General features: G+C 36.8%; 5 protein-coding genes and 2 long non-coding RNA genes across 16 annotated transcripts in view; 3 read left to right on the top strand and 4 right to left on the bottom strand.

Moving 5' to 3' along the window:
• LOC131948915 (uncharacterized) overlaps positions 1-7,423 on the top strand; it is a 7,440-nt gene extending 17 nt beyond the window's left edge. The window contains exons 1-6 of one of the 2 annotated variants that reach the window (XM_059310642.1): positions 1-247; positions 2,605-2,736; positions 3,338-3,652; positions 4,444-4,584; positions 5,469-5,627; positions 6,588-7,423. The exon at positions 1-247 is cut by the window's left edge and continues 17 nt beyond it. In XM_059310642.1, the coding sequence (XP_059166625.1) occupies positions 2,679-2,736; positions 3,338-3,652; positions 4,444-4,584; positions 5,469-5,627; positions 6,588-6,676 (762 nt within the window). In that variant the 5' untranslated portion in view covers positions 1-247; positions 2,605-2,678 and the 3' untranslated portion in view covers positions 6,677-7,423. Of the gene's footprint in view, positions 248-339; positions 371-2,604; positions 2,737-3,337; positions 3,653-4,443; positions 4,585-5,468; positions 5,628-6,587 lie in introns of those variants that run through there. The other variant, XM_059310643.1, reaches the window with a different exon arrangement.
• Positions 7,424-11,420: 3,997 nt separating this feature from the next.
• LOC131948913 (uncharacterized) lies at positions 11,421-14,705 on the bottom strand. Its single transcript, XR_009388089.1, has 3 exons — positions 14,405-14,705; positions 13,672-13,971; positions 11,421-12,049 (listed from the first exon to the last, which is right to left on the bottom strand). It is a non-coding gene; the product is annotated as an uncharacterized LOC131948913 (long non-coding RNA).
• A 614-nt stretch (positions 14,706-15,319) lies between these two features.
• Positions 15,320-27,571, bottom strand: LOC131948910 (uncharacterized). The gene is made up of 10 exons (XM_059310631.1): positions 27,465-27,571; positions 25,877-25,992; positions 25,576-25,602; positions 24,350-24,670; positions 22,080-22,394; positions 17,916-18,053; positions 17,214-17,378; positions 16,441-16,572; positions 15,771-15,935; positions 15,320-15,478 (listed from the first exon to the last, which is right to left on the bottom strand). Exons 2-10 carry the CDS (start codon positions 25,920-25,922, stop codon positions 15,468-15,470), a joined length of 1,320 nt encoding a protein of 439 aa, XP_059166614.1. The 5' UTR covers positions 25,923-25,992; positions 27,465-27,571; the 3' UTR covers positions 15,320-15,467.
• On the top strand, positions 25,313-41,060 carry LOC131948912 (uncharacterized). 9 transcript variants are annotated; one of them, XM_059310635.1, is made up of 9 exons: positions 25,313-25,458; positions 27,021-27,086; positions 29,230-29,259; positions 29,410-29,544; positions 30,215-30,367; positions 36,593-36,913; positions 38,046-38,186; positions 39,103-39,261; positions 40,204-41,060. In XM_059310635.1, exons 2-9 carry the CDS (start codon positions 27,041-27,043, stop codon positions 40,287-40,289), a joined length of 1,071 nt encoding a protein of 356 aa, XP_059166618.1. In that variant the 5' UTR covers positions 25,313-25,458; positions 27,021-27,040; the 3' UTR covers positions 40,290-41,060. The 9 variants fall into 9 exon arrangements, with proteins under 9 accessions (XP_059166618.1, XP_059166615.1, XP_059166622.1 ...); XM_059310632.1 differs by lacking the exon at positions 25,313-25,458 and adding an exon at positions 26,172-26,208; XM_059310639.1 differs by lacking the exon at positions 25,313-25,458 and adding an exon at positions 26,243-26,415 and having other exon boundaries at positions 27,024-27,086.
• A 4,002-nt stretch (positions 41,061-45,062) lies between these two features.
• Positions 45,063-47,434, bottom strand: LOC131948914 (uncharacterized). Its single transcript, XR_009388090.1, has 3 exons — positions 47,291-47,434; positions 46,536-46,835; positions 45,063-45,647 (listed from the first exon to the last, which is right to left on the bottom strand). It is a non-coding gene; the product is annotated as an uncharacterized LOC131948914 (long non-coding RNA).
• Positions 47,435-50,365: 2,931 nt separating this feature from the next.
• LOC131948905 (uncharacterized) lies at positions 50,366-61,286 on the bottom strand. Its single transcript, XM_059310624.1, has 7 exons — positions 61,121-61,286; positions 60,821-60,847; positions 59,674-59,964; positions 52,663-52,977; positions 51,711-51,848; positions 51,092-51,256; positions 50,366-50,502 (listed from the first exon to the last, which is right to left on the bottom strand). Exons 1-7 carry the CDS (start codon positions 61,164-61,166, stop codon positions 50,366-50,368), a joined length of 1,119 nt encoding a protein of 372 aa, XP_059166607.1. The 5' UTR covers positions 61,167-61,286.
• Positions 61,287-61,388: 102 nt separating this feature from the next.
• Positions 61,389-68,125, top strand: LOC131948904 (uncharacterized). The gene is made up of 5 exons (XM_059310623.1): positions 61,389-61,409; positions 63,186-63,251; positions 66,928-66,957; positions 67,108-67,242; positions 67,938-68,125. The coding sequence occupies exons 2-5, from the start codon at positions 63,206-63,208 to the stop codon at positions 68,123-68,125; spliced, it is 399 nt and encodes a 132-aa protein (XP_059166606.1). The 5' UTR covers positions 61,389-61,409; positions 63,186-63,205.
• The last annotated feature ends 3,715 nt before the right edge of the window (positions 68,126-71,840 follow it).

Here is a 71,840-nt window from a genome sequence, read left to right as displayed (position 1 = left end):
ATCGGATGATTGTGTAAGGCAAAATAGCTTTAATGTGCATCAATGTTATTCCATATTTTAATCATATGACTTTTATTCGTATGGCTGTAATATAAGACCCACAGGGATCTATGTATAGTAAAATCACGTGGATAAATCTATTAAAAAAAAACGGGTTGGTGTGAGTAGTGATAATGTGTGATTGAAGGGCTACACACGTCACTAAAGAAGAGCGAGGATTTAATTGATCAGTCAGATAAGTATAGATGTAAGTGTATCCATTACTATTTTTTTCACATGTAACATTTGTGATTACTTACATGTAACAATTGTGATTATTTACATGCAACTTCTGTGATTATTTACGTGTAACATCGGTTAACATTTAAGAGTAATATTTGTTATTACTTACATTAAGCATTTGTTATTATTTACATTTAAGATGTATTACTACTTACATATAGCATTTGCTATGCTTTAAATGTCTCATTTTATTTCCGTTTCATTTTTACTTTTTCGTATATACGAAGTATAGAGAAAGTCTTGTAATCGTGCAAAAAAAAAAAATCGAGATTTTTACAAATCTCGACGTTTCACACCTCACTGATACGGAAAAACATAATTTTGCAATCTTGTCCGTATGTCTGTGTGTCTGTCTGTGTGTCTGTCTGTCTGTCCGTGTGTAAACACGATAACTTGAGTACCGTTACAGCTAGGTTGATGAAATTTCATATATAAGTATTTAATCAAAATCGTAGATCCGTATCAACTTTTGAGCGATTTCCGAAAACCGGAAGTGGTACTTTTCCTACTTTGAATTTTTCAAAAGCCTATAACTTGGGTACTATTTCAGATAGATAAATGAAATTTCATATGTAAGTAAAAGATCTAATTCTGTACCTTCTATTAAGTTTTGAGTCATTTCCGTTGACTGGAAGTAGTACTTTACGCTAGTTCCGATTTCTCAAAAAACCGGGAGTGATCTCCCCTAAACTTTCTCGAATATTCTTATATAAAACAACAGGGGATGAGAATTCGGGCTATAGACATGATTTTTAATCCATTTTAAATACTTAAAGTTTAATAAACCGGGAGTGATCTCCCCTAAACTTTCTCGAATATTCTTATATAAAATAACAGGGGATGGGAACTCGGGCTATAGACATGATTTTTAATCCATTTTAAATACTTTAAGTTTTAAAAATAGAATAAAATCTCGTAGACAAATTAATTGCACACCAAGTGAACGTGAAATAAAAAAGCGCATAATAGTGCGCAATATTATTATTACTTTTAAAATTTACATTAGTTTTTTGAGAAATCGGAAGTAGCGTAAAGTACTACTTCCAGTCAACGGAAATGACTCAAAATTTAATAGAAGGTAGAGAATTAGAGAAATACTTATATATGAAATTTCATCAACCTAGCTGTAACGGTACTCAAGTTATCGTGTTTACACACGGACACACACACACACAGACACACACACACACAGACACACAGACATACGGACAAGATTGCAAAATTATGTTTTTCCGTATCAGTGAGATGCAAAACGTCGAGATTTGCAAAAATCTCGATTTTTTTTTTTTTTGCACGATTACAAGACTTTCTCTATACTTCGTATATACGAGAAAGTAAAAAACTAATGTAAATTTTAAAAGTAATAATAATATTGCGCACTATTATGCGCTTTTTTATTTGGCGTTCACTTGGTGTGCAATTAATTTGTCTACGAGATTTTATTCTATTTTTAAAACTTTAAGTATTTAAAATGGATTAAAAATCATGTCTATAGCCCGAGTTCCCATCCCCTGTTATTTTATATAAGAATATTCGAGAAAGTTTAGGGGAGATCACTCCCGGTTTATTTCCCCTTAGTATAAGGAAACATATTTTTGTAATGGTTACAGTAATAAGTAACGATGGAGGATTTTTCAGACTGGATATTACAAATATATTAGTTATGTTTTTGTTAGTACAGAGATCAATATAACCGTAAAGGTTAAAAATTATTGAATCTCATCTTTTCCCGTTCGTGCCCAAGACAAATCTGTTTTAATAACACCCGAAAAAAATGGGTATAATGTGGTCAGCACTATGCCAGGCAGCCTTCATTTCCATAACGTGAATTAAGTACCCATCAGGTGCATTTCTGTCAGGTATTTTTACCAGATTTTCTTTCTATCGGATATTTTTTTTTATATTTTTGCTCCTTCATTAAATATTAAAATATATAGGTAAAATGGCGACAGGCGTTGTGAGAGGTTTTGTCTAAGAAATTTTGTTTGGATATTTCTCTCTGAGAAATTTTGTTTGGATATTTCTCTCTGATATATTTTGTTTGGGATATTCCTCTCTGGGTTATATTGTTTGGGATATTTCTCTCTGAAATATTTTGTTTGGGATATTTTCTATGAGATGTTTTGTCCGTGAGATGTTTTTTTCTGGGACATTGTGTCTGATATCATTTGTCCTGGGATCACTTGTCCGTGAAATATTTTATTTAGGATATTTTATCTGAGGTTATTTGTCCTGAGATCGTTTTTTCTTAAAACTAAGTAAAACATCAGATTTTTTCAGTTTAAAATTTTTTAATGTTCTAATATGCAGTTTTTATCACAGAATATCAACACTAGTCAAGGTGTCTCAGGACAGCTGTACAGTTTCTACCGCTATAGCTTTATAGCGACGAAAATATGGCGGCTTTTGGACTTATTGAAGCCACTTCGATTACCGTTGTCTTGGTGGTGTTATGTAAGCATACATATATTTGATTTTTTTTAAAAAGAACATCTCTTTAGGAGTAAAATAAAGCAAATCTAGGTAAACAATACCCGGATATTGATTGTTTAAAACAGAATCCTCTCATGTTACATCATTGAGTTTTGGCACTGTGTGTCACTTAACTGTTTTGTCTTTTAGAATCATAGCAAGCCCGTAGTAGAGTCTACCTTGGTCATCCACCTCCATGTCCACCCCACACTGGGGTCATACACCCCCATGACCACCTCAAACAGTGGACATCGACCCCAATGACCACCCCACACTGTTGTCATCCACCAAGTCTTCAATATCCAAACCACTTTCCCCCAGACCCAAGAGATTCCAAAACTATGTGACGCAAACAGTTTTTTTTTTCAGATGGAGTTCAACCCCCCCCCCTCCCCCCGTGAAAGCTCTCATCATCCACTGCAATCCTTAGAAACTTTAAAAAATTTACTCAATATAATCCATAAATACCAAAATTGACTAAACACAATCTGATTAATTCGTCACAAATCAGAACTTCCCCTCTATAGATACGTTATGTAGTTTACAATGTATTGTTTTCTTGTTCACAAAAAAATGTTTTTAGGCTCGGCTGAAACACCAGAGCAGGCTCCAACCGTGTATGTCTACAACATCCCTGTGCATCAAGGACAAACTGTGCGGCTGAAGGCGTATCACTCCATGGTGGATATCACGTGGGAGGTGGAGGGGGGAGAGGTCAGCGTGACAAACGTCACGTTAGAGTGTGGCAGTTTGGGCCAGACAACCAACGGATCACGTGGGACGTACAGAGCGTCATACACGTCATTCACGTCATCCCTAAGCAGACGTCGGTGTGTGTGTACAGCCAATCACGTGACTGGTGTATCCAAGGCCACGACGTTTTACCTCAAGCCAGACCGTAGGAAGGATTTCTCTTCTATTTATAATTCATCTCCTGCTTTAGGATTGTTCCCCCCGTTGTATGATGTTATGTGTTACATGGTGATGAGATACGCGATTCAGATTTCCAGAAAGTGAACAGAAAAACTGGCTAAGAATTTGCACCCCCCCCCCCCCCTCAAACTTTCGATTTGCACCCCCCCCCCCCTCCTCAAACTGCAAAAATACACCTAAAATGACATTTTAATTTGTTTTTACAACCCATTTTGGCGCCCCCTAAGGTCGGCGCCCGGAGACATATGTCCCCCCTGCCCCCCCCCCCCTTCCCATCGCTAAACCTCTGCCAAGAGGTTCTATGATGTCTACTCTAACGAAAAATGTTCCCTACCACTCCCTCCCTCCTGCTCTCTCTCTCTCCTAGCTCTCTCTATCTCTCTCTCTCTCTACCTCCCATTATCTCTTTCACGCATACACACCTACAAAGTAATATTACTAAGAACATATCCCACACCAGACCCCTCTTGTCCCATAAAGCACTAAAGCACTACTCGGCTTAAAATATCGCACTAAAATTGTATAGGTAATTAATTACCAAACAGCAGTCTTAAATTGTGCAGATTGTCTGTTTGAGAAAATACCTCCAGGTACCATTGGTAACTTCTATTGGTAACTTCTATTGCTAACTTTTATTGGTAACTTATATTGGTAACTTCTATTGGTAACTTCTATTGGTAGCTTATATTGGTAACTTTTATTGGTAACCTCTATTGGTAACTTATATTGGTAACTTCTATTCACTTTAAATTCTAGCTACACCAGAAATTGTGAAGTTCACAGCCAATGGCGAGGGTTCTTTACTAAAGGTCAGCATAAACCAACCAATCAAGTTTGTCTGTAGTGCTGTAGATGACCTCTACGACGCAGACTGTACGTTGAAAGCAGTAACCTCAGGTACCAACAGATCTACACCTCTGTTTTAACTTTGTATAGGTGGCTTTGTTCACGAATTATAGGATACCATCTATTTTGCTGTGTATTGTACTAGACTGTATAATAGCTATTTACATATATTGTACCAACCGTATGATAACTATCGTTCATGTATCGTGCAAACCTGTATGATAACTATTTTTGTATATTGTCATCATCATCATCATTCTCCCTTTTCGTTCCTTGGGAGAACATATGGACTCTGTCAAAGATCTCCTCTCTCCGCGGTCTGACTGCTGCCACTAGATTCAGCAGTCCCCAATTCCGTCCTATCCTTTCGGTCTTTTTCCTGCACGTTGCCATGTCTTCCTGTGACGACCCCTTCGTCGCTTGCCTTGGGGGTCGTCCATAAATGACGTCACACTCGTAGGGGGTACATAATTTTGTGACGGTGTGTGATGAAGGGGAGGGGGGGTTCAGATGGCGGGACGTCACTTTTTTTGCATATAAAAAAACAATGTTAGAAAACGAGTTTGAGCCGTTATTTCGCGTTTTAGAAAACTGTTTTAATAAATTGTAATAGGAATTGATCAAAATGTTGACAGAGTTCTGACAAGATTTTGGAAAAATATTGATGTTTTAAGAAAAATTCAATAGAAATTTTGAGGGGGTTGTCGGCTGAGGTGTAACGTCGTTTTAAGTGGGGCGGGGGTCTGGCTTTTTGTGACGACGTGTGACGGAGGGGAGGGGGAAGGTAAAAATCGTCGAAAAAAGCGTGACGTCATATATGGATGACCCTTTGGGGATTCCACTGTTGTCAGAATCCTTTGCATCGTCATATTTTATCCGTGTTTGCCTTTCTTTAATTTCTTGTCCATACGTCTCCCATTTGTATATTATACCAGGCACAATACTGAACAGCGGATCCTGTTCTCGAACATTCGAAGGATTCGTCACAGATATACCAGCAGTGGGAGGGTGTGGGGTGAGCGAGAAATACGAGTGTAAAGCGACACGGCGCGGCCTGTTGAGTGACAGCAAGACACTACAGGTGGATACAGTGTGTAAGTGGCTTTACAGGTTTACAGGTGGTTATAGTGTGAAAGTTACTTTACGACTCTAAAGGTGGTTATAGTGTGAACGTTACTTTACGACTCTATAGGTGGTTATAGTGTGAAAGTTACTTAACAACTTTACAGGTTGTTATAGTGTGAAAGTTACTTTACGACTCTATAGGTGGTTATGGTGTGAAAGTTACTTTACGACTCTATAGGTGGTTATACTGTGTTACGTTGTTTTAAAATGTCACAAAAATTAAATTACTATGTTTTTACATATGCCACATATTTTGACTGTTATGTATCCGTCTGTTTCAATAGGGCTGGTAAGTAGGTCACCAACCAGTTCTACGGCTCAATAAAACCTGCATGACCCATAGAACTGATTGTTCACCTACTTACCAGCCCTATAGCAATGCTATATATTACATATATTTATAACATTTGTGATTATGGATTTTCACATACGTCGATAGCAGTTTAACATCAGGTAGGGAAAGGGTGGTCACAACAGGTTGCTTAACTTACGCTTACACTGCCAAAGTAATTTTAAACATAACAATTTTAAGCTTATGTTAGAATTTCTTTGACAGTAGAAGAGTTTAAGATCCTGCACGATTCATACAAATCAAGTAAACTGTATACGCTTAGGTGGAGATTGATATCCGCAGTCATTTCTTCTTAGTCAGAATGTGTTTTACTTTTAATAACCAAATATAAAAAGCTTTATAATAATAACCATTTGAATGCGCTGATAACTTTAATAATATAGTTTTTTAAACTTGCTTTTTTTAATAAACATAAGTCGCAAAAAGTGTAAGCCATTTTATGAGCGACCGGTGTATTGTTAGTAGAGTTCAGACAGCCATAAATACAATCTTTTTAGAAACTTTATAGAAGTAACATAAGACATGTCGCATCGCACTATTCTCTGTTTTTATTTTGGTTATTTTTAACTTTCTACAGGTAATACAGGTAATACAGGTGTACTTTCTGTGGCCTGGAATGTCCTGTTGTTGACATTTCTGGTCCTGTGTAGGGTAGTCATGGTCTAGTCTTAAGCCAGAGTCCGCCATCTTGTAGCGTTATCCGTATGTTGGATAAAGAATGTTTTAGGAATTAATGTAACACATGTGCTACTAAAAATAATCCAAGGAAAATATATAGTACATCTATTATTGTAATACGATGCTGCAGATTTTTTAAAAATATAAATGTTCTATTATTTAATACATTTCTATTTTGACACACAACTCTGTTAAAATTACATAAAAAATGTATTAGTCATTTCTATTTCAAAGCTATTACGCTAAAATAGCTTAAAATGGTTTATCTAATGGCTGTGTACATTATATAACTGAGTATGTGTTTGTGGATAAATGTACTAGTACCGGAAGAAATTAATGTACATTATTTAGCACTTTACACATTACTAAATTATTTTTTTAATTTGTAATGTAAATCATAAACCTGTTGATTTATCTGTACGAGATTATTAAAAAATCGAACAAAAATTAACAGGTTATTTTTCAAGTTTTTAACCATTTTTTTTCAGGTAATAATTAATTTAATTCACCGTAATAAATTAACAAAGAGCAAGTTATCCTAAAGTATATGTCAATAAAAAATATTTCCTCTGACAAACATAACTAGAAAACTGCTAGACTGCACTTTATGGGACTAGTTCTCTTGCATTCCCTGAAGCGAAAAAAAAACTTATGTTTTCCTACATATCGAAACTTTTAATTGAATGTGATATGCTAATCATCATAGGCAAAATATATTATAAACTAATGGTTTGATTGGTGGAGAATTGACGCGGGGGGGGGGGGGGGTGTCGCGTGCTAGAACTAGCAGTTGCAAGAATTGGCACGGATAAGAATTAGCTGTCGCGAGATTCAGCAGCTACGTGAATTGATACGGGTCATGAAGGAAATTCAAGGAACAGGGAAAGGAATCGATGGGTACCAGATTTACCAATATTAAACAGTTACTCCCCCTACCCAACAAACTGGTTAATAAAAGATTCAAAAAAAAATAAATGACGTCACACTCGTAGGGGGGAGAGGATCCGTAATTTTGTGACGGTGTGTGATGAGGGGGAGGGGGGTTTATAAAAAAGCAATGTTAGAAAACGAGTTTTAGCCGTTATTTCGCGTTTTGGAAAACGGTTTTAATAATTGTAATATGAATTGATCGTAATACTTCAAGAAGAAAAAAAAGCGTGACGTCATTTATGGATGACCCAGAGGCGTAGCGACCCTTCCCGGCTCCCGGTGACAAACTTTCAATTTGGCGCCCCCTCGGAAGCAAATACCATCCCCTCAAACTTTCGATTTGCACCCCCCCCCCCCTCAATCTTTCGATTTGCATCCCCCCCCCCCCTCAAACTATTTATAATGCAAAAATGCAGCTAAAATGACATTTCAATTTGTTTTTACAACCCATTTTGGCGCCCTCTAAGGTCGGCGCCCGGGGACAAATGTACCCCCCTGCCCCCCTCCCATCGCTACGCCTCTGGGATGATCTCTTACACTTCCTTCCTTCCTTATACGGAAACCGGCTCAGAAGGTTCACTTCCATTAGCCAGGCAGCAGAGTTTCTTCCAGGCATCTCTTCGGGGGGGCAAAGCCCCCCCGAAAATTTTTTACCGCCCCCCCCCCCCCCCCCCCCCCGAACGAAATGAAATTTATATAATTTATATAGAAAATATATACTTTTAACAGTGTCCGCCCCCCCCCCCCCGAAGAAAGTTTACCGCCCCCCCCGAAAATTTCAAGTGCCCCCCCCCCCCGGAGAAAAAAGTCTGGAAGAAACACTGCCAGGCAGGCCTCAGTGTGGCAAACCCCGAGAGAGTTTCCCACACATCGGGCTTTTCTTCCCCACCCACCAGACGCGGGACGTCGTCCTACCGCCTGGTACGCAGCTTGATCGTGGGGGGCATTCCGCCAGATCAAAACCCTCTAGCTGCTGTTATCTCCCACTGGCCATTCCGCACCCACTAGGGGGGACATGAGTTTGGTCGGACCAGTGGCATTATTCCGAAGCCCCGTTAAGGCCGCCGCTTAAAGTCAAAAGAAAGATCAGGCGGCGGACTCTTTTGGTTCCCGGCAGTCTTGCACCTCTCCTCCCCCACGCTATTATGTGGGGGGACTTGGGAGTCCGACGTACCAGGCTCTTCGGAAGTGCCGAACGCATACAGCAGTTCTACTCGGCCAGATCAAAAGCCTCTAGCTGCTGTTGGCTACCACTAGCCATTCCGCACCCACTATGGGGGGTCATGAGTTTGGTCCGACTAGTGGCACTCTTCTGAAGCCACGTGAAGGCCGCAGCTTAAAGTCAAGATATCTGGTTAGGGTCGAGAGCAAACCCTTCTTGGTTCCCGGCAGTCTTGCACCTCTCCTCCCCCACGCTATTTATAGCAAGCAACGAAGATTCGCCCGTCTAGTGCGGACAAATCTCCTGGCTCGCTATCATGTAGAGGACTTGGGAGTCCGAGGTACCAGGCTAGTTATTTTGTTGTTTTTTTAACAATGTTTTTTTGTTGTATGCTTAGATCATCCACATCCTTTTTCTAAAATGTCAAGTTTTTATTGAAATTTGTATTAAATTAAAAGGAATTGTCCACAAATTTGTCTTCGTTTGGAGCTCTTTGCTTGTGTAGGCCTACATTGTAATTTATTTTGTGTAGTAGTAGTAAAGCGTCATTTAAGTTCATTAAACGTGTGTGCCATCATCTTTTCCCTTTTGTGCCCAAGACACACGTGGCCGCCACAGAAAGCTCCCTCCATTTTGTCGGTGTACGTCAATGTTCCTGGCAGTCCCCCATAACAGTCCTGTCTCTGCCAGCTGCTTCCACGCCGTGCTCACTTGCGTGTGAAGTATGTTTAACACTCACAGTTCCCCATCAGGAACACAGGTGATGACGTTCAGTCATGTGTCATGTGATCACCTTGGTGCGCAACCGAACTCTAAAGCTTGAACTAGAAATTATTTCAGACAACTTTTTCGTTTTTTCAGAAAAATTGAAAAATGTGCAGATTTCCGGAAATTTTCAGAGCTGTTTAAAGCAAAACAAAATGCATAAAAACGTTTTAATAACAAGCTTGTATGTAATAATGATAAAATAATACTATTTAAATAACAATAAAGAAAACTAATTTCAGAACATTTTAGTTAATTTTTTTTTAAATTAGTCATACAATTAAGTTAAATTTTATGTCAGATTGCGTTGTCATCGGGTTTTGACCTACATGCCAACTTTGAAACGAATCGGCCAGTTAGATTAGAAGAGTTCAAAATTTTGCTCGTCAGTTTCGATTTATGACAATAGACAAAAGCAAGAAAGCCAGAGGAAGTAAGTTAAATAAAAGCTTTTAAAAAGTTAAAGAATTAATATTAACATCCTGAACCCACTTATCGCGATCATTATGGCAGTTAACATTTAAACTGACAACAATAACTATATATATTTATACAACTTACGAGAGCCCTCTATGGTCTGCAGCAGTGGTTCTTAACCTGGGTTCGATCGAACCCCAAGGTTGGGTGAGTTAGTCTCAGGGGTTTGTAGAAGGTCAAAACACGCCCGACTCAATTGATCTAAGATCAGATTTTGTCAGTGAGGACGATTAAAGTATTAACAAGAGTTCAGTGAATGCGCATGTAGTGGGGGTTGATTCATGCAAACAGGTTAAGAACCACTGTTTTACAGTGGGTGGTTTAGATTGTATCAGTGTCTGTTGTTACACCCTTAACTACCAGCTTTAATGGTGCGGGTGGGGGGATGTCCTAGATCTAGATCTATCCAGCAGTATGTGTCCTGGTTCCGCCCCATTTTACGACCTGGGACAGTCACAACAAGTGGGAAGCAGACGATAAAGTTCCCAGGATTGGCAATGTAAACACACAAACAACGGTAAAAACCTGGTTACTTCCGTCTAAGTCGAAAGTTTCAATCCACTTCATCAGAGACAGATTTACAACCGCCGCACCTCAAGGGCTTTTCTATGAATTTTTATTTCTCCACTTCAAAACTGGGTTGTGTATTTAATACTTTACCCCCTCTTATCTACTTTGTCTATAGAGTTGATTTTTTTTCTGCCACTACATTAATAAAGCGCTGAGAATGAGGATTGGTTTTTTGTGTTAATAAGCAGAAACATTGTCTTATATAATGCAAATCCGTGTATTCACCTTTCAAGACAGTTTATAACCCTGTTATACTTTCCTTGTTTAGCTCAACTATGGTACAACTACACCAAGCTGGCTTTACTTATTTAGCTATAATGCTACTGGTATTGAAAATACAACAAACATTTACAAAGTCTTTAAATTAATAAGCTTTTAAATGCCCTGAAAGAAAACAAACTTTCTTTCTTTAGTAAAAGCATTGGTCCCTAAGATTTCATGGGTGACAGATTATGCCTTTAATTAAAGTAATTAAAATAATTTTCTTTAGTGTTTACGCGAAGGAAAATTTAGCCATGAGTGAAATAAGAAGTGGTCCCAGAGTGCAGATGAAGTAGAGCTGACATTTCCTGACCTCAGGCTCAAGTCTAGACTAGGATCCGAACACGAGACGTCTAGATCTCTACCACTCGGACACACCAAAACTAGGCAGTCTTTAAATATATCATGTAGATAGACTTGATAAGTTTATTTTAGAAGATCATGTTTTCTAGTTGTTGTTTTTGTCTTTTTTTTTTAACAAAACGCCTGTTATCGAATAGAAAACAGTCTATCTACACATAAAAAACACAAATACCATTACCAAGTAAAATGATATCAAGATGTTAATAATTTTATTTTAAATGGTCAATTACTTTATTATTGTTTATATAAATTATGAAAAACTCTAACGGACATACAGTAACATGAAAACGTGAACATATTCAATATAAATCATACATGTAACATTATACTAAACATTATCCCATTCAAAAAGTTTTAGTTACAAAATAAAATTATGTTAATTTAGTATGAAAAACACAAAATAGTAGATAAATGGAAATACAAAACTATAAAATGTGTGAATGTGGCTTATGTACAAAAGTGATAGTTCACATTATTTTATTTACTAAAACAACTGTTCTGTTTAATCTAACGGTAAGAACTACAAGTTAAGCTTAACATAACAATAAGATATTTAAAAACATTAATACTTTACTGTTAATCTTTGCCGAAACATTATTTTCATTTTTTTAAAGTGCTATTCATTTTATTAACTTTTAACCAGAAAAAAAGGCAGGGAAATCGGTATACAGCCATCTTTCTTTCTTCTACTTTCTGTGATAAGAATCTGACAACCTCCACGCACCGTCGCACTAGAGTGACTCAGGTTGTAGATCAGACCAGGACTGTCCTACCCAGGACCAGAAGTGTCACCAACAGGACATTCCAAATCAATGCGCTGTGACTTGCACTACCTGTTGTTTTTTTTTAAAGTGAGAGAGAAAATATTTGGAGATATGCAAGTTGAGGTTGTGAACGTCGGCTTTTTTAGTAAGCACGACAAGTTTATTTTAAACAACGTTTGTTTTACTCACGTAGTGCGGATGGCTGGGGGTCATTACATTACACCCCCAACCACACCCAATCTTACATTTACCTTGCTAGATTCTGAGTGAGGTGTTGAATATAGTCGTCGTTTGGTTTTGATTCGGTTTTGTTTCCTTGTGTGTTTACAAAAGGGACAGTTTACAAAAGGGACATGCACCTTCAGTCGTGTCTTCAGTAAATTTGTGGCCATAGCTTCTACGTGATAATTGCAGAAAATGTATTTTTATTTTCTATTTTAATGGTTTTCTTTTATTTTTTTTCTTGTTATTAGTATACTTTAATCTTGGATTTTCATAACCAAAGTAAATGAGGTGCACCTGTCAGATATAAATCATTACAACAAGAACTTACCATTAACCAAAGTAAATGATGTGCTACTGTCAGATATAAAATATTACAACAAGAACTTACCATTAACCAAAGTAAATGATGTGCTACTGCCAGATATAAAATATTACAACAAGAACTCACCATTAACCAAAGTAAATGATGTGCTACTGCCAGATATAAAATATTACAACAAGAACTTACCATTAACCAAAGTAAATGATGTGCTACTGTCAGATATAAAATATTTCAACAAGAACTTACCATTAACCAAAGTAAATGAAGTGCTACTACCAGATATAAAATATTACAACAAGAACTTACCATTAACCAAAGTAAATGATGTGCTACTGTCAGATATAAAATATTACAACCAGAACTTACCATTAACCAAAGTAAATGATGTGCTACTGTCAGATAAAAATATTACAACTAGAACTTACCATTAACCAAAGTAAATGAAGTGCTACTGTCAGATATAAAATATTACAACAAGAACTTACCATTAACCAAAGTAAATGAAGTGCTACTACCAGATATAAAATATTACAACTAGAACTTACCATTAACCAAAGTAAATGAAGTGCTACTGTCAGATATAAAATATTACAACTAGAACTTACCATTAACCAAAGTAAATGATGTGCTACTGTCAGATATAAAATATTACAACAAGAACTTACCATTAACCAAAGTAAATGAAGTGCTACTGTCAGATATAAAATATTACAACAAGAACTCACCATTAACCAAAGTAAATGAAGTGCTCTTGTCAGATATAAAATATTACAACAAGAACTTACCATTAACCAAAGTAAATGAAGTGCTATTGTCAGATATAAAATATTACAACAAGAACTCACCATTAACCAAAGTAAATGAAGTGCTACTGTCAGATATAAAATATTACAACTAGAACTTACCATTAACCAAAGTAAATGAAGTGCTACTGTCAGATATAAAATATTACAACAAGAACTCACCATTAACCAAAGTAAATGAAGTGCTACTGTCAGATATAAAATATTACAACAAGAACTCACCATTAACCAAAGTAATGAAGTGCTCTTGTCAGATATAAAATATTGCAACAAGAACTCACCATTAACCAAAGTAAATGAAGTGCTACTGTCAGATATAAAATATTACAACAAGAACTTACCATTAACCAAAGTAAATGAAGTGCTCTCGTCGAAGAAACCAGCGTCCCTTGCAGTACAAACGCACACCACACTCCTCAAGTATTTCGTATAAGAGAAGGTAAACAATGCACTGTAGTCATATACGGTTCTGGTCACGGAGTCGCATCTCAATGTTAGGCTTCTCACCGTAGCTTCACCTGTACATTCGATCTCAACTTCCGTGGTGGATGGGGATAGCCGTACCGTCTGTCCGTTCGCAACAGTTTGGTTGTATATAACAACTACGGGAGGACTCGCTGCTTCTGAGAGTTTCACACAGCCTGAAAATAAAGTACCTGACATTACCTGTTTATCTTTATAACAGATTTTAAGGAGATAATTAAATGTTAATATACAAACTAAACTAAGTACTCGGGTAAGATCTTTTTCCAACTGTTACACGTTCGATTGAGCAACTGCATACTATCTCTGACCAAAGCCTAACCCAAACCTTTAATGTGCACGACACACGTGACTGGTCATCTAGTTTTTAACAAGCCGGGCTGTTCAATTGGTACTTACTCATAGTTCTGCTTGATCTCCACATTTTCTAGTTTCTGTCTAAGTTTGCATCATTATACTAACTGACAATCAATGTTTTAAACTTCTATTACCAAAATAAACATAAATATTTAACCCACACACAATAAGATATATTAGACTGTATTATTAAACGAATTCTCTTTATTCACAAATAATATTTTCAATACTTACAAAATATTGTGAAAAACACGGCAAAGAGGTTCGAATTAAAACAAACAATTGCCATTTTCATTCAACTGGTGTAAGCTATTCTTCTGTCCACGGAAAGTTGAAAAAATGTGATCTGTTCTAAAAGAAATGTAAAGTATATATAGACTTAAACGGTTGGTTACCCAAATATTATGACGGTTGCCGTTGATTAAAATTTGCATTTTATTTAACGATAAATATATTTGCAATCTTTTTATGGGGTGTAATGAAACGTCTTAAGTTTCAGATCAAGTAGACGGCATAAAAGCCGATTCCAGAAACCCGAGTAGATTTTTTTTTGGTCTACATCCGTAATCCGTACCGTGAAAGACAGGTCGCCGCCTGTTGTATTAGGTATGAGATTATGTTGTGCTATTAAACAATGCCATAGTGTCAGGCCGGATATGAGGGTGTGACGTTTTGTAGACGCCGGAAGAGTAGGCTCTCAAACACTGCTTTATTTTACAAATGGCACACATAGCCCACAGTCATGTAATAATAAGATTCACTTGTCCATTGTGTTTGAGATTTGTGGGCTAAGGCTCGGATACCAAAGAGGATATTAATTTATCTAATGAATACCAGGAAAGTTTAAGTAATATGTGAATCGAAAAATGTATCATTATTAATTGCAAGAAGTGGTTTTGGTTTCAGAAACTGATGGCACCGACATCGTTGAAATAATGTAATCACTCCAATGTCCACATTTGATACGTCTTATTTATTATTCGATTTTTTGCTTTCAGTTTCCAATCAAATTGAAATTTTCCAAGCTGGTTAAGAAGAATATACTATAGATAGGAAATAATTGACTTTTATTTGATTTTTAAATGTATTTCTAAAAAAGCAGTGGATAGTGAGCATAAAAAAATGAATAAAGTCCACAAACAATGTCAATACAACTAAAACTAGATCTGAAAGGATTTATTTTCCATGCAGGCTAAATATAGCGTGTGCTTCAACACAATCTGTCTTGGTATCTTTAATTACGATGTTGATTAGTATCTTTCAATATGTTGTCTATGCATGTCTTTGATTAGGATGATCATTTTGGACCTGTAAGAAACATAATAATGTATGTGTTTTAGGCCATTATATTGTACACAAACAAACAAACTATTAGCTTTAATACTTGTATATGTTCTTCATGAACTGAACACATAAAAGGCTAGTTATCCGCCATTGTTTAAATCAAAAGTATTACACAAGTATTTAATAATAATCTATTTGGCTGACGGCAAAATATAAATTAAGGAATGAAGGGAAGCTCCACGTTTGAATATAATAATACATTGCGCCTTTGTAATATATGCAAATGGACATGCGCAGTACCAGGTGACCCACTTACAGTTTTTGACGATGACCTCCACTGTCCTAGAGTCCGTCCTGGAACTGGAGCTGCTGGTGTAGGCGGCGTGGCACTCGAACGTTCCACGGTTGACGTCACATGACGCAGTTAGATCAGACACGTGAAGGCTGCGTGTCTTGGTCAGGCTGTTACGTAATGTGGTGTCTAGTGGGTAGATGGACAATAGGTGGATAATAGGTGGATGAACGGTGGATATATAGGTGGATAATAGTTGATGAAAGGTGGATATATAGGTGGATAATAGTGGATGAAAGGTGGATATATAGGTGGATAATAGTGGATGAAAGGTGGATAATAGGTTGATAATAGTGGATGAAAGGTGGATAATAGTGGATGAAAGGTGGATAATAGGTAAATGACATTAGGAAAATACTTTAAAAAATAGATGAGCAATAGATCGAAAGTAGATGTATAGCACATTGACAACATAATGTAGGTAATAAATCGACAATGCGCTCGTAGAAGATGTACAAAGAAGAGATAGACAGTATATAGGCTACATATCGACATTTAATAAAGTTATGTTAATGTTGAATCCTATTGTAATGGGTTTTTCAGTTTAATTAATTTTCTCTCTAAGCATACAACTAGTCTGCCTAATTTTACTTTTACACTTGTTATTTGTTAAAATCGTTACGTCAGAACTAACCGGAAGTGACGCTCTTGATGGTCCATTGCACCAAATACCCAGCGGTTTCACACCGGAAGTCAAGTCTAGCACCAGCCTCAACTTCAACCTTCGTCTCGCCGTTGACGGTAAATCTCGCGATGAGGGAAGGAGCTGTGAAAAAAAGAAATCTACCTACACACCTCTGTGAGAGCTTTTTAAGGATATTTTTCTTGTTGTTCTTTTCTAATCACTTAGTTTGCGTGAACTTTTTTGTAAAGAAAAGTATGTTTTTACCAGCGACGAAAGCTAGTTTTCATTCATTTTACTGTTTCCTACAATCAGAGGCGTAGCGAGGGGGGGGGGAGCGGGGGGTGCGGACCGCACCGGGTGATACCATTTAGGGGGGTAACACCAAGGCAAAAAATAGTAAACATATATAGAGAAAACTGTGAGAGGGGTGCAAATCGAAAGTTGTTCGAGGGACGAGGGGGGAGGGGGGGGGGTGCAAATCGAAAATTGAAAGTTTGTCCCCGGGAAGAGTCGCTACGGCTCTGGGGGGGGTGACACCATTAAGTGCCACAACGGGTGACACCCGACCTCGCTACGCCACTGCCTACAATTATTATATACAGGGACAATGTCACAATGTAATCATAGATAAGTTGTAGTTTTTTGCCCATAAATGAAAATGTCGATAAATAAATAGGGAAAAAAATAATTTCTAACCAAAAACTTTTCCTTGACACGAGTCAAATTATCTTCCTGTATTGATTTTGTTTACAAACTACATCTTTTGTTTAACTTGAACTCACCTTGCTTTCCTACAGATACTTGGACTAACCGATCGGATACGACATTTCCGTTCAAGCTATTTTTAGCAGTGCAGACATATACGTCATCGAGTGACGTTGTGGCATTGAATGACCGAGACAGCGTGTTGGATTGGGTGTTGGTTGGTTTACCAAATGCAGCCGTTCCTGTGAGGAATTAACAGTTTCTGATTTTTAAATCATTCATTAGTTGCAAACAACGAAGTATTTTAATATATATATATATATATACATATATATATATATATATATATATATATATATATATATATATATATATATATATATATATATATATATATATATATGCCCTCTTAATTAATAACTAGGAGTTCAGAATATAGTTATAGAATACAGCATACTGGATGTGGAATTTAATTTTTGTTTCATAAAAGAGGGTGGTAATGCGAAAGGAATTTATTGATGTTTTATAGTAAATTTATACCTCGATTAAAACACCAAACACAGGTAAATGTAACACTATTGCATCTATGAAGTTCATTTTCGGTTCGTATTTCACATTAAACTGAACCTAATAAATAATAGGCTACATAAAACAAAAGCTGACTTTAGTTGTCGAGTAAAATAAAACACATCTGACATTTGTGAATTTGCTGACATTAAGTCACACGTGTCATTAGTGTTCTGATTAATTAATTAGTGTTCTAATTAATGAAATCACACCTGTCTTAAGGCCTCGCAGGGTGAGCTCTGGAACAGGATTGCCGTCTGCTTGACACTCGATGACGACAGGTGTGTCTGGTCTCACCTTGAGGACACCTGTCTTGTTGTTGGCTGTCAGGTGTCTGACTCGAGCTGGGTCTAGAGAACATGGGTCAGTCAACGTGGGTCGGGCAACATGGGTCAATTAACGTGGGTCGGGCAACATGGGTCAATTAACGTGGGTCTAGACAACATGGGTCAATTAACGTGGGTCTAGACAACATGGGTCAATTAACGTGGGTCTAGACAACATGGGTCATTTAACTTGGGTCTAGAGTACATGGGTCAATTAACACATGGGTCTAGAGAACATGGGTCAATTAACGTGGGTCAGACAACATGGGTCAATTAACGTGGGTCAAACAACATGGGTCAATTAACGTGGGTCTAGACAACATGGGTCAATTAACGTGGGTCTAGACAACATGGGTCAATTAACATGGGTCTAGACAACATGGGTCATTTAACTTGGGTCTAGAGAACATGGGTCAATTAACACATGGGTCTAGAGAACATGGGTCAATTAACGTGGGTCAGACAACATGGGTCAATTAACGTGGGTCAAACAACATGGGTCAATTAACGTGGGTCTAGACAACATGGGTCACTCAACGTGGGTCTAAACAACTTGGGTCAAGTAACGTGGGACTACACAACATGGGTCAATTAACGTGGGTCAGACAACTTGGGTCAAATAACGTGGCTCTAGAGAACATGGGTCAATTAACGTGGGTCTAGACAACATGGGTCAATTAACTTGGGTCGGGACAACATGGGTCAATTAACGTGGGTCTACACAACATGGGTCAATTAACATGGGTCTAGACAACATGGGTAAATTGATGTGGGCATGTACAACATGGGTCATTTAACGTGGGTGAAGACAACATGTGTCAATTAACGTGGGTCGGGACAACATGGGCCCATTAAAGTGGGTCTAGACAACATGGGTCAATTAACGTGGGTCTATACAACATGGGTCAAATAACGTGGGTCTAGAGAACATGGGTCAATTAACGTGGGTCTAGAGAACATGGGTCAATTAACGTGGGTCTAGAGAACATGGTCAAATAACGTGGGTCTAGAGAACATGGGTCAATTAACGTGGGTCTAGAGAACATGGGTCAATTAACGTGGGTCTAGAGAACATGGGTCAATTAACGTGGGTCTAGAGAACATGGGTCAATTAACGTGGGTCTAGAGAACATGGTTCAATTAACGTGGGTCGGGACAACATGGGCCCATTAAAGTGGGTCTAGACAACATGGGTCAATTAACGTGGGTCTAGACAACATGGGTCAATTAACATGGGTCTAGACAACATAGGTCAATTAACATGGGTCTAGAGAACATGGGTCAATTAACATGGGTCTAGACAACATGGGTCAATTAACATGGGTCTAGACAACATGGGTCATTTAACTTGGGTCTAGAGAACATGGGTCAATTAACACATGGGTCTAGAGAACATGGGTCAATTAACGTGGGTCAGACAACATGGGTCAATTAACGTGGGTCAAACAACATGGGTCAATTAACGTGGGTCTAGACAACATGGGTCATTCAACGTGGGTCTAAACAACATGGGTCAAGTAACGTGGGTCTACACAACATGGGTCAATTAACGTGGGTCAGACAACTTGGGTCAAATAACGTGGGTCTAGAGAACATGGGTCAATTAACGTGGGTCTAGACAACATGGGTCAATTAACTTGGGTCGGGACAACATGGGTCAATTAACGTGGGTCTACACAACATGGGTCAATTAACATGGGTCTAGACAACATGGGTAAATTGATGTGGGCATGTACAACATGGGTCATTTAACGTGGGTCAAGACAACATGTGTCAATTAACGTGGGTCGGGACAACATGGGCCCATTAAAGTGGGTCTAGAGAACATGGGTCAATTAACGTGGGTCTAGAGAACATGGGTCAATTAACGTGGGTCTAGAGAACATGGGTCAATTAACGTGGGTCTAGAGAACATGGGTCAATTAACGTGGGTCTAGAGAACATGGGTCAAATAACGTGTGTCTAGAGAACATGGGTCAATTAACGTGGGTCTAGAGAACATGGGTCAATTAACGTGGGTCTAGAGAACATGGTTCAATTAACGTGGGTCGGGACAACATGGGCCCATTAAAGTGGGTCTAGACAACATGGGTCAATTAACGTGGGTCTATACAATATGGGTCAAATAACGTGGGTCTAGAGAACATGGGTCAATTAACGTGGGTCTAGACAACATGGGTCAATTAACGTGGGTCTAGACAACATGGGTCAATTAACGTGGGTCTAGAGAACATGGGTCAATTAACATGGGTCTAGACAACATGGGTCAATTAACATGGGTCTAGACAACATGGGTCATTTAACTTGGGTCTAGAGAACATGGGTCAATTAACACATGGGTCTAGAGAACATGGGTCATTTAACTTGGGTCTAGAGAACATGTGTCAATTAACACATGGGTCTAGAGAACATGGGTCAATTAACGTGGGTCAGACAACATGGGTCAATTAACGTGGGTCAAACAACATGGGCCAATTAACGTGGGTCTAGACAACATGGGTCACTCAACGTGGGTCTAAACAACATGGGTCAAGTAACGTGGGTCTACACAACATGGGTCAATTAACGTAGGTCAGACAACTTGGGTCAAATAACGTGGGTCTAGAGAACATGGGTCAATTAACGTGGGTCTAGACAACATGGGTCAATTAACTTGGGTCGGGACAACATGGGTCAATTAACGTGGGTCTACACAACATGGGTCAATTAACATGGGTCTAGACAACATGGGTAAATTGATGTGGGCATGTACAACATGGGTCATTTAACGTGGGTGAAGACAACATGTGTCAATTAACGTGGGTCGGGACAACATGGGCCCATTAAAGTGGGTCTAGACAACATGGGTCAATTAACGTGGGTCTATACAACATGGGTCAAATAACGTGGGTCTAGAGAACATGGGTCAATTAACGTGGGTCTAGAGAACATGGGTCAATTAACGTGGGTCTAGAGAACATGGGTCAATTAACGTGGGTTTAGAGAACATGGGTCAAATAACGTGGGTCTAGAGAACATGGGTCAATTAACGTGGGTCTAGAGAACATGGGTCAATTAACGTGGGTCTAGAGAACATGGTTCAATTAACGTGGGTCGGGACAACATGGGCCCATTAAAGTGGGTCTAGACAACATGGGTCAATTAACGTGGGTCTATACAATATGGGTCAAATAACGTAGGTCTAGAGAACATGGGTCAATTAACGTGGGTCTAGAGAACATGGGTCAATTAACTTGGGTCTAGACAACATGGGTCAATTAACGTGGATCTAGACAACATGGGTCAAATAACGTGGGTCTAGACAACATGGGTCAAATAACGTGGGTCTAGACAACGTGGGTCTAGACAACATGGGTCAATTAGTTTGGGTCTACACAATATGGGTCAATGAACGTGGGTCTAGACAACATAAGTCAATTAGTGTGGGTCTAGAGAACATGGGTCAATGAACGTGGGTCGGGACAACATGAGCTTATCAATATGGGTCTAAACAACACATGGGTCAATTAACGTGGGTCTAGACAAAATGGGTTTTGTCAACATGGGTTTTGTCAACATGGGTCTATACAACATAGGATCCTATTTCCGTGTGTCTAGACAACATGGGTCAATCAACGTGGGTCTAGACAACTTAGGTCATTTAACGTGGGTTTAAGCAAGACATGGGTTATTCAACGCGGGCCAAGACAACATGGGTTAATAAACCGACAGGTTGAAAGAATGCTATGACTGCTAGTATCGTTAATTTAAGAACCACTAGACCTAATCCAGTCTATGATCTAGTCATAATGTATGTCTGATTTTAGCTCTGACACTACTAGAAAAATCTAATCGATTTGCATTTTTTTTCACACCGATGATTTACACATACTTTTTTGGAGTTCAGTAGAGACTTTTAATTTGTTCATTTTTATTTATGTATACATAAAATTAGTTAAATCACGATATACAAAAAAAATGTCTTTTATTACTTGTTGTTAATAAAAACATAAAAATTATCCTTATTTCCTGGTGTGAGTGTGTATAAGTGTAAGAAAACAACAAACCTACATTGTATGTCAAACGTAAACCTGGCCGTCTTGTTGTACCGTCCAGTCACGTGATCCGCCGAGCACACACACATCTGGCCGTCCATCTGTTTGGTGTACGTGATGGTGAAGGTCACCACGGGCTTGGGGACCCCCACGGTTTTGTTCCCACACTTGAGGGTGGTCTGGTGGACCCGGGGGTACCCGCCGGACACCCCGCACCTGACGGAGACCTTAGTGGCGGTCGAGTTGAGAACCACCGTTAAAGTCGACCCGTCGGGCAAGGTGCTGTTGTTGACCTCGAGAAATGGTGATGTTGTCGGTGCATAAGGAAGGGCTGAGGACGAAAATTCTTAGATTAAATTTGTATTTGTTAATTTCGAGCTTATTTAAAAAAAAAAAAAGAGATTACACAGTAAATATAAACAGCAAGGTCGTAAGCATTTCAGAATTCTGGTTCATAACTAGTCGACACGTAAAACGTAATGGACCCAACCAAGAATAGCCTCGACGTTATTCGAGATGCCCATTAAATAGTTTTTAAAAATCATGCACGGTGTAATTAAAATTAATAGGGTTAAAAAATCCTGACTGTTTGGTTTTGTTTTTTTTTTGGACTTTAAAGACGCGTTTGACGTTTTAGTATTTTCGGTTAATGAACACAATTTAAAAAAAAAAGGCAAAAGCAATTTGGTTTTCACGTGGTAATGTCGACATAAACGAAGACATCCTGCTATTTGATAGGTTAGCATAAATTTTATCATACATAATGTAAACAATAATGGCAGAACTAGGTCATATTGTTTAATTTAGCATAATTTTATTCAAAAACGTTATCAGCAAAGTTTTGTAAACATATGACTATGATATATGGGACTGTCGGAAAATCGATCATGGAGTTCCTGTACAGCCGATCAATGTTTGTCTTACGAAAATTAAACATAAATTTATAGCTTAGGCTTGATGAAAATAAATAGAAATGTAGCCTCAAACTCAAAAATATTAGTTTCAAGTTCTCTGGATTTGCAACTTTTATAATATTGATTCTAAAAAAAATAATTCTGGATTAATTTTAGGCAAACGTTTTTTTTTAACTATTTTTTTACGGCTGCTATCAAGTCAAAATTTAAAAAGAAAAAAAACGAATCCTATCCATTTTAACAATATGATGGAAAGATTCTCGTCAACTCGCTGGTGTCCATTGTGCTGTGAGAAATTTCATACAATATTATACGACTACGAACGAAGAAGAAAGAAGTAACATAAAACGCATTCAGCCTTTCTCGTTTGTTTTTTAAATAACGATCTCTTTGATAATATATTCGATTAGTCTTTTGGTCAAACTGTAACAACTATTAATGGTGATATATATATATATATATATATATATATATATATATATATATATATATATATATATATATATATATATATATATATATATATATATATATATATTGTTTTTTGTTTTTCTAGTAACAGTACTATGAGATCTTTGTACCATATTTTTACAGAATGTGGCTTTTGTTCATAAGTCAAGATCTCATAAAGATTGTCAATTTTAAGTTGTCCGGATCTTTAACACACACACACACACACACACACCCTGAACATGGCACCCATGAATATCCTATATCTTCCCCCCTCCCCCCCCCCCCCAACCTTCCCCAAGACTTAGCCCCAAAACGTTATTTTGGTTTAATTAATGCTTTTAAGAAAATTAATAAAACAGATTATTATTTAATAACTTGAATTTGTTTAGTCAAAGCCCGTTCTTTCTTCTTTTATGTATCAATTGTTTTTACAAGCAAGTATTTTGACCTATAGTTGCTGTAGTTGTTAAAAAGAAAATACTTCTGTTTTTGACGTATAGTTACTGTAGTTGTTAGAAAGAAAATACTTTGTGTTTTTGATGCATAGTTACAGTAGTTGTTATAAAGAAAATGCTTTGTTTTTTTGACGTATAGTTACTGTTGTTGTTAGAATGAAAATACTTTGTGTTTTTGATGCATAGTTACAGTAGTTGTTATAAAGAAAATGCTTTGTGTTTTTGACGTATAGATACTGTTGTTGTTAGAATGAAAATACTTTGTGTTTTTACGTATAGTTACTGTAGTTGTTAGAAAGAAAATACTTTGTGTTTTTGACGTATAGTTACTGTAGTTGTTCAAATGAAAATTCTTTGTGTTTTTGACGTATAGTTACTGTAGTTGTTAGATAGAAAATACGTTGTCTTTATCTGTATGCCTTATAGTTATTGTAGATGGTAGAATAAAAATACATTGTCTTTACCTGTATGCCGTATAGTTACTGTACTTGTCTTCCTGTAAGAGCCGCCGGCATGGGATGCCGCACACGTACACACGGCAGTTCCGGTGCCGTACAGCTTGACCGGAAATAGGGCCGAACGTCCGGAAACAGATTTCGCTCTCGGACCTTTCCCGAAATCGCAGGACAAAGAGACGCCATTGACAGACAGCTGGTTGCTCTGTGCCCTGCATCTGATGTTCACGGAAGTGACGTCACTTCCGGCTGGTAGTTTGAGTGAGAAGTTTCCGCCATTTTGAACAGGGGTGTTTTCTACGTTGAGATTTACCGTTAGCGACGACTCGTCTGTAGACGTTCAGTAAAAGTTAGAACTTTTTTTCTAAGAGCGTAATGTCAGAGCTTAATTATATAGATTAATGATAGAGCTTAATTTTATAGATTAATGATAGAGCTTAATTTTATAGATTAATGATAGAGCTTAATTTTATAGACTAATGATAGAGCTTAATTTTATAGACTAATGATAGAGCTTAATTTTATAGACTAATGATAGAACTTAAGTTTATAGATTAATGATAGAGCTTAATTATATAGATTAATGATAGAGCTTAATTATATAGATTAATGATAGAGCGTATTTTTATAAATTAATGATAGAGCTGTATGAGATAATTCACGGTTATGGCGTAATAAAAGAGTATAGTTCTACAGCTTAATTAAAGTTTATCAGAAACGCGAGTTAATTTTTTTAAGAAGAGTACAGTAAAAAAATGTCACAATGTATTTTAACTTTACAAAGGTGTGTTAACCGTCAATTACAGGTGCAGGAGGTGTCGACCAGAGACACGAGTTTAAATAACGCTGAGGGTGCGGCGTTAAAACACTGGGTCTGGTGTTGCTCTGTGACGTCATCAATCAACCTGAGCGCGGCTAACCCAGCGTGTTTACCACAACACTTCAATACCGGGCAGGTTTCTGTCTCATATCTGGGTCACCGTAACCCGGACGTCGACAGCACATCACGTGACAGCGACGGTGACGGATTACCTGGGGTTTTTCGCTCTTATTTTAAAATCCGGTTTTACGTCTACAGCCAAGTCTCACTGAGACAAGTACTAAAAATAACCTAAAAGGTTAGTAGCAATGCGAAATAATACTTAAGAAAGCGTGTTAAAATAAAGGAGATTACCTTACACGTTGTAAATAGGAAAACGTAAAATAAAATACCAATAAATAAATCTTGTACTTACCAAAGTTGGTTGAAGAGTATGTTGTGCCTATTGAATATAAAGTTTATATTATTATGTAGATAATTACGTCTTTCTTTATGTGTATAATTATGTATACATGTGTGCATGTGTGTAAACAGTATGCATGTGTAGTTATTCATAGCAAGTTTTATTATATAAGTATTTTACAATAATCCACTTAATTTGAAATTATTGACGGCAAATGAAATAATTGTAATATTACCTGCGGCAAGCAGTAGCTTGAATTGATAGTTACTTTAATTAGCAGATTATGATACAATAATCCATTAATAATACTTACTTAGTGCAAATAACAGGCCGAGAAATGTAAAATAACGGGTCTCCATAGCACACGTAAAGCAAAACCTGGTATTCTCTGGACTATACCTGGCTACAAGAGGCTTTAACTTACAGCACCTGGAGTTTTTAAATTTATAACTTAATGTGTGTGACGTCATCTAATTTATGTCAGGTGTGAAAATTAGCAGCGTTGTTGAGAGAGAAAAACTGAATTTTAAATAAGAAAAACGGTTAAAGTAATGTGGCCTAACAACAAAGATATAAAACATCTTTGTGCGTTTGGAGGACAATGTAGGGTGTTTTTACTTGTTTATGCAATCTTTATTTGTATGGGTAATGTAAAAAAGTAAAGTATCCTCTTTAGACCTAGCGATCCATTGGGCAGATGAAGCAGAGTTCATGTTTCTTGTCCTCGTCATATGAAGGGAATGTGTGGTCAGCATTTTTAAACGGAAAAACATCTCAAATGAAAATACATTGTTTTCTAGGATGTCGCTTCAGTGTAAATATTTTCTCTGACAGGAGTGTTTGCTGAAGCATGTAAGGCTATATAAACCTTTCGAATTAATGTAAAAAGTATAACTTTCAAGTAAATCCTGGTGATACGTTGTTAGTCTTGATTTTATAAACGCTTTATATTTAGTTGTTTGATTAGTCCGTTTGTTGATGAACAAGTAGGTATTTGTTCAAATCTTTGAACATATTTTTATCCCATTTCTAAAGTCTGCAGATTAGGGCGTCTGCTATAAATGGATTTCTACATTTTATTCTAATTAAATATTAAAGTAGACGACATTGTGATCTTCATAACTGAATATTAGAATCATGAGTTGTTTGAGTATAAAGCAAACTTTTAAAACTTGCGGACTATCAGCTTCGAAAAAAATAAGTTTAGAAAACTAGCAAAGGTTGATTTTTTTTCCATTGAGTGTCTAATTTCTATTATATCTTACAAAAATATTATTAATAATAATAAAAAAATATTTGTTTTTAGTTTTAAAGTCTAAAGTTTTTACTTTTACTAATAAAGCTAAAAGTTTTTAATTTTGTGGCTTTTTATTATAACGACTACATTAATTTGTTTATGATAGTTTTATAAAATCTTAAAATACAATTTACATTCTTAGTTTTTTTCGTTTCATTAGCAGAAATATTTCTTTTCAAAATGTTATCTACGAAAAAGTGCACATGTTTTACAGTGTTGTTATTGGGTAAGTACAAAGCCTGTGCGTTACTATTTTTATTTGATTTCGGATGTTGTTGAAGAAAAAAAAGTATATATATATATATATATATATATATATATATATATATATATATATATATATATATATATATATATATACTAGCATACCCGTCCCCGCGCGTTGCCGCGGGGTAGAAGAAAGTCTGACCAAATATATAAGAAGGGTTTCATCAATGCGTTACCAATCCTATGTTCTTATACCAGTTCTTATACCAGTGACATTTTGATTTCTAAACTGAGTTATTTAAATTTTAAAAAATTCCTGCGCTTGGATAATAAATATCGGGACACAGGTTTACCTACACTACCGTGTGAAAACCTTGAGTGTACGTTAATCACTCACCGAAATAATGAGGAAGAACACACTTCGGTAACCGCCCATGTGTCAGGGACGTAGAGGGGCGCTCTCGGGAGACCCTGATTATAATACCGCAGAGGCGCAACGTACGGTCCCTGACTACTTTAAGCTAAAATAAGCTTTAAGCGTCATAGTGCTCATAGGATAACCACGAGCGCCAAAATAGCATCCTGAAACAGTGGTGCAGGTTGCGTCATTCGGTAAAGTGACAGAAATCAACAAGATTTTTTTTTCTTTAACACGCAGAAAAAAATTATTTGACGTGTTATAAACATCAGTGTGGCTGATGTTATTTGTTAGCGTTACTAATTGTGCATTATTAAAAGCTCGATATCAATTTCTGATTGGATCGTCTAAAATAGAGACTAATTGCATCATTCGCAAATTGATAAAACTGTTTGGATTTATTTATGGACAAAAGGAAACAACCCAGTTAATAATCTAGCCTTGGTTAATTTTTCTGATTATTAGAAAAATGTATTACAGTGCCCTCAGCGGCCAATGTGAACCTTTGGGGGACGAAACTGAAATTTTTGTTCGCAGGAAAATTACACCCTACCAGGGCGCCGTAGGGCACACCTGATTCAATTCAGTGAGCGACTGTAACGCACCAGCTTATCTATTGTCTATCACACTGTTCAGAACGAATGTAGCCGCCATAGCATTTACCTTAAAGACCAGGCGCAAAATCGCATCCTGCCGGGACCGCCCATGCGAAATTAACCCCCCCCCCCCCCCCCCCGAAACCTTCTCGGGAGTATTCATCATCTCCCTAAAGTTGTATGGAACTCAGATAAATGGTGTCGAGCCGTATCCGACTTTATTTTAATACATATCGTATGTAGAGATAAATTGCATCATCCCGGAGCGACGCCCTTGCGAAATTTAAAAAATATTTTTTACAGAAACCTCACCTGAAGTGTTCTAATCAACTCCCTAAAGTTTGATGACGATCGGATGAACGGTGTCAAACTGCAATCAACTTTTATTTTTTATATACCGTACATACAGAAAAATCACACTCTCTCGTGGCGCCGCCCTTGCAAAATTAAAAAAATAATTTTGCAGAAACCTCACCTGAAGTGTTCTAATCAACTCCCCAAAATTTGATGGCGATCGGATGAACGGCGTGAAATCGCAATCGACTTTTATTTTTACATACCGTATATAGAGAAAAAAATCGCATCCTCCTGGGGCGCCACCCCGGCGAATTTGAATTTGTTTTTCCGCAGAAACCTCCCCAGGAGTATTCTCAACAATTTCCCAAAGTTTCATGGCGATCGGATGAAAGGTGTAGTAATGCGTAAAAGACAAACAGACAGACAGAAAAACACACATTGCTTTATATATATATATATATATATATATATATATATATATATATATATATATATATAATTTATATATATATATATATATATATATATATATATATATATATATATATATATATATATATATATATATATATATATATATATATATATATATATTGATATATAGATATAGTTGAATCAGCTTTAATTTAAATTGCCTAACATGTTTTACTATAGTAAGGAAATTTCTAGCTTTTATTAATTAGGCATCATTAAGAGTAATTAATTTTAAATAGTTTTGTGAATGTTTTATTTTGATTGCTCTGCCTTTCAAAAAGTTTTAGCCATTCGAGTAAGTGATCTTGTTGAACTAGTTTTTCCAGTCTTTACAAAATGAAGCTAACCTCGTTTATAATTGGTTTCTACTTTTGTAGGTTTCCTGTTTATCTCAGTGGAATCAGGATGTAAGTTTAAAATATTTACTTCCTGTTTGGTAACAAGTTCTTGGTCAGAAGCTCTTCTAAATACCTTTCGATTAAAACATAATGTACTTAATCTATTGGTTACCTTTTGCAACAAACTGTATCAGATCTAAACTGTATGTTTTCGTTTAGCTCTGATTCAGTATTTCACTGTGGATGGTCAGAGCCAAGAGGTCAGTGCTGCGGTCAATGACCAGCTGACATTTAAAGCCCAGAAAGTGGAGGGTGTGTCTAACCCTAGGTGGGAAATAATAGGCAGAAATAAAGGTAATCCGTCATTGGCCATCTCGTGTGAAGGTTAAGTTGGTTAAAAATATGTTCATCGGGTGTGTTACCGTTTTACCGGATAATTTTTTTTTCTATAAATTTAAAGTATTCTTTTTGAAACACTAATAATTTCAAAGTATTTATTCACATCAGTTTTTGCAAAATAAAAAATATTATTATCTGTAGTTTCACCTGATTAAATAAATTGTTATCTTCGTTTATTTACGTTGTTTTTTTTTCAAAAATATATGCATGTGTACCTTTGCCAGTTTTACCTGTTCTTATATGTAATTTGTAACTTTAAAATTATTGCATAGCAAACAGATTTCTTAAGTGTTTGGCTCATTTTGTGGAGATGATGAGACGTGTGTGGCCTAGCGGTAGAGAGCTAGACTGCTAACCCGAAAATATTTCGAGTTCGAACTCAAGTCAGTAGAATGTCCATCAGTCATCCCAGCTCTAGTAGGTACCCTACTTGAGTTACGGAAAGTAAAGGCGGCTGGGTATAGTGCTGATTCCAATATCCCTTCATATGTAGTAACCTCTGAAACAGATGAACACTAACAGGAAAAGATGCTGACCATTAGAAATGTTACAAACATCAAATTGTAAATGTTGAGTTATATCAATCATATATTTAAGTGTGCATAAAGGAATATTTATATTACAGATACCAGACTTATTTTCGGTGGCCTTGTTGTTTATGCAACAACAATCAGCATCAACCGAACAGCAACATGTGCCTACAACGACATCTTTGACTGTACCGCCACACTGGGAGGACAAACTGAGACACTGAGTGTTAGGGTTAACGTTTATAATTGTAAGTTAACATTAGTTAACATGTGGATATTTTAACACAGGGTTAAGGTTAATTTGTAAGTTAACATTAGTTAACACATGGATATTTTAACTCTGTTAGGGTTAACGTTAATAATTGTAAGTTAACATTACTTAACACGTGGATATTTTAACACTGTCATGGTTAACGTTAATAATTGTAAGTTAACATTAGTTAACACATGAACATTTTAACACAGGGTTAACGTTAATAATTGTAAGTTAACATTAATTAACACATGGATATTTTAACACAGGGTAAACGTTTATAATTGTAAGTTAACATTAGTTAACACATGGATATTTTAACACAGGGTTAGCGCTAATAATTGTAAGTTAACATTTGTTAACGTCGATATTTTAACACTGTCAGGGTTAACGTTAATAATTGTTAGTTAACATTAGTTAACGTGGATATTTTAACACATGGTTAACATTAATAATTGTAAGTTAACATCAGTTAACACGTGGACATTTTAGTGTTAGGGTTCGCTTTAAAAATTTTAGGCAACACATATTAACATTTGGAAATTTTAATCCTTCATATAGGGTGTTGCAGTAATACTTTGCTATATAACATGCTATTTTTCAAAAAATTATATAAATTAATTGGCAAGCGCTAAAATTATGTTTTAGCTGTCAAAAATTAAAACAAAATATTAAGTATCGATTTTTACGTGTTTTAAATTTTTTAATTCAAGATAAACTATTGAAAATAATTTTTGAAATAATTGATATATTAATTCATTAATCCATTCCAAGTTTTGAAGATGAGAATGCAAGTTTTACATTTATCACGATCACAATAATATTTAACTAAAATGCCCCTGGGTAAACTAACTTAAAATTTGCAAACAAATACAGCTTTTTACTTCATTGGGATTTCATTGAATCTCACACTTTTGTCTATTATACAACTGTACCATGCAGCTTCAGCTACAAACAAATACAATATTTCAGAATTCTCGCTTTACATCAGAGGCGTATCAAGGGCGGGGCGGGGGTTACGGACCGCACCGGGTGACACCATTTAGGAGGGTGACACCAAGGCAATAAATTGCAAAATGTACAAAAGGAAAATTCCCTTTTGCCAGATCCATTAATGATTAATTAAAGTTATATAGTCTTTTAAGTATAAATCGACAATTGTTACAAGAGGGCGGGGGTAACACTATGACGTAAACGTGAGAAAACAATGCTACGTACAACTGTATTATTAACAGACTAGTCTAGAAAAACATAGTTATTATTAAGTCTGCAGTGATTAAAGCTTATATACATACATGTACTCTATGTGGCATATATTTAAATTATAGGCTTATGTAGGCCGACACACACACACGCACACACACACACGCACATATATATATATATATATATATATATATATATATATATATATATATATATAAGATATATATATATTACGGTCAAAGCCCGAAGTGCGGCCAAACCCCGGATTGGCCGGCCAATCCGCGCATTGGCAGGCTCTCTTGGCCAAAGCCCGAAGAACTTAGCACTAAGATCGTATTTCGTACATTGGCCGGCCAATGCGCGCACTGGCCGGGACGTACTGGCCAAAGTCCGAAGCGCTTAAACTTGACAGCGTATTTTGTACATTGACAGGCCAATGCGCGCACTGGCCGGGATGTCCTGGACACTGTTCTATCTAGACTAAGTTGTGATCGCATTTTCATTATTCTTGGTGCGTTTTCATTGAGAGTAACGTATTGTTTAGCTCTTGTTTGTATATCATTCTATATGCAAGTCGACATGGATCAAAAGGGCAGTCAGACCATGAGACAGACATAGCAGACGGCTGTCAAAAGAAAAAAATGTAAATCCATGTTAGTTTCCATATATGGGCTCTCGATAAAATAGTTACTGAGGAAGATCTTGAGAACATTGAACAAGAAATGGAGGTTGCCATAAATGCAACGACATCCTCAGCTAACACATCTACTGGCATGGCAGAACGCCCAGACCAGTTGCGTGACAATAATGTGGCCAACAGATTCTATATAGTTTGTAAAGAACATTGTAGTGCAGCTCATTCTTTTGGATCCTGTGGCAACGATGTCCATGCTATTTGTGGAATACCCAATGAAGCAGACGAAGGGTACGGAGGGAACATTACCTGCAGATTGTGTCACAAAAAACAAGCCATCATGGAACACAGATCAGCAGCTCATACTGGCTTGCAAACTCAAGGTGCTAAGATGCTTAAAACATCAAATACAAAATTTAAAGATGGTGAAGTGGGTGACCATGTACGCATCCGTTTTCCAGATGCTGACAGAGGTCACGGTGATCCCCGAAGCGTGATTGCAGTTGTCATGAGCGTCGAGAGCGGTTTCAACAAATTAGGAACGGAACATGGTGTTCTAAAACAACTGTATGCTAGTAGTGAGTTTTCAATTCTTCACGAAAAACTGCTCTTATTGTCGTCAGTTGACACTGAGGAAAATTCACTACGAACCATCGCATCTTCACAATCATTGACTGGGGGCCAAAGCTACACTCGCTGCAATTGCACAACTAAGTGCACAACAAATCGCTGCAAGTGTAAAAATAACAAGCTGCTATATCATTCTAAATGCCATAAAAGTTCAATTTGTTGTAACAAATGATGATATTGAGAGATTGAGACTATAGTACAATAAAATATTTGAATGTTTCTGTCATTTACTTTAATTAATAATCAATAAAGACTTAATTTCATGATCCTTACGGCATAAAAAAACCAAAATCTGCTCATGATCTTCTAATTCGGACTTTGGCCGGTCGTCCCTAACCAGATGATCTTCTAATTAAGTCTTTGGCCGGTCCACCATGGCCGAAAGGCCGAAATCAAGCAAAGTTTCGGACTTTGACCGAACTATGGGAGGCGATATTGGCCAATGAGCGGATTGGCCGGCCAATTCTAGCATTGGCCGACTTCGGGCTTTGACCGTAACATCTATATATATATATATATATATATATATATATATATATATATATATATATATATATATATATATATATATATATATATATATATATATACACTTTGTTTCTGGGGGGTGACACCACGAAGTGCCGCACCGGCTGACACCCGATCCAGCGACGCCGCTGCTTTACATTACGTATTATAGGAACAGTAGCGTAGCGAGGGGGGGGGGGCGGGGGAGGGGACATATGTCCCGGGCGCCGACCTTAGGGGGCGCCAAAATGGGTTGGAAAAATAAATTGAAAGGTTGAGGGGGGTGAAAATCGAAAGTTTGAGGGGGTGGGGTGCAAATCGAAAAGTTTGTCCCCGGGCGCCGGGAAGGGTCGCTACGCCTCTGTATAGGAACACAATGCCTCTCCAAAATGTACAAAATAAAGACGACAGTCTGTTAATCCTCATGTATCGTATGGCTAAAGCAGGCATAGACAATAAGATACCGATGACTGCGGCCAACTTACAACTCAAGATTTAATCACTAACATAAGACAGTACACAAGACTGTTTTACAAAAGAAAGCAAACAAGTAACCTTAGACTTATGAATGGCTCTGTAGCCTGGTCTAATATCTTAAAGTGTCGGTTACTTACATTACCACCCTTCCCAACACACGCATACAAATTGTGTAATTATAGGCAACATAATGTACTAGAATTTAATACTTGAGTATAATATTTCGAAATCCAGGTCCTAATGCTTATAAATTTGGGTCAAAATATATCTAAAAATTTGTGTCGAATTTTCGTATATAGCTGGGTTATTATTTTTCTAATGTTGGTACATAATTTAAATTACTAAACTTATTCTTATAAAAACCTGTGCTTTAATTTCCAGGCTAAACCACCGGAGACGATATATCTCCTACATGGCCAGCTCGTCTTGCTTTAGTTATGTCAACATTCTATTCCATTTTAAATGTTTTCTTTTTTTAAATGTAACTTACTATACACTTGTTTTTTTAACTGCTTTCACTATTAAAAAAAACATTATTGTATTTTAAATAAATATACTAAACAACAAATTCTACAATTTCAAACATTTTTAGTGTGTGTTTAAGAATTTAAAAATAATGCAATTCAATGTTATCCTTTTGATGAGGCTTAAAAGCTGTGTAGCTTTTCAGCTACGTCGTATTGCTAGTAACAGTATGTGTATTTGTAGCAGGCAGAACTAAATAACAGTGTAACTCAAACTACACCATACTATCATTATGTGTCCTAATACATAAGTTCCCCGTGAAAGGAGTTTCCCTCCTTACAAACAATAACACCTGCACTTCTCTTCTCTTAAACATGGTCTTCAGTTAGTTATTTGCCATGTGAACATTTTTTATTTGCTTCATTCTTGTGTATGCATGTATGTTAATGTGAAGCTGTTTTAGTATTAAGCCTTTTCATTATATTACTTTATACTTTACTGTGTGTGGTTTAAAGTATGTTTTATGATTTCAACAATACACAATGCAAACAGCCGATTCGGGTTTTCTCGTTAACACACCACTGTCTATTCATACGCTGGTATCAACAGATGAAAACTGTGGGTAGCAATTCTATGTGTAGAATACTCTTATACAATTGGACGAGCGACCCAAGCATTTCTTTTTTCCCACGTTTTCTTTAACTTGCTTTCGCGTCTGTTTGTTTGTTTGATTGGTTCTCCAATCAAATCTTGCGATCAAAATTTCGGGCACTTCTCAGTTAGCTAGCGCGCTGAAATTTTCAGGGAATCTTTGTTTCCGATGACAATAGAATATTCAATTGTTATTATTACTAAATTGATCCATGGAAATTTTTTATTGATCATTTTAGGCCCCTATATATTTGTACAATATGTACTTAACAGATCAGTTTGGGGAGGGTAATCACTATCGCCCAAACTGTCATAATACTACTACTTCATCGTGATGACGATGTTGACCTTGTCAAAATTTACCCACCGCTACGCAGTTCGCCCATACGTAAATTTAAATAGAGGTGCCACATCAGTTGTATTTATGTCTGTATTGTAATTTCAAAAAATTAATTACACGATTTAAACTGTATATATAAAGTAATTATGTGTGAAGTTTTATGTGTAGCATTTTCTAATTCATTTTATTCTAAACAAATACATTATACAGGTGCCTTAAACTTAACACTAATCTTGCCAAGTACTACTACTCTTAGAGGTTTTTTAAACATTGCAATGCATCGTAATGGTTATTTTTAGATTGAGAAACTGATGCAGCTGCTAATACGTGTTGTGAACGTCGACTCTACTAGGCTATTACTACTATGCTTAATTGCTGCATGAAAATGAATCTTGTGTTTTACAGAGATGTGCCGACTAAATATAATTATTAACAAATATCAATGTTTAAAACTTTGAGTTTAAAAAGTTTCCAAAAAAGGCGCCACTTGGCTGAAAATGGCCCGAGGGGGAGCGGCCGCTCCCCCTGCTCCACCCCTGCGTACGCTACTGCTCCATGTTCACACCATATTGTGGTCATCTACACCCCTATGTCCACACAATAATGTGGTCATCTACGTTCCACAGACCCAAAAATTCCACAAACTGTAGCTTTCCCCATGTGACTAAAACATGTATGGCAGTATCTTTTCAGATGGAGTTCAACCACTACTCACCTCCCCCTGAAAGCTTCCATCATCCACTGCAATACTGAGCTACTTAAAAAACACATTTACTCAAAATAATCAATAAACAACAAAATTGACAAAACACAATTGCTCTGTATATACAAAGATTTAATCGATACTTTCTGTACAGGGTCGTCTACAGCAATAATTTTAATTCCTTAGTATGCAAAGAGACGGCGTGGTCTAGTGACAGCGCGTTTGACTTTTAAACGGTAAGTCTCGAGTTTGGATCCCTGGCTCGAGCCCGTAGGACATCCTGAGTCCACGTCACGTTAGGGAAAGTTAAGGCTGCTTGGCATTATACTGACCACCCTACCCCTAGATATGCCGAGGTCACTGTAACAGGTGAACTCTACCTAATCTGCCAGAGGACATTAAGGATAGAAAAGAAACCCTATAAAATGCTTAGTTTATAAATCAAAGTGTTTTTGTCATCTACTGTTATTTCAAGTTACACATAATATCAGCTAGTGCTCTATTTCTGCTCCCATACCTGATAATTCGTCACAAATCAGAACTTCCCCTCTATAGATACGTTATGTAGTTTACAATGTGTTTTATTGTTCACAAAAATATGTTTTAGGCTCGGCTGAAACACCAGAGCAGGCTCCAACCGTGTCTGTGTACAACACCCGTGTGTTTGATGGACAAACAGTACAGCTGAAGGCGTATCACTCAAAGGTGGATATCACGTGGGAGGTGGAGGGTGGAGAGGCCAGCGTGACAAACGTCACGTTAGAGTGTGGCAGTTTGGGCCAGACAACCAACGGATCACGTGGGACGTATAGAGCGTCATACACGTCATTCACGTCATCCCAAAGCAGACGTCGGTGTCGGTGTGTGTGTACAGCCAACCACGTGACTGGTGTATCCAAGACCACGACGTTTTACCTCAAGCGAGACCGTAAGAAGGATTTCTCTTCTATTTATAATTCATCTCCTGCTTTAGAATTGTTCCCCCGTTGTATGTTGTTATGTGTTACATGGTGATGAGATACGCGATTCAGATTTCCAGAAAGTGAACAGAAAAACTGGCCAAGAGGTAAAGGCGTAGCGACCCTTCCCCGCGGCCGGGGACAAACTTTCAATTTGGCGCCCCTTCGGAAGCAAATTTTAAATTTGCACCCCCCCCCCCCTCAAACTTTCCATTTACACCTCCCCCCCCCCCCTCAACTTTCCGATTTTCACCCCCCCCCTTCCTCAAACTGCAAAAATACACCTAAAATGACATTTTAATTTGTTTTTACAACCCATTTTGGCGCCCCCTAAGGTCGGCGCCCGGGGACATATGTCCCCCCCCTGCCCCCCCCCCCCCCCATCGCTACGCCTCTGCCAAGAGGTTCTATGATGTCTACTCTCACGAAAACTGCCCCCCCCCCACTCCCTCCCTCCTGCTCTCTCTCTCTCTCTCTCTCTCCTAGCTCTCTCTATCTCTCTCTCCCACCAGTTATCTCTTTCACAAAGTAATATTACTAAGAACATATCCCACACCAGACCCCCTCTTGTCCCATAAAGCACTAAAGCACTAATCGGCTTAAAATATTGCACTAAAAATCTATAGGTAATTATTTACCAAACAGTAGTCTTAAATTGTGCAGATTGTCTGTTTGAGAAAATACCTCCAGGTACCATTGGTAACTTCTATTTGTAACTTCTATTAGTAACTTATAATGGTAACTTTTATTGGTAACTTATATTGGTAACTCATATTGGTAACTTATATTGGTAACTTATTAAGGTAACTTCTATTGGTAACTTATATTGGTAACTTATATTGGTAACTTCTATTGGTAACTTCTATTGGTAATTTATATTGGTAACTTCTATTGTTAACTTCTATTGGTAGCTAATATTGGTAACTTTATTGGTAACTTATATTGGTAACTTCTATTGTTAACTTCTATTGGTAGCTAATATTGGTAACTTTTATTGGTAACTTCTATTGGTAGCTAATATTGGTAACTTTATTGGTAACTTCTATTGGTAACTTCTATTGGTAACTTCTATTGGTAACTTCTATTCACTTTAAATTCTAGCTACACCAGAAATTGTGAAGTTCACAGCCAATGGCGAGCGTTCTTTACTTAAGGTCAGCAAAAACCAACCAATCAAGTTTGTCTGTAGTGTCGTAGATTACCTCTACGACGCAGACTGTACGTTGAAAGCAGTAACCTCAGGTACCAACAGATCTACACCTCTGTTTTAACTTTGTATAGGTGGCTTTGTTCACGAATGTTATGTATTGTGCCGTGTATTGTACTAGACTAGACTGTATGATAACTATTTACATATATTGTACCAACTGTATTATAACTATCGTTCATGTATCGTGCAAACCTGTATGATAACTATCTTCGTATATTGTCATCATCATCATCATTCTCCCTATTCGTTACTTGCGAGAATATATGGACTCTATCAACGATTTCCTCTCTCCGCGGTCTGACTGCTGCCACTATAGGGCTGGTAAGTAGGTCACCAACCAGTTCTACGGCTCAATAAAACCTGCATGAGCCATAGAACTGGTTGGTGACCTACTTAACAGCCATATATTCAACAGTCCCCAATTCCGTCCTATCCTTTCGGCCTTTTTCCTGCACGTTGCCATGTCTTCCTGTGACGAACACTTCGTCGCTTGCCTTGGGGGCAGTGGCGTAGCGAGGGGAAGGGGGGAGCGGGGGTGCGGACTGCACCGGGTGACACAATTTAAGGGGGTGACACCAAGGCAAAAAATAGTAAACTATATAGAGAAAAATGATAATTCCACTTAATTAAGTGATTTATTCGAGTGTTAAATAGTCTTTTAAGAGGTGCAAATCGAAATTTTGAGGGAGGAGAGGGGGGGGGTGCAAATAGAAAGTTTGAGGGGTGGGGATGCAAATCGAAAATTGAAAGTTTGTCCCCGGGGAGGGGGTCGCTACGACTCGGGGGGGGGTGACACCATTAAGTGCCGCACCGGGTAACACTCGACCTCGCTATGCCATTGCTTGGGGGTTCCACTGTTGTCAGAATCCTTTGCATCGCCATATTTTCTCCGTGTTTGCCTTTCTTTAATTTCCTGTCCATACGTCTCCCATTTTTATATTGTACCAGGCACAATACTGAACAGCGGACCCTGTTTTCGAACACACAAAGGATTCGTCACAGATATACCAGCAGTGGGAGGGTGTAGGGTGAGCGAGAAATACGAGTGTACAGCGACACGGCGCGGCCTGTTGAGTGACAGTAAGACACTACAGGTGGACATAGTGTGTAAGTTGCTTTACAACTTTACAGGTGACTATAGTGTGAAAGTTACTTTACAGCTTTACAGGTAGATATAGTGTGAAAGTTAATTTACAGCTTTACAGGTAGATATAGTGTGAAAGTTAATTTACAGCTTTACAGGTGGTTATAGTGTGAAAGTTACTTTACAGCTTTACAAGTCGTTATTGTGTATTACGTTGCTTTAAAATGTCACAAAAATTAACTTACTATGTTTTTACATATGCCATATACTTTGACTGTTAGGTATCCGTCTGTTTCAATAGTGCTGGTAAGTAGGTCACCAACCAGTTACACGGCTCAATAAAATCTGCATGAGCCATAGAACTGATTGTTGACCTACTTACCAGCCCTATAGTAATGCTATATATTAAATATATTCATAACATTTGTGACTACGGATTTCCACATACGTCGATAGCAGTTTAGCATCAGGTAGGGAAAGGGTGGCCAGAACAGGTTACTTAACTTACGCTTACACTGCCAAAGTAATTTTAAACATAACAATTTGAAGCTTTTGTTAGAATTTCTTTGATAGTGGAAGAGTTTAACAGCTCAAGAATTTTTTAAAGATCCTGCACGATTCATACAAATCAAGAAAACTGTATGCACTATGGTGAAGATTGATATCCGCAGTCATCTCTTCTTAGTCAGAATGTGTTTAATTTCAATAACCAAATATAAAAAGCTTTAAAATAATAACCATTTGAATGCGCTGATAATTTTAATAATATAGTTTTTTAAACTTGCTTTTTTTAATAAACATAAGTCGCAAAAAGTGTAAGCCATTTTATGAGCGACCGGTGAATTGTTAGTAGAGTTCAGACAGCCATAAATACAATCTTTTTAGAAACTTTATAGAAGTAACATATAACATGTCACATCGCACTATTCTCTGTTTTTATTTTGGTTATTTTTAACTTTCTACAGGTAATACAGGTAATACAGGTGTACTTTCTGTGGCCTGGAATGTCCTGTTGACATTTCTGGTCCTGTGTAGGGTAGTCATGGTCTAGTCTTAAGCCAGAGTCCGCCATCTTGTAATGTTATCCGTATGTTGGATAAAGAATTTTTTAGGAATTAATGTAACACATGTGCTACTAAAAATTAATCCATGGAAAATATATAGTACATCTATTATTGTAATACGATGCTGCAGATTTTTTTCTAAATATAAACGTTCTCTTATTTAATACATTTCTATTTTGACACACAACTCTGTTAAAATTACATAAAAAATATATTAGTCATTTCTATTTCTAAGCTATTACGCTAAAATAGCTTAAAATGGTTTATCTAATGGCTGTGTACATTATATAACTGAGTATGTGTTTGTGGATAAATGTACTAGTACCGGAAGAAATTAATGTAAATTATTTAGCACTTAACACATTACTAAATTTTTTTTTTTAATTTGTAATGTAAATCATAAACCTGTTGATTTATCTGTACGAGATTATTAAAAAATCGAACAAAAATTAACAGGTTATTTTTCAAGTTTTTAACCATTTTTTTTTCAGGTAATAATTAATTTAATTCACCGTAATAAATTAACAAAGAGCAAGTTATCCTAAAGTATATGTCAATAAAAAATATTTCCTCTGACAGACATAACTAGAAAACTGCTAGACTGCACTTTATAGGACTAGTTCTCTTGCATTCCCTGAAGCGAAAAGAAACATTATGTTTTCCGACATATCGAAACTTTTAATTGAATGTGATATGCTAATCATCATAGGCAAAATATATTATAAACTAATGGTTTGATTGGTGGAGAATTGACGCGGGGGGGGGGGGGGGTGTCGCGTGCTAGAACTAGCAGTTGCAAGAATTGGCACGGATAAGAATTAGCTGTCGCGAGATTCAGCAGCTACGTGAATTGATACGGGTCATGAAGGAACAGGGAAAGGAATCGATGGGTACCAGATTTACCAATATTAAACAGTTACACCCCCTACCCAACAAACTGGTTAATAAAAGATTCAAAAAAAAAATAAATGACGTCACACTCGTAGGGGGGAGAGGATCCGTAATTTTGTGACGGTGTGTGATGAGGGGGAGGGGGGTTCATAAAAAAGCAATGTTAGAAAACGAGTTTTAGCCGTTATTTCGCGTTTTGGAAAACGGTTTTAATAATTGTAATATGAATTGATCGTAATACTTCAAGAAGAAAAAAAAGCGTGACGTCATTTATGGATGACCCAGAGGCGCATCGACCCTTCCCGGCTCCCGGTGACAAACTTTCAATTTGGCGCCCCCTCTGAAGCAAATACCATCCCCTCAAACTTTCGATTTGCACCCCCCCCCCCCCTCAATCTTTCGATTTGCATCCCCCCCCCTCAAACTATTTATAATGCAAAAATGCAGCTAAAATGACATTTCAATTTGTTTTTACAACCCATTTTGGCGCCCTCTAAGGTCGGCGCCCGGGGACAAATGTACCCCCCTGCCCCCCTCCCATCGCTACGCCTCTGGGATGACCTCTTACATTTCCTTCCTTCCTTATACTGAAACCGGCTAAGAAGGTTCACTTCCATTAGCCAGGCAGCAGAGTTTCTTCCAGGCATCTCTTCGGGGGGGCAAAGCCCCCCCCCCCGAAAAAATTTTACCGCCCCCCCCCCCCCCCGAACGAAATGAAATTTATATAATTTATATAGAAAATATATACTTTTAACAGTGTCCGCCCCCCCCCCCCCCCGAAGAAAGTTTACCGCCCTCCCGAAAATTTCAAGTGCCCCCCCCCCCCGGAGAAAAAAGTCTGGAAGAAACACTGCCAGGCAGGCCTCAGTGTGGCGAACCCCGAGAGAGTTTCCCACACATCGGGCTTTTCTTCCCCACCCACCAGACGCGGGACGTCGTCCTACCGCCTGGTACGCAGCTTAATCGTGGGGGGCATTCCGCAAGATCAAAACCCTCTAGCTGCTGTTATCTTCCACTGGCCATTCCGCACCCACTAGGGGGGACATGAGTTTGGTCGGACCAGTGGCATTATTCCGAAGCCCCGTTAAGGCCGCCGCTTAAAGTCAAAAGAAAGATCTGGCGGCGAACTCTTTTGGTTCCCGGCAGTCTTGCACCTCTCCTCCCCCACGCTATTATGTGGGGGGACTTGGGAGTCCGACGTACCAGGCTCTTCGGAAGTGCCGAACGCATACAGCAGTTCTACTCGGCCAGATCAAAAGCCTCTAGCTGCTGTTGGCTACCACTAGCCATTCCGCAACAACTATGGGGGGTCATGAGTTTGGTCCGACTAGTGGCACTCTTCTGAAGCCACGTGAAGGCCGCAGCTTAAAGTCAAGATATCTGGTTAGGGTCGAGAGCAAACCCTTCTTGGTTCCCGGCAGTCTTGCACCTCTCCTCCCCCACGCTATTTATAGCAAGCAACGGAGATTCGCCCGTCTAGTGCGGACAAATCTCCTGGCTCGCTATCATGTAGAGGACTTGGGAGTCCGAGGTACCAGGCTAGTTATTTTGTTGTTTTTTAACAATGTTTTTTTGTTGTATGCTTAGATCATACACATCCTTTTTCTAAAATGTCAAGTTTTTATTGAAATTTGTATTAAATTAAAAGGAATTGTCCACAAATTTGTCTTCGTTTGGAGCTCTTTGCTTGTGTAGGCCTACATTGTAATTTATTTTGTGTAGTAGTAGTAAAGCGTCATTTAAGTTCATTAAACGTGTGTGCCATCATCTTTTCCCTTTTGTGCCCAAGACACACGTGGCCGCCACAGAAAGCTCCCTCCATTTTGTCGGTGTACGTCAATGTTCCTGGCAGTCCCCCATAACAGTCCTGTCTCTGCCAGCTGCTTCCACGCCGTGCTCACTTGCGTGTGAAGTATGTTTAACACTCACACTTCCCAATCAGGAACACAGGTGATGACGTTCAGTCATGTGTCATGTGATCACCTTGGTGCGCAACCGAACTCTAAAGCTTGAACTAGAAATTATTTCAGACAACTTTTTCGTTTTTTCAGAAAAATTGAAAAATGTGCAGATTTCCGGAAATTTTCAGAGCTGTTTAAAGCAAAACAAAATGCATAAAAACGTTTTAATAACAAGCTTGTATGTAATAATGATAAAATAATACTATTTAAATAACAATAAAGAAAACTAATTTCAGAACATTTTAGTTAATTTTTTTTTTAAATTAGTCATACAATTAAGTTAAATTTTATGTCAGATTGCATTGTCATCGGGTTTTGACCTACATGCCAACTTTCAAACGAATCGGCCAGTTAGATTAGAAGAGTTCAAAATTTTGCTCGTCAGTTTCGATTTATGACAATAGACAAAAGCAAGAAAGCCAGAGGAAGTAAGTTAAATAAAAGCTTTTAAAAAGTTAAAGAATTAATATTAACATCCTGAACCCACTTATCGCGATCATTATGGCAGTTAACATTTAAACTGACAACAATAACTATATATATTTATACAACTTACGAGAGCCCTCTATGGTCTGCAGCAGTGGTTCTTAACCTGGGTTCGATCGAACCCCAAGGTTGGGTGAGTTAGTCTCAGGGGTTTGTAGAAGGTCAAAACACGCCCGACTCAATTGATCTAAGATCAGATTTAGTCAGTGAGGACGATTAAAGTATTAAGAAGAGTTCGGTGAATGCGCATATTAAACTAGTGGGGGTAGATCCATGCAAACAGATTAAGAACCACTGCTTTACAGTGGGTGATTTAGATTGTATCGGTGTCTGTCGTTACACCCTTATCTACCAGCTTTAATTGTGCGGGTGGGGGGATGTCCTAGATCTAGACCTAGATCTAGCCAGCAGTATGTGTCCTGGTTCCGCCCCATTTTACGACCTGGGACAGTCACAACAAGCAGGAACGGACAATAAAGTTCCCAGAAGCGGCAATGTAAACACACAAACAACGGTAAAAACCTGGTTACTTCCGTCTGACTCGAAAGTTTCAATCCACTTCATCAGAGACAGATTTACAACCGCCGCACCTTAAGGGCTTTTCTATGAAATTTTATTTCTCCACTTCAAAACTGGGTTGTGTATTTAATTTTACCCCCTCTTATCTACTTTGTCTATAGAGTTGATTTTTTTTCTGCCACTACATTAATAAAGCGCTGAGAATGAGGATTGGTTTTTGTGTTAATAAGCAGAAACATTGTCTCATATAATGCAAATCCGTGTATTCACCTTTCAAGACAGTTTATAACCCTGTTATACTTTCCTTGTTTAGCTCAACTATGGTACAACTACACCAAGCTGGCTTTACTTATTTAGCTATAATGCTACTGGTATTGAAAATACAACAAACATTTACAAAGTCTTTAAATTAATAAGCTTTTAAATGTCCTGAAAGAAAAAAAACTTTCTTTCTTTAGTAAAAGCATTGGTCCCTAAGATTTCATGGGTTACAGATTATGCCTTTAATTAAAGTAATTAAAATAATTTTCTTTAGAATTTACGCGAAGGAAAATTTAGCCATGAGTGAAATAAGAAGTGGTCCCAGAGTGCAGATGAAGTAGAGCTGACATTTCCTGACCTCAGGCTCAAGTCTAGACTAGGATCCGAACACGAGACGTCTAGATCTCTACCACTCGGACACACCAAAACTAGGCAGTCTTTAAATATATCATGTAGATAGACTTGATAAGTTTATTTTAGAAGATCATGTTTTCTAGTTGTTGTTTTTGTCTTTTTTTTAACAAAACGCCTGTTATCGAATAGAAAACAGTCTATCTACACATAAAAAACACAAATACCATTACCAAGTAAAATGATATCAAGATGTTAATAATTTTATTTTAACTGGTCAATTACTTTATTATTGTTTATATAAATTATGAAAAACTCTAACGGACATACAGTAACATGAAAACGTGAACATATTCAATATAAATCATACATGTAACATTATACTAAACATTATCACAATCAAAAAGTTTTAGTTAAAAAATAAAAATTATGTTAATTTATTATGAAAAACACAAAATAGTAGATTAATGGAAATACAAAATTATAAAATGTGTGAATGTAGCTTACGTATAAAAGTGTTAGTTCACATTATTTTATTTACTAAAACAACTTCTTTTTTAAGAACTACAGGTTAAGCTTAACATAAAAATAAGATATTTAAAAACCTTAATACTTTACTGTTAATGTTTGCCGAAAAATTATTTTCATTTTTTAAATTGCTTTTCATTTTATTAACTTTTAACTAGAAAAAAAGGCAGGGAAATAGGCATACATCCATCATTCTTTCTTCTACTTTCTGTGATAAGAATCTGACAACCTCCACACACCGTCCCGCTAGAGTGACTCAGGTTGTAGATCAGACCAGGACTGTCCTACCCAGGACCACAAATGTCACCAACAGGACATTCCAAATCAACGCGCTGTGAATCGCACTACCTGTTGTTTTTTTTAAAGTGAGAGAGAAAATATTTGGAGATTTGCAAGTTGAGATTGTGAACGTCGGCTTTTTTAGTAAGCACAACAAGTTTATTTTAAACAACGTTTGTTTTACTCACGCAGTGCGGATGGCTGGGGGTCATTACATTACACCCCCAACCACACCCAATCTTACATTTATCTTGCTAGATTCTGAGTGAGGTGTTGAATATAGTCAACGTTTGGTTTTGATTCGGTTTTGTTTCCTTGTGTGTTTACAAAAGGGACATGCACCTTCAGTCGTGTCTTCAGTAAATTTGTGGCCATAGCTTCTACTTGATAATTGCAGAAAATGTATTTTTATTTTCTATTTTAATGGTTTTCTTTTAGTTTTTTTTTCTTGTTATTAGTGTACTTTAATCTTGGATTTTTATATCCAAAGTAAATGATGTGCTCTTGTCAGATATAAAATATTACAACTAGAACTCACCATTAACCAAAGTAAATGATGTGCTACTGTCAGATGTAAAATATAACAACAAGAACTTACCATTAACCAAAGTAAATGAAGTGCTCTTGTCAGATATAAAATATTACAACAAGAACTCACCATTAACCAAAGTAAATTAAGTGCTACTGTCAGATATAAAATATAACAACAAGAACTTACCATTAACCAAAGTAAATGATGTGCTACTGTCAGATATAAAATATTACAACAAGAACTTACTATTAACCAAAGTAAATGAAGTGCTCTTGTCAGATATAAAATATTACAACAAGAACTCACCATTAACCAAAGTAAATGAAGTGCTCTTGTCAGATATAAATATTACAACAAGAACTTACCATTAACCAAAGTAAATGAAGTGCTCTTGTCAGATATAAAATATTACAACAAGAACTCACCATTAACCAAAGTAAATGAAGTGCTCTTGTCGAAGAAACCTGTTTCACTTGCAGTACAAACGCACATCACACTCCTCAAGTTTTTCGTATAAGAGAGGGTAAACAATGCACTGTTGTCATATACGGTTTCGGTCGCGGAGTCGCATCTCAATGTTAGGCTTCTAACTGTAGCTTCACCTGTACATTCGATCTCAACTTCGGTGGTGGATGGGGATAGCCGTACCGTCTGTCCGTTCGCAACAGTTTGGTTGTATATAACAACTACGGGAGGACTCGCTGCTTCTGAGAGTATCACACAGCCTGGAAATAAAGTTATCTGACATTACCTGTTTATCTTATTAACAGAATTTAAAGAGATAATTAAATGTTAATATACAAACTAAACTAAGTACCCGCGTAAGATCTTTTTCCAACTGTTACACGTTCGATTGAGCAACTGCATACTATCTCTGACCAAAGCCTAACCCTAACCTTTAATGTGCATGACACACGTGACTGGTCATCTAGTTTCTGACAAGCCGGGCTGTTCAATTGGTACTTACTCTTAGTTCTGCTTGACTAATGGGTACTTCCTAACCTATACATTTCCTACTTTCTGTCTACGTTTGAGTCATTACACTAACTGACAATCAATTTTTTTTCAAACATGTATTACCAAAATAAACATAAATATTTAACCCCCAAACAATAAGATATATTAGACTGTATTATTAAACGAATTATCTTTATTCACAAATAATATTTTCAATACTTACAAAATATTGTGAAAAACACAGTAAAGAAGTTGGAATTAAGACCCAAAAAAAGCCATGTTCATTCTACTTGTGTAAGCTTTTCTTCTGCCCACGGAAAGTTGGAAAAAAATTTGATCTGTTCTAAAAGAAATGTAAAGTTCTACAACTGCATTAGCTGATTTAAAAATAAAAATAAATCTCTACAGCTGTCATACACGATTTTATATAACATATCACCTTTAACTTAACCGGAACTGTGTTGTATATATAGACTTTAACGGTTGGTTACCCAAATATTATGACGGTTGCCGTTGATTAAAATTTGCATTTTATTTAACGATAAATATATTTGCAATTTTTTATGGGGTGTAATGAAACGTCTTAAGTATCAGCTCAAGTAGACGGCATAAAAGCCGATTCCAGAAACCCGAGTAGATTTTTGTTTTTGGTCTACTTCCGTAATCCCTACTGTGAAAGACAGATTGCCGACTGTTGTATTAGGTATGAGATTATGTTGTGCTATTAAACAATGTCATAGTGTGAGGCGTGATATGAGGGTGTGACGTTTTGTAGACGCAGGAAGAGTAGGCTCTCAAACACTGCTCTATTTTACAAATAGCACACATAGCCAAGTCATTTAATAATAAGATTCACTTGTCCACTGTGTTTGTGATTTGTGGGCTAAGGCTCGGATACCAAAGAAGATATTAATTTATCTAATGAATACCAGGAAAGTTTAAGTAAGATGTGAATCGAAAAATATATATATGATTGTTAATTGCAAGAAGTGGTTTTGGTTTCAGAAACTGATGGCACCGACATCGTTGAAATAATGTAATCACTCCAAGATCCACATTTGATAGGTCTTATTTACTATTCGATTTTTTACTTTCTCGTATATACGAAGTATAGTGAAAGTCTTGTAATCGTGCAAAAAAAACGAGATTTTTACAAATCTCGACGTTTTATACCTCACTGATACGGAAAAACATAATTTTGCAATCTTGTCCGTATGTCTGTGTGTCTGTCTGTGTGTCTGTCTGTAAACACGATATCTTGAGTACCGTTACAGCTAGGTTGATGAAATTTCATATATAAGTATCAAAATCATAGATCCGTATCAACTTTTGAGCGATTTCCGGTAAACGGAAGTGGTATTTTTTCTACTTTGAATTGTTCAAAAGCCTATAACTTGAGTACTATTTGAGATAGATAAATAAAATTTCACATGTACGTATAAGATCTAATTCTCTACCTTCTATCAAATTTTGAGTAATTTCCGTTGACCGGAAGTACTAATTTACGCTATTTCCAATTTCTCAAAAAACGAATGTAAATTTAAAAAGTACTAATAATTTTGCGCACTATTATGCACATTTTGTTTTGACGTTCGCTTGGTGCGCAATTCTTGTTTCTACTAGATTTTATTCTATTTTTAAAAGTTTAAGTAAACAAAAATCATGTCTATATTCCGAGTTGCCATCCCACGTAATGTTATATTAGAATATTTGAGAAAGTTTAGGGGAGATCACTCCCGGTTTATTGATTTCAGTCAAATTGAAATATTCCAAGCTGGTTAAGAAGAATATACTATAGATTGGAAATAATTGACTTTTATTTGATTTTAAAATTTATTTCTAAAAAAAGCAGTGGATAGTGAGAATAAGAATAAATAAAGTCCACAAACAATGTCAATACAACTAAAACTATATCTGAAAGGATTTATTTTCCATGCAGGCTAAATATAGCGTGTGCTTCAACACAATCTGTCTTGGTATCTTTAATTACGATGTTGATTAGTATCTTTCATTATGTTGTCTATGCATGTCTTTGACTAGGATGATCACTTTGGACCTGTAAGAAACATAACAATGTATGTGTTTTAGGCCATTATATTGTACACGAACAAACAAACTATTAGCTTCAATACTTGTATATGTATATGAACTGAACACATAAAAGGCTAATTAGCTGCCATTGTTTAATTCAAAAGTATTAAACAAGTATTTAATAATAATCTATTTGGCTGACGGCCAAATACAAATTAAGGAATGAAGGGAAGCTCCACGTTTGAATATAATAATACATTGCGCACGTTGTGATATATGAAAATGGACATGCGCAGTACCAGTGACCCACTTACAGTTTTTGACGATGACCTCCACTGTCCTAGAGTCCATCCTGGAACTGGAGCTGCTGGTATAGGCGGCGTGGCACTCGAATGTTCCACGGTTGACGTCACATGACGCGGTCAGGTCAGACACGTGAAGGCTGCGTGTCTTGGTCAGGCTGTTACGTAATGTGGTAGATGGACAATAGGTGGATAATAGGTGGATAATAGTGGATGAAAGGTGGATAATAGGTGGATAATAGTGGATTAAAGGTGGACAATAGGTGGATAATAGTGGATGAACGGTGGATATATAGGTGGATAAAAGTGGATGAAAGGTGGATATATAGGTGGATAATAGTGGATGAACGGTGGATATATAGGTGGATAATAGTGGATGAAAAGTGGATAATAGGTGGAAAATAGTGGATGAACGGTGGATAATAGGTTGATAATAATGGATGAAAGGTGGATATATAGGTGGATAATAGTGGATGAAAGGTGGATATATAGGTGGATAATAGTGGATGAAAAGTGGATAATAGGTGGATAATAGTGGATGAAAGGTGGATATATAGGTGGATAATAGTGGATGAAAGGTGGATAATAGGTGGATAATAGTGGATGAAAGGTGGATATATAGGTGGATAATAGTGGATGAAAAGTGGATAATAGCGGATGAAAGGAGGATAATAGGTAAATGACATAAGGAAAATACTTTTAAAAATAAATGAGCAATAGATCGAAAGTAGATGTATAGCACATTGACAAAATATAGGTAATTAATCAACAATGCGCTCGTAGAAGATGTACAAAGAATAGATAGACAGTATATAGGCTACATATCGACATTCAATAAAGTTATGTTAATGTTTAATCCTATTGTAATGGGTTTTTCAGTTTAATTAATTTTCTCTCTAAGCATACAACTAGTCTGCCTATTTTTACTTTTACACTTGTTATTTGTTAAAATCGTGACGTCAGAACTAACCGGAAGTGACGCTCTTGATGGTCCATTGCACCAAATACCCAGCGGTTTCACACCGGAAGTCAAGTCTAGCACCAGCCTCAACTTCAACCTTCGTCTCGCCGTTGACGGTAAATCTCGCGATGAGGGACGGAGCTGTGAAAAAAACAAATTAGCTACACACCACTGTGAGAGCTTTTAATGATATTTTTCTTGTTGTTCTTTTCTTATAGGGCTTGTAAGTCACGGGCTCTTTCGATTAAAATTCGAAAACTTGTTAGCCAGGGAAAAATCTACATTTTCGAACTTAAATTATTGCTTCAAGATTTAATAATACGTAAAGTACCCAAAATGCAACAACTATACGTTTTTGTACTAATAATAAAAACAAATTAAGCAACAGTACGCCTACCGCTAGCACAGGCTGTCCGGTGACCTACTTACAAGCCCTATAATCTAGTTTGTGTGAACATTTTTAAATAGAAAATTATGTTTTCACCAGCGGCGAAAGCTAGTTTTCATTTTTTTTACTGTTTCATACAATTATTATATCACAGGAACAATGTAACAATGTAATCATAGATTAGTTATAGTTTTCATACGTATTTAGGATCTTTTGGACTAGAACTGAAAATTGAAATTGCTGATAAATAAAAAGCTGACAAAAAATATTTTCTAACTGAAATCTTCTGGTACTGATTTTAAAGTGTTAACAAATTTTATCTTTTATTTAGCTTGAACTCACCATGCTCTCCTACAGATACTTGGACTAACCGATCGGATATGACGTGTGCGTTCAAACTATTCTTAGCAGTGCAGACATATACGTCATCAAGTGACGTTGTGGCAATGAAAGACCGAGACAGCGTGTTGGATTTGCTGTTGGTTGTTTTACCGAATGCAGCCGTTCCTGTGAGGTATTCCATTAATAGTTATTAATTTAAAAATTTTTTTTTAAATTAAATTATTATTAAAATTAATTATTCGTTAGTTCTATGTATTGAATGTTTTATGTATATATGTATGTATGCTGGTCGTCCAATTTGATTTTTGTTTGACTAAAAGGGGGTGTGGTATTGTGACATGAAGTCAATTAAGTTTTATAAAAATGTATTCCTTGTTTAAACCACCAAACACATGTCAATGTATTGTTATTGCATCGTATGTATGAAGTTCATTTTCGGTTCCAATTTTACATTAAACTGAACCTAATGTTGAGTTAGTAGGCTACATAAAACAAAACCTGACTTTAGTTGTCGAGTTAAATAAAACCCATCTGACATGTGTTAATTTGTAAACATTAAGTCATACGTATCATTAGAGTTCTGATTAATTAATTAGTGTTCTAATTAATGAAATCACACCTGTCTTAAGGCCTCGCAGGGTGAGCTCTGGAACAGGATTGCCGTCTGCTTGACACTCGATGACGACAGGTGTGTCTGGTCTCACCTTGAGGACACCTGTCTTGTTGTTGGCTGTCAGGTGTTTGACTCGAGCTGGGTCTAGACAACATGGGTCAGTCAACGTGGGTCGGGCAACATGGGTCAATTAACATGGGTCTAGAGAACATGGGTCAATCAACGTGGGTCTAGACAACATGGGTCAATTAATATGGGTCTAGACAACATGGGTCAATTAACGTGGGTCGGTACAACATGGGTCAATTAACGTGGGTCTAGAGAACATGGGTCAATTAACTTGGGTCTAGAGAACATGGGTCAATTAACATGGGTCTAGACTACATGGGTAAATTGATGTGGGCATGTACAACATGGGTCATTTAACGTGGGTCAAGACAACATCATGGGTCATTTAACCGTGGGCCAAGAAAACATCATGGATCATTTAAAGTGGGTCTAGACAACAACATGGGTCATGTAACGTGGTTCTAGACAACAACATGGGTCATTTAACGTAGGTCTAGACAACAACATGGGTCAATCAACATGGGTTAAGAGAACATGGGTCAATCAAACGGCAGGTTGAAAAAATAGCTATTGTTTTGATGGTATCGCTAATTTAAGAACCTATAGGCATAATCCAGTCGATGGTCTAGTCATGCATTTATTTCTGATCGTAGCTCAGACCCTAATAGAAAAATCGTTTGCATTTTTTTTTCGCACCGCTGATTTATACATACATTTTCGGATTTCTGCTGAAACTTTTAATTAATTTACTTTTATTTGTATTTACATCAAATTAGTTAAATCACAATATACAAACATGTCTTTTATTACTTGTTGTTAATAAAAACATAAAAATTATCCTTATTTCCTGGAGTGAGTGTGTATAAGTGTAAGAAACCAACAAACCTACATTGTATGTCAAACGTGAACCTGGCCGTCTTGTTGTACCGTCCAGTCACGTGATCCGCCGAGCACACACACAGCTGGCCGTCCATCTGTTTGGTGTACGTGATGGTGAAGGTCACCACGGGCTTGGGGACCCCAACGGTTTTGTTCCCACACTTGAGGGTGGTCTGGTGGACCCGGGGGTACCCGCCGGACACCCCGCACCTGACGGAGACCTTAGTGGCGGTTGAGTTGAGAACCACCGTTAAAGTTGACCCGTCGGGCAAGGTGCTGTTGTTGACCTCGAGAAATGGTGATGTAGTCGGTGCATATGGAAGGGCTGAGAACGAAAACTCTTAGATTAAATTTGTATTTGTTAATTTCGAGATTATTTTTTAAAAAAAAGAGATTATACAGTACATATGAACAGCAAGGTCGTAAGCATTTCAGAATTCTGGTTCAAAACTAGTCGAAACGTAAAACGCAATGGACCCAACCAAGAATAGCCTCGAAGTTATTCTAGATGCCCATTAAATAGTTTTTAAAAATCACGCAAGGTGTAATTAAAATTAATATGGTTATAAAATCCTGACTGTTTGGTTTTTTTCTGACTTTAAAGAAGAGTTTGACGTTTTAGTATTTTCGTTTATTGAACACAATTTAAAAAATAAACCGGGAGTGAACTCCCCTAAACATTCTCGAATATTCTAATATAACACTACGTGGGATGGCAGCTCGGATTATAGACATGATGTTTGTTTACTTAAACTTTTAAAAATAGAATAAAATCTAGTAGAAAAATGAATTGCGCACCAAGCGAACGCCAAAAAAAATGTGCATAATAGTGCGCAATATTATTAGTACTTTATAAATTTACATGCATTTTTGAGAAATCGGAAATTGCGTAAATTAGTACTTCCGGTCAACGGAAATTACTCAAAATTTGAAAGAAGGTAGAAAATTAGATCTTTTACTTGCATGTGAAATTTCATTTATCTATCTGAAATAGTACTCAAGTTATAGGCTTTTGAAAAATTCAAAGTAGAAAAAGTACCACTTCCGGCTATCGGAAATCGCTCAAAAGTTGATACGGATCTAAGATTTTGATAAAATACCTATATATGAAATTTCATCAACCTAGCTGTAACGATACTCAAGATATCGTGTTTACACACAGACAGACACACACACAGACAGACAGACACACAGACATACGGACAAGATTGCAAAATTATGTTTTTCCGTATCAGTGAGGTGTAAAACGTCGAGATTTGTAAAAATTTCGATTTTTTTTTTTGCACGATTACAGGACTTTCTCTATACTTCGTATATGCGAGAAAGTAAAAAAGGCAAAAGCAATTTGGTTTTCACGTGGTCATGGCGACATAAGCGAAGACATCCTGAAATTCGATAGGTCAGCATAAGTTTTATCATACATAATGTATACAAAAATGGCAGAACTAGGTCATATGGTTTAATTTAGCATAATTTTATTCAAAAACGTTATCAGCAAAGTTTTGAAAGCATATGACTATGATATATGGGACTGTCATAAAATCGATCACGGAGTTCCTGTACAGCCGATCAATGTTTGTCTTACGAAAATTAAACATCAGTTTATAGCTTAGGCTTGATGAAAATAAATAGAAATGTAGCCTCAAACTAAAAAAATTATTTTCAAGTCCTCTGGATTTGCAACTTTTATAATATTGATTCTAAAAACAATAATTCTGGATTAATTTTAGGCAAAAGTTTTTTTTAGTTATTTTTTTACGGCTGCTATGAAGTCAAAATTTAAAAAGAAAAAAAAACGAATCCTATCCATGTCAACAATATGATGGAAAGATTCTCGTCAACTCGCTGGTGTCCATTGTATTGTGAGAAATTTCATACAATATTATACGGCTACGAACGAAGAAGAAAGAAGTAACATAAAACGCATTCAGCATTTCTCGTTTGTTTTTTATATAGTGATCTCTTTGATAATATATTCGATAAATCTTTTAGTAAAGTAATATATTCCGTCTGGCCAGTTTGATTATAACCCAAATCTGAATTATGTATTTATTGTTATGCGTTGTAGCAATTTTAATAGACAAGACTATAGAAATGTTTATGATGCTCCTTCTCTTTGCTTCAAACCGTAACACCTATTGATGGTGATATATATATATATATATATATATATATATATATATATATATATATATATATATATATATATATATATATTTATTTATTTATTTATATATATAGGCCCTATATATATATATATACTAGGCATACTGCCTAGCTTCGCTTAGGTTTTTAAAAAACATTTGAGAATTTGAATACTTAATTATTTAGCGATGGATTGGGTGTGGAGTGCTTTAATAAGTTGAATTTAAACAGTAATGCTAACTTTAGAAAAAACATGTTTTTGTTCGTCATTTATAATCAGTTCAAAGAGAAATTTTGGAAAGTACGCAATCTATAACTAAAATGGAATTAGAACTACACAGGTTTCATGAACATTATATCTCATAGTTTATATTACATTGCCTTTTGAAATTAATTAATTAATTTAATTAGGATACTTAACTAAATTAACAACTTAATTTTGTCCTAAAACAAATGCTATACTTCGTCATTTTCTGTTTCTGTTTAAAATAATATACAATTATTTGAAAAATAATAATTTTAAAAACGTTACCTCCCTTGAAAACTGAACGTATGACGTATGTCATTGTTTACTTATATTGTTTGCTTATATAAGAAATTACGTTATATGAACATATTTAACGACTATAATGGCTGTTTCCGACGGGAATAAAGTTTTTTTTGTTACCCTCCAGGGTCGGTCTACGACGTCACATAATATTAAGGGGATCGTTCGTCAATTTATTTATATATATATATCTCATATAATGAGAATTTCACTCAAGACCATCTTTTAGCCCTCGTCGAGGGCTTTGAGTCTGACCAACAGTTTTTCCATACGGCCTAGTCATCTATAGTAGTGTATGCGAAAACTTAGCATGATGTACAGACATTAAGTAACCTAAAAATTGTGTTAAAATTTCCCTGTTTTTCCCATAAAATACAAAGATTATATAGGGAAATACAACTGGTCAGTTTTGACCGCTTTACGAAGTTTTCCCAGATATGCCGTTTTTTTTATGACACCCCTAGGTGTTCTTCTACCACCTCACAAAATATCAAGGGGGGTCGTCGGAGGAAATTTTTTTTCCTAATAGAGCTCATATAAAGAGAATTTCACTGGCGGTCACTTTTTAGCCCTCGTCGAGGGCTTTGAGTGTAACCGACAGTTTTCCCTAAAGGTCAAGCCATTGACCTAGGAGCATGCAAAAAATTAGCCAGATATACTGAGCTTAAGTACCCTAAAGTCTGCGTTGAAATGACCCTCTGTTTTTCCCATAAAATACAAAGATTATATAGGGAAATACAACTGGTCAGTTTTGACCGCTTTACGAAGTTTTCCCAGATATGCCGAGTTTTTTGTGACACCCCTAGGTGTTCTTCTACCACCTCACAAAATATCAAGGGGGGTCGTCGGAGGAAATTTTTTTTCGTAATAGAGCTCATATAAAGAGAATTTCACTGGCGGTCACTTTTTAGCCCTTGTCGAGGGCTTTGAGTGTAACCGACAGTTTTCCCTAAAGGTCAAGCCATTGACCTAGGAGCATGCAAAAAATTAGCCAGATATACTGAGCTTAAGTACCCTAAATTCTGCGTTGAAATGACCCTCTGTTTTTCCCATAAAATACAAAGATTATATAGGGAAATACAACTGGTCAGTTTTGACCGCTTTACGAAGTTTTCCCAGATATGCCGAGTTTTTTGTGACACCCCTAGGTGTTCTTCTACCACCTCACAAAATATCAAGGGGGGTCGTCGGAGGAAATTTTTTTTCGTAATGGAGCTCATATAAAGAGAATTTCACTCGTTGTCACTTTTTAGCCCTCGTCGAGGGCTTTGAGTGTAACCGACAGTTTTCCCTAAAGGTCAAGCCATTGACCTAGGAGCATGCAAAAAATTAGCCAGATATACTGAGCTTAAGTACCCTAAAGTCTGCGTTGAAATGACCCTCTGTTTTTCCCATAAAATACAAAGATTATATAGGGAAATACAACTGGTCAGTTTTGACCGCTTTACGAAGTTTTCCCAGATATGCCGAGTTTTTTGTGACACCCCTAGGTGTTCTTCTACCACCTCACAAAATATCAAGGGGGGTCGTCGGAGGAAATTTTTTTTCGTAATAGAGCTCATATAAAGAGAATTTCACTCGCGGTCACTTTTTAGCCCTCGTCGAGGGCTTTGAGTGTAACCGACAGTTTTCCCTAAAGGTCAAGCCATTGACCTAGGAGCATGCAAAAAATTAGCCAGATATACTGAGCTTAAGTACCCTAAAGTCTGCGTTGAAATGACCCTCTGTTTTTCCCATAAAATACAAAGATTATATAGGGAAATACAACTGGTCAGTTTTGACCGCTTTACGAAGTTTTCCCAGATATGCCGAGTTTTTTGTGACACCCCTAGGTGTTCTTCTACCACCTCACAAAATATCAAGGGGGGTCGTCGGAGGAAATTTTTTTTCGTAATAGAGCTCATATAAAGAGAATTACACTCGCGGTCACGTTTTAGCCCTCGTCGAGGGCTTTGAGTGTAACCGACAGTTTTCCCTAAAGGTCAAGCCATTGACCTAGGAGCTTGCAAAAAATTAGCCAGATATACTGAGCTTAAGTACCCTAAAGTCTGCGTTGAAATGACCCTCTGTTTTTCCCATAAAATACAAAAATTATATAGGGAAATACAACTGGTCAGTTTTGACCGCTTTACGAAGTTTTCCCAGATATGCCGAGTTTTTTGTGACACCCCTAGGTGTTCTTCTACCACCTCACAAAATATCAAGGGGGGTCATCGGAGCAATTTTTTTTTCGTAATAGAGCTCATATAAAGAGAATTTCACTCGCGGTCACTTTTTAGCCCTCGTCGAGGGCTTTGAGTGTAACCGACAGTTTTCCCTAAAGGTCAAGCCATTGACCTAGGAGCATGCAAAAAATTAGCCAGATATACTGAGCTTAAGTACCCTAAAGTCTGCGTTGAAATGACCCTCTGTTTTTCCCATAAAATACAAAGATTATATAGGGAAATACAACTGGTCAGTTTTGACCGCTTTACGAAGTTTTCCCAGATATGCCGAGTTTTTTGTGACACCCCTAGGTGTTCTTCTACCACCTCACAAAATATCAAGGGGGGTCGTCGGAGGAAATTTTTTTTCGTAATAGAGCTCATATAAAGAGAATTTCACTCGCGGTCACTTTTTAGCCCTCGTCGAGGGCTTTGAGTGTAACCGACAGTTTTCCCTAAAGGTCAAGCCATTGACCTAGGAGCATGCAAAAAATTAGCCAGATATACTGAGCTTAAGTACCCTAAAGTCTGCGTTGAAATGACCCTCTGTTTTTCCCATAAAATACAAAGATTATATAGGGAAATACAACTGGTCAGTTTTGACCGCTTTACGAAGTTTTCCCAGATATGCCGAGTTTTTTGTGACACCCCTAGGTGTTCTTCTACCACCTCACAAAATATCAATGGGGGTCGTCGGAGGAAATTTTTTTTCGTAATAGAGCTCATATAAAGAGAATTTCACTGGCGGTCACTTTTTAGCCCTCGTCGAGGGCTTTGAGTGTAACCGACAGTTTTCCCTAAAGGTCAAGCCATTGACCTAGGAGCATGCAAAAAATTAGCCAGATATACTGAGCTTAAGTACCCTAAAGTCTGCGTTGAAATGACCCTCTGTTTTTCCCATAAAATACAAAGATTATATAGGGAAATACAACTGGTCAGTTTTGACCGCTTTACGAAGTTTTCCCAGATATGCCGAGTTTTTTGTGACACCCCTAGGTGTTCTTCTACCACCTCACAAAATATCAAGTGGGGTCGTCGTCGGAATTTTTTTTTCGTAATATAGCCCATATAAGGCGCCGGTCAGTCGAGGTCAGTTTTGACCCCCTGTCCGTAGACTTTTCGGCCAACCGTCACCGGCCCTCGTGTTCTATCGACCCAAGGCACCATCGTGCCAAATTTGACGCGCCTGCGGCGCCGGGAAGTGCCCTATCGGGCACCCGACAACTTTGCTTTATATTTATAGATATATATATAGATATATATATATATATATATATATATATATATATATATATATATATATATATATATATATATATATATATATATATATATATATATATATATATATATTATATATTGTTTTTTGTTTTTCTTGTAACAGTACTATGCGATCATTGTACCATATTTTTACAGAATGTTGCTTTTGTTCATAAATCAAGATCTCATAAATATTGTCAATTTTAAGTTGTCTGTATCTTTAACACACACACACCCTGAACATGGCACCCATGAACATCCTCTATATCCCCCCCTCCCACCTCCCCCAAGACTTAGCCCCCAAACATTATTTTAGTTTAATTAACGCTTTTAAGAAAATTAATTAATCTGATTATTATTAAATAACTTGTATTTGTCTAGTCAAAGCCAGTGCTTTCTTCTTTTATGTATCACGAACGGTAGAATAATATCCAGTGAATAACTGTTGTTGCGCCCAAATTTAAAATTGTTTTTACAAGAAAGTATGTTGACCTATAGTTGCTGTAGTTAAAAAGAAAATACTTGTGTTTTAGACCTATAGTTACTGTAGTTGTTAGAATGAAAATAATTTGTGTTTTTGGTATAGTTACAGTAGTTGTTATAAAGAAAATGCTTTGTGTTTTAGACCTATAGTTACTGTAGTTGTTAGAATGAAAATAATTTGTGTTTTTGACGTATAGTTACAGTAGTTGTTATAAAGAAAATGCTTTGTGTTTTAGACCTATAGTTACTGTAGTTGTTAGAATGAAAATACTTTGTGTTTTTGACGCATAGTTACTGTAGTTGTTAGAATAAAAATACATTGTCTTTACCTGTATGCCTTATAGTTATTGTAGATGGTAGAATAAAAATACATTGTCTTTACCTGTATGCCGTATAGTTACTGTACTTGTCTTTCTGTAAGAGCCGCCTGCATGGGATGCTGCACACGTACACATGGCAGTTCCGGTGCCGTACAGCTTGACCGGAAACAGGGCCGAACGTCCGGAAACGGATTTCGCTCTCGGACCATTGACAGACAGCTGGTTGCTCTGTGCCCTGCATCTGATGTTCACGGAAGTGACGTCACTTCCGGCTGGTAGTTTGAGTGAGAAGTTTCCGCCATTTTGAACAGGGGTGTTTTCTACGTTGAGATTTACCGTTAGTGACGACTCGTCTGTAGACGTTCAATAACAGTTAGAACTTTTTTCTAAGAGCTTAATGTCGGAGCTTAATTATATAGATCGATGATAGAGCTTAATTATACAGATTAATGATAGAGCTAAATTTTAGAGATTAATGAGATCTTAATTTTTTAGACTAATGGTAGAGCTTAATTATATAGACTAACGAAAGAGCTTAATTTTATAGATTAATATAGCTTAATTTAATAGACTAGTGAAAGAGCTTAATTTTATAGATTAATGATAGAGCTTAATTTTATAGATAAATGATAGAGCTTAATTTTATAGATAAATGGTAGAGCTTTATAAAAGAATTTACTGTTATGGTGTAATGTTCTCATCAGAAACGCGATTCAATTTTTAAGAAGAGTACAGTAAAAAAAAATGTCACAATGTATTTTAACTTTACAAAGGTGTGTTAACCGTCAATTACAGGTGCAAGAGGTGTCGACCGGAGACACGAGTTTGAATAACGCTGAGGGTGCGGCGTTAAAACACTGGGTCTGGTGTTGCTCTGTGACGTCATCAATCAACCTCAGCGCGGCTAACCCAGCGTGTTTACCACAACACTTCAATACCGGGCAGGTCTCATATCTGGGTCACCTTAACCCGGATGTCGACAGCACATCACGTGACAGCGACGGTGACGGATTACCTGGGGTTTTTCGCTCTTATTTTAAAATCCGGCTTTACGTCTACAGCCAAGTCTCACTGAGACAAGTACTAAAAATAACCTCAAAGGTTGGTAGCAATGCGAAAGAATACTTAAGAAAGCGTGTTAAAATAGGAAATAGTGTTGTAAATAGGAAAACGTAAAATAAAATACCAATAAATAAAACTTCTACTTACCAAAGTTGGTTGAAGAGTATGTTGTGCCTATTGAATATAGAGTTTATATTATTATGTAGATAATTACGTCTTTCTTTATGTGTATAATTATGTATACATGTGTGCATGTGTGTAAACAGTATGCATGTGTAGTTATTCATTCAAGTTATGTTATATAAGTATTTTACAATAATCCACTTAATTTGAAATTATTGACGGCAAATGAAATAATTGTAATATTACCTGCGGCAAGCAGTAGCTTGAATTGATAGTTGTTTTAATTAGCAGATTATGATACAATAATCCATTAATAATACTTACTTAGTGCAAATAACAGGCCGAGAAATGTAAAATAACGGGTCTCCATAGCTCACGTAAAGCAAAACCTGGTATTCTCTGGACTATACCTGGCTACAAGAGGCTTTAACTTACAGCACCTGGAGTTTTAAATTTATAACTTAATGTGTGTGACGTCATCTAATTTATGTCAGGTGTGAAAATTAGCAGCGTTGTTGAAAGAGAAAAACTGAATTTTAAATAAGAAAAACGGTTAAAGTAATGTGGCCTAACAACAAAGATATAAAACAACTTTGTGCGTTTGGAGGACAATGTAGGGTGTTTTTACTTGTTTATGCAATCTTTATTTGTATGGGTAATGTAAAAAATATTCTATGAAACTTAAGAAAAAAAACCGGGAGTGATCTCCCCTAAACTTTCTCGAATATTCTTATATAAAATAACAGGGGATGGGAACTCGGGCTATAGACATGATTTTTAATCCATTTTAAATACTTTAAGTTTTAATAAACCGGGAGTGATCTCCCCTAAACTTTCTCGAATATTCTTATATAAAACAACAGAGGATGGGAACTCGGGATATAGTTATGATTTTTAATCCATTTTAAATACATAAACTTTTTAAAATAAAATAGAATATCATAGAAAAAAGTATTGCACACCAAGTGAACGCGGAATAAAGATGTTCATAATGGTGCGCAATATTATTAGTACTTTTAAAATTTACATTAGTTTTTTGAGAAATCGGAAGTAGCGAAAATTACTACTTCCAGTTAACGGAAATTACTCAAAATTTAACAGAAGGTAGAGAATTAGATCTTTTACTTACATGTGAAATTTAATTTATCTATCTGAAATAGTACTCAAGTTATAGGCTTTTTAAAAATTCAAAGTAGGAAAAGTACCACTTCCGGTTATCGGAAATCGCTCAAAAGTTGATACGGATCTACGATTTTGATAAAATACTTATATATGAAATTTCATCAACCTAGCTGTAACGGTACTCAAGTTATCGTGTTTACACACGGACAGACAGACAGACAGACACACACACACACAGACATACGGACAAGATTGCAAAATTATGTTTTTCCGTATCAGTGAGGTGTAAAACGTCGAGATTTGTAAAAATCTCGATTTTTTTTTTTTGCACGATTACAATACTTTCTCTATACTACGTATATACGAGAAAGTAAAAAGTAAAGTATCCTCTTTAGACCTAGCGATCCATTGGGCAGATAAAGTAGAGTCCATGTTTCTTGACCTCGTAATATGAAGGGAATGTGTGGTCAGCATTTTGCCCAGTTATAGGTAACGTAAGCTCTACTTAATTAATTTTAGCACATTAATATATAAGACTAAGTAAAACTGGTTGATAAATAAACGGAAAAACATCTCAAATGAAAATACATTGTTTTCTAGGATGTCGTTTCAGTGTAAATATTTTCTCTGACAGAAGTGTTTGCTGAAGCATGTTCTCAAGAGGCTGTTAGGCTATATAAACCTTTCGAATTAATGTAAAAAGTATAACTTTTAAGTAAATCCTGGTGATACGTTGTTAGTCTTGATTTTATAAACGCTTTATGTTTAGTTGTTTGATTAGTCCGTTTGTTGGTGAGCAAGTAGGTATTTGTTCAAATCTTTGAACATATTTTTATCCCATTTCTAAAGTCTGCAGATTAGGGCGTCTGCTATAAATGGATTTCTACATTTTATTCTAATTAAAGATTAAAGTAGACGACATTGTGATCTTCATAACTGAATATTAGAATCGTTAGTTGTTTGAGTATAAAGCAAACTTTTAAAACTTGCGAACTATCAGCTTTGAAAACAATAAGTTTAGAAAACTAGCAAAGGTTGATTTTTTTTCCATTGAGTGTCTAATTTCTATTATATCTTACAAAAATATTATTAATAATAATAAAAAAATATTTTTTTTTAGTTTTAAAGTCTAAAGTTTTTACTTTTACTAATAAAGCTAAAAAATTTTAATTTTGTGGCTTTTTATTATAACGACTACATTTGTTTATGATAGTTTTATAAAATCTTAAAATACAGTTTACATTCTTAGTTTTTTTCGTTTCATTAGCAGAAATATTTCATTTCAAAATGTTATCTACGAAAAAGTGCACATGTTTTACAGTGTTGTTATTGGGTAAGTACAAAGCCTGTGCGGTTACTATTTTTATTTGATCTCGGATGTTGTTGAAGAATAAAAAAGTATATGTATATATATATATATATATATATATATATATATATATATATATATATATATATATATATATATATATATATATATATATATATATATATATATATATATATATATATATATATATACTAACGTACCCGTCCCCGCGCGTTGCCGCGGGGTAGAAGAAAGTCTGACCAAATATATAAGAAGGGTTTCATCAATGCGTTACCAATCCTATGTTCTTATACCCGTGACTTTGTTTTCTAAACTGAGTTATTAAAATTTTAAAAAATTCCTGCGCTTGGATCATAAATATCGGGACACAGGTTTACCTACACTACCGTGTGAAAACCTTGAGTGTACGTTAATTACTCATCAAAATAATGAGGCAGAACACACTTCGGTGACCGCCCATGTGTCAGGGACGTAGAAGGGCGCTCTCGGGAGACCCTGATTATAATACCGCAGAGGTGCCACGTACGGCCCCTGACTACTTTAAGCTAAAATAGGCGCCATAGTGCTCATAGGATAACCACGAGCTCCAAAATAGCATCCTGAAACAATGGTGCAGGTTGCGTCATTCGCTAAATTGACAGAAATCAACAAGATTTTTTTCTTTAACACGCAGAAAAAATTATTTGACGTGTTATAAACATCAGTGTGGCTGATGTAATTTGTTAGCGTTACTAATTGTGCATTATTAAAAGCTCGATATCAATTTCTGATTGGATCGTCTAAAATAGAGACTAATTGCATCATTCGCAAATTGACGAAACTGTTTGGATTTATTTATGGACAAAAGGAAACAACCAAGTTAATAATCTAGCCTTGGTTAATTTTTCTCATTATTAAAAAAATGTATTACAGTGCCCTCAGCGGCCCATGTGAACCTTTGGGGGACGAAACTGAAACTTTTGTTCGCAGGAAAATTACACCCTACCTGGGTGCCTGCGGGCACACCTGATTCAATTCAGTGAGCGATTGTAACGCCCCATCTTATCTATTGTCTATCACACTGTTCAGAACGAACGTAGTCGCCATAGCATTCACCGGAAAAACCAGGGCGCAAAGTCGCATCCTGCCGGAGCCGCCCATGCGAAATTAATCCCCCCCCCCTCCCAGAAACCTTCTCGGGAGTATTCATCATCTCCCTAAAGTTGTATGGAACTCAGATAAATGGTGTCGAGCCGCATCCGACTTTATTTTAATACATATCGTATGTAGAGATAAATCGCATCCTCCCGGGGCGACGCCCTAGCGAAATTTAAAAAAATATTATTTACAGAAACCTCACGTGAAGTGTTCTAATCAACTCCCCAAAATTTGATGGCGGTCGGATGAACGGCGTGAAATCGCAATCGACTTTTATTTTTACATACCGTATATAGAGAAAAAAATTGCACCCTCCCGGGGCGTCACCCCGGCGAATTTGAATTTGTTTTTCCGCAGAAACCTCCCCAGGAGTATTCTCAACAATTTTCCAAAGTTTCATGGCGATCGGATGAAAGGTGTAGTAATGCGTAAAAGACAAACAGACAGACAGACAAACACACATTGCTTTATATATATACTAGCGTACCCGTCACCGCGCGTTGCCGCAGGGATAGAAGAAGGGTTTCTTCCATACGTTACAAATCCTATATTCTTAGACGCGGGAGTTATTTAAATGTAAACAATGCCTGCGCTTGGATCATAAATACTGGGACATGGGTTTACCTACACGACCGCGTTAAATTCTTATGTGTACATTAATTACTCACCGAAACAATCAGGTAGAACACACTTCGGTGACCACCCATGTGTCAAGTCGGTAGAGGGGCGCTCTCAGGAGCACACCCCCTCCCCCCTCGATTACACTACCGCATAGGCACCACGTACGGCCCCTGGCTCCTTAAAACTAGCAGGCGCCATCGTGCCAAATAGCATCCTGTTAACAATGATGCAGAATTCGTCATTCGCAAAAGTGACACAAATGAACAGGATTATTTTCTTTAGCACGTAAAAAGTATTTGCAGAACTCTACCAGTAAATGCTCTAATCAACTCCCCAAAGTCTCATGGCTATCGGATGAAATGTTTTGTTTAAAAAACCCTTTTCTGGAGTGTACTAAGAGACTCACCAAAGTCTAATGGCTATCGGATGAACAGTGTCAAACCAAAATCGACTTTTATTTTTATATACTGTACATAGAGAAAAATCGCACCCTCCCGTTGCGCCGCCCTTGCGAAATTATGTATGATTTTTACAGAACCCTTCCCCAGAGTGTTCTAATCAACTCCCAAAAGTTTGATGGCAATCGGATGAATGGTGTCAAGCCGAAATCGACTTTTATTTTTATATACCGTATATCGAGAAAAAACAAATCACGCCCTGCCGAAGCGCCACCCTTGCGAAATTAAAAACGATTTTTGCGCAGAAACCTCCCCAGGAATATTCATAAAAACTTCATAAAGTTTCAAGGCGAACGTGTGAACAGTGTCACTGCAATTCACTTTTATTATTTTTATATACCACATGTAGAGAAAAAGCGCACCCTCCCGAGGCACCGCCCTTGCGAAATTAAAAAAAGAATTTTTGCAGAACCCTTCCCTAGAGCGTTCTAATTGACTCCCCAAAGTTTGATGGCGATCGTTTGAACGCTGTGAAACCGCAATCGACCTTTTTTTTATAAACCGCACCCTCCCGTGGCGCCGCCCTTGTGAAATTAAAAATGATTGTTTTACAGAACCCTTCCCGAGAGTGTTCTAATGAACTCACTAAAGTTTTGATGGCGATCGGATGAACGGTGTCAATGCAATTCACTTTTATTATTTTCATATAACGTATATAGAGGAAAATCGCACCCTCCCGTGGCGCCGCCCTTGCGAAATTAAAAATGAATTTTTACAGAACCCTTCCCTAGAGTGTTGTAATGAAACCCCAAAGTCTCATGGCTATCAGATGAACGATGTCAAACCAAAATTGACTTTTATTTTTATATACCATATAAAGAGAAAAAATCGCACCCTCCCGTGGCGCCGCCCTTGTGAAATTAAAAAATGATTGTTTTACAGAACCCTTCGCTAGAGTGTTCTAATCAACTCCCTAAAGTCTCATGGCTATAGGGTGAGAGCTGTCGGCTATAGGGTGAGCGCTGTCAAACCAAAATCGACTTTTATTTTTATATACCGTATATAGAGAAAAAACAAATCGCGCCCTGCCGGGGCGCCACCCCTGCGAATTTGAATTTTTTTTTACCGCAGAAACCTTTCCAGGAATATTCACAACTTCCCAAAGTTTAAGTGGTAAGTGGTGTGGTAATGCATAAAGGACACACACACACAGACACACACACACATACATTGCTTTTTATATATATAGATATATAATATATATATTGATATATAGATATAGTTGAATCAGCTTTAATTTAAATTGCCTAACATGTTTTACAATAGTAAGGAAATTTCTAGCTTTTATTAATTAGGCATCATTAAGAGTAATTAATTTTAAATAGTTTTGTGAATGTTTTATTTTGATTGCTCTGCCTTTCAAAAAGTTTTAGCCATTCGAGTAAGTAATCTTGTTGAACTAGTTTTTCCAGTCTTTACAAAATGAAGCTAACCTCGTTTATAATTGGTTTCTACTTTTGTAGGTTTCCTGTGCATCTCAGTGGAATCAGGATGTAAGTTTAAAATATTTACTTCCTGTTTGGTACAAAGTTATTTGTCAGAAGCTCTTCTAAATACCTTTCGATTAAAAAATAATGTACTTAATCTATTGGTTACCTTTTGCAACAAACTGTATCAGATCTAAACTGTATGTTTTCGTTTAGCTCTGATTCAGTATTTCACTGTGGATGGTCACAGCCAAGAGGTCAGTGCTGCGGTCAATGACCAGCTGACATTTAAAGCCCAGAAAGTGGAGGGTGTGTCTAACCCTAGGTGGGAAATAATAGGTAGAAATAAAGGTAATCCGTCATTGGCCATCTCGTGTGAAGGTTAAGTTGGTTAAAAATATGTTCATCGGGTGTGTTACCGTTTTACCGGATAATTTTTTTTTCTATAAAGTTAAAGTATTCTTTTTGGAACACTAATAATTTCAAAGTATTTATTCACATCAGTTTTTGCAAAATAAAAAATATTATTATCTGTAGTTTCACCTGATTGAATAAATTATCTTCGTTTATTTACGTTTTTTTTTCAAAAATATATGTATGTGTAGCTTTGCCAGTTTTATCTGTTCTTATATGTAATTTGTAACTTTAAAAATATTGCATAGCAAACAGATTTCCTAAGTGTTTGGCTCATTTTGTGGATATGATGAGACGTGTGTGGCCTAGCGGTAGAGAGCTAGACTGCTAACCCGAAAAAATTTCTAGTTCGAACTCAAGTCAGTAGAATGTCCATCAGTCATCCCAGCCCTAGTAGGTACCCTACTTGAGTTAGGGAAAGTAAAGGCGGCTGGGTATAGTGCTGATTCCAATATCCCTTCGTATGTAGCAACTTCTGAAACAGATGAACACTACTTCATCCGCCCCATGTGTACTGGATACAAACAGGAAAAGATGATGACCATTAGAAATGTTACAAACAACCAAATTGTAAATGTTAAGTTATATCAATCATATATTTAAGTGTGTATAAAGGAATATTTATATTACAGGTACCAGAGTTATTTTCGGTGGCATTGTTGTTTCAGCAACAAAAATCAGCATCAACCGAACAGCAACATGTGCCTACAACGACATCTTTGACTGTTACGCCACACTGGGAGGACAAACTGAGACACTGAGTGTTAGGGTTAACGTTTATAATTGTAAGTTAACATTAGTTAACATGTGGATATTTTAACACTGTCATGGTTAACGTTAATAATTGTAAGTTAACATTAGTTAACACATGGATATTTTAACACAGGGTAAACGTTTATAATTGTAAGTTAACATTAGTTAACGTGGATATTTTTGTTATATAGTCTTTTAAGTATAAAACGACAATTGTTACAAGAGGGCGGGGGTAACACCATGACGTAAACGTGAGAAAACAATGCTACGTACAACTGTATTATTAACAGACTAGTCCAGAAAAACATAGTTATTATTAAGTCTGCAGTGATTAAAGCTTATAAACATACATGTACTCTATGTGGCATATATTTAAATTATAGGCCTATGTAGGCCGACACACACACACACACGCACGCACACGCACATATATATATATATATATATATATATATATATATATATATATATATATATATATATATATATATATATATATATATATATATATATATATATATATACTTTGTTTCTGGCGGGTTGACACCACGAAGTGCCGCACCGGGCAACACCCGATCTGCTTTACATTACGTATTATAGGAACAGCGTAGCGAGGGGGGGGACATATGTCCCCGGGCGCCGACCTTAGGGGCGCCAAAATGGGTTGGAAAAATAAATTGAAAGGTTGAGGGGGGGGTGCAAATCGAAATCTTGAGGGTGGGTGCAAATCGAAAAGTTTGTCCCCGGGCGCCGGGAAGGGTCGCTACGCCTCTGTATAGGAACACAATGCCTCTCCAAAATGTACAAAATAAAGACGACAGTCCGTTAATCCTCCTGTATCGTATGGCTAAAGCAGGCATAGACAATAAGATACCGATGACTGCGGCCAACTTACAACTCAAGATTTAATCACTAACATAAGACAGTACACAAGACTGTTTTAAAAAGAAAGCAAAGAAGTAACCTTAGACTTATTACCACCCTTCCCAACACACGCATACAAATTTGTGTAATGATAGGCAATATAATGTAATTCAATTTAATACTTGGGTATAATATTTCGAAACCCAGGTCCTAATGCTTATAAATTTGGGTCATAATATATCTAAAATTTGTGTCGAATTTTCGTATATAGCTGGGTTATTATTGTTCTAATGTTGGTACATAATTTTAATTACTAAACTGATTCTTTTAAAAACATGAATTTCCAGGCTAAACCACCGGAGACGATATAACCCCTACATGGCCAGCTCGTCTTGCTTTAGTAAAGTCAACTTTCTATTCCATTTTAAATGTTTTCTTTTTTAAAATGTAACTTACTATACACTTGCTTTTTTGTACTGCTTTCGCTATTAAAAAAACATTCTTGTATTTTAAAATAAATATACTACACAACAAATTCTACAATTTCAAACATTTTTTAGTGTGTGTTTAAGAATTTAAAGATAATGCAATTCAATGTTATCCTTTTTATGAGTCTTAAAAGCTGTGTAGCTTTTCAGCTACGTTGTATTGCTAGTAACAGTATGTGTATTTGTAGCAGGCAGAACTAAATAACAGTGTAGCTCAAACTACACCACCATACTATCATTATGTGTCCTAATACATAAGTTCCTCATGAAAGGGTTTCCCTCCTTACAAACAATAACACCTGCACTTACTTCTCTTAAACATGGTCTTCAGTTAGTTATTTGTCATGTGAACATTTTTTATTTGCTTCATTCTTGTGTATGCGTGTATGTTAATGTGAAGCTGTTTCAGTATTAAGCCTTATCATTATATGACTTTATACTTTACTGTGTGTGGTTTAAAGTATGTTTTATGATTTCAACAATACACAATGCAAACAGCCGATTCGGGTTTTCTCGTTAACACACCACTGTCTATTCATACGCTGGTATCAACAGATGAAAACTGTGGGTAGCAATTCTATGTATAGAATACTCTTATACAATTGTGCGAGCGACCCACGCATTTCTTTTTAGTTATTTAAATAGTGGTTAATTTAATATATTTAAAGAAAATAATTTTTATTTAATTTTTTAAGTGCATTTATAAAAACTTCTAGTTGTAAAAGTTATGTTTTCATAGTTAGGATATTTTTTGGAATATTACTAATTTCAAATTTATTTATTTACTAGCGTCCCCGTCCCCCGCGCGTTGCCGCGGGGATAGAAGAATGTTTGACGAAATATTTAGAAGAATTTCACCTTGAGTGTACATTAATCACTCACCGAATTAATATGGAAGAACATACTTCGGTGACCGCCCACGTGTCAGAGACGTAGACGGGCGCTCTCAGGAGCCCCCCACCCTCCCCATTACACTACCGAATAGGCGCGGCGTACGACCCCTGGCTCCTTTAAACTAACAGGCGCCATCGTGCCAAATAGCATCCAGTTAACAATCATGCAGATTGCGTCATTCGCTAAGGTGACACAAATGTACAGGATTTGTTATTTAACACGTAAAAAAATTATTAGACGTGTTTTAAACATCAGTGTGACTGATGCAATATGTTAGCGTTACTAATGGTCTAAAAATAGATGCTACTTGCATCATTCGCAAAGTGACGAAACTGGATTTTTTTTACGGACAAAAAGAAACATCACAGTTAATAATCTAACCTTGGTTAATTTTTCTGATTATTAAAATAAAACGTATTACATGGCCCTCAGCGGCCCATGTGAGCCTTTGGTGGCAGAAACAGAAATTTTTATTTGCAGCAAAATCGCACCCTACCAGGGCGCCGGAGGACATATCATATTCAATATAGTGAGCGTTTGTAACGCCCCATCCTATCACACTGTGTAGACCGAACCTGGTCGCCAATAGCGCTCACGGGAAAGACCAGGGCGCCTAATCGCATCCTGTCGGGGGGCCGAAAATGCAAAATTAAATCCTCCCTCCCCCCATCCACCCCCACCCCAGAAAACTTATCGAGAGTATTCATCAACTCTCTAAAGTTGTATGGCACCCGGATAAACTGCGTCAAACCGCAATCGTCTTTTATTGTTATATACCGTATATAGAGAAAAATCGCACCCTCCCGTGGAGCCGCCCTTGCGAAATTAAAAATGATTTTTTTTTTACAGAACCCGTCCCTAGAGTGTCCTAATCAACTTTCCAAAGTTTGATGGCGATCGGATGAACGCTGTAAAATCGCTATCGACGTTTATTTTTATATACCGTATATAGAGAGAAAACAAATCGCGTCCTGCCGGGGCGTCACCCCTGCAATTTTGAAACTGTATTTTGAGCAGAAACCTCCCCAGGAATATTCTCAACATATTCACAAAGTTTCATGGCGATCGTGTGAACGGTGTCACTGCAATTCACTTTTATTATTTTTATATACCTTATATTGAGGAAAATCGCACCCTCCCGTGGCGCCGCCCTTGCGAAATTAAAAATGATTTTTTTTACAGAACCCGTCCCTAGAGTGTCCTAATCAACTTTCCAAAGTTTGATGGCGATCGGATGAACGCTGTAAAATCGCTATCGACGTTTATTTTTATATACCGTATATAGAGAGAAAACAAATCGCGTCCTGCCGGGGCGTCACCCCTGCAATTTTGAAAATGTATTTTGAGCAGAAACCTCCCCAGGAATATTCTCAACATATTCACAAAGTTTCATGGCGATCGTTAGAACGGTGTCACTGCAATTCACTTTTATTATTTTTATATACCTTATATTGAGGAAAATCGCACCCTCCCGTGGCGCCGCCCTTGCCAAATTAAAAATGGTTTTTTTACAGAACCCTTCCCTATAGTGTTCTA

Source organism: Physella acuta, unplaced genomic scaffold (assembly GCF_028476545.2).
Source record: "Physella acuta isolate Inbredline_101_S28 unplaced genomic scaffold, ASM2847654v3 ptg000664l, whole genome shotgun sequence".
NCBI classification, from domain to species: domain Eukaryota; kingdom Metazoa; phylum Mollusca; class Gastropoda; family Physidae; genus Physella; species Physella acuta.
Note: the sequence above shows the minus strand (reverse complement) of the source record. Positions and strands in the feature narration are given on the sequence as shown.

Excerpts from the sequence above, each read along its gene's own strand:
- LOC131948912 (XM_059310632.1), top strand. Across the intron at positions 27,087-29,229 it reads TTTTACAGTGTTGTTATTGG|GTTTCCTGTTTATCTCAGTG; the intron begins GTAAGTACAAAG and ends CTACTTTTGTAG. Across the intron at positions 36,914-38,045 it reads GTTTTACCTCAAGCGAGACC|CTACACCAGAAATTGTGAAG; the intron begins GTAAGAAGGATT and ends TTTAAATTCTAG.
- LOC131948910 (XM_059310631.1), bottom strand. The coding sequence starts at position 25,922 with ATGGAGACCCGTTATTTTACATTTCTCGGCCTGTTATTTGCACTAA. Across the intron at positions 17,379-17,915 it reads CCTGCGAGGCCTTAAGACAG|GAACGGCTGCATTTGGTAAA; the intron begins GTGTGATTTCAT and ends AATTCCTCACAG. Across the intron at positions 16,573-17,213 it reads AGTATCTGTAGGAAAGCAAG|CTCCTTCCCTCATCGCGAGA; the intron begins GTGAGTTCAAGT and ends TTTTTTTCACAG.
- LOC131948905 (XM_059310624.1), bottom strand. The coding sequence starts at position 61,166 with ATGGAGACCCGTTATTTTACATTTCTCGGCCTGTTATTTGCACTAA. Across the intron at positions 59,965-60,820 it reads ATACTCTTCAACCAACTTTG|ACGAGTCGTCACTAACGGTA; the intron begins GTAAGTAGAAGT and ends GAACGTCTACAG. Across the intron at positions 52,978-59,673 it reads AGTAACTATACGGCATACAG|CCCTTCCATATGCACCGACT; the intron begins GTAAAGACAATG and ends TTTCGTTCTCAG.
- LOC131948904 (XM_059310623.1), top strand. The coding sequence starts at position 63,206 with ATGTTATCTACGAAAAAGTGCACATGTTTTACAGTGTTGTTATTGG. Across the intron at positions 63,252-66,927 it reads TTTTACAGTGTTGTTATTGG|GTTTCCTGTGCATCTCAGTG; the intron begins GTAAGTACAAAG and ends CTACTTTTGTAG. Across the intron at positions 66,958-67,107 it reads CATCTCAGTGGAATCAGGAT|CTCTGATTCAGTATTTCACT; the intron begins GTAAGTTTAAAA and ends GTTTTCGTTTAG.